Source organism: Bombus vosnesenskii, unplaced genomic scaffold, assembly GCF_011952255.1.
Source record: "Bombus vosnesenskii isolate JDL3184/JDL3185 unplaced genomic scaffold, Bvos_JDL3184-5_v1.1 scf7180000013309, whole genome shotgun sequence".
Classification (NCBI taxonomy): domain Eukaryota; kingdom Metazoa; phylum Arthropoda; class Insecta; order Hymenoptera; family Apidae; genus Bombus; species Bombus vosnesenskii.
The window spans coordinates 2,060,209-2,132,297 of NW_022882958.1; the positions used below are offsets into that span (position 1 = coordinate 2,060,209).

Below are 72,089 nucleotides of genomic sequence, written 5' to 3' on the forward strand. Positions count from 1 at the left end.
TCGGCGACGAGGACGGTTAGGCGTGCGCTCTGGGCATATCGGCTTTTTGGAGAGTCTTGGTCGATGTTCCTGGTTCCTGGTTAACCCGCGGGATCGGTTACAAGGCAACCCAGCCAGCCGATTGGTCCATTTTGTCAGCGACACCCGCCCACGCCACGTTATCGCGCAACTACTCTCTTCCTCTCTGTCGCTTGCCTTCGTTCACCCTATTTTTCTCCCTTCCACTTTACTCCATCGCGTATCCCCTTGCTCTCTTTCGCTAACTGCAGTCCGTGTCGATAACCTTCCTACGCCTCGTCTCCGTTCTCTTTTCATCTCTCCCTCTTCGCGCGCTCCTTTTCGTGCTTACGTTTTCCATGATTCGCCTTTCTTCTCTCTTTTTCTCCTAACCCTTCGCCGTTATCCCTTCGCCAACCATCGACTCGCTCCTATTGACCTTCGACGAGAAGAGAGAGATTCGTGTGTTTCGAACGCGATCTCTTCTTCCGTTGACTTGGTCGGGTTTGTTAACAGGGAGTCGAGTGACTGTGCGAATTTCGTTGGTTACTATAGCCGTGGGTAAGAAGAGGAGACCTTGCGAGCCGTTTAAATTGTGGGAAGGACGCGGCCACCTGAATCGCCTCGCTCTTTCTCGCCTTCGAGTTATTGTAATCGTTTTAGCCGCGTTGCTTGGTATTGCTCGTATGCGCGTACCCACACCTAGAATTTGCCAGGAGCGTCGATCAAAGGCTAGGTGTGAATTAGCCTGGCTCGAGGAAATAACGATATTAATAGATACAATTGGCAGGAGAAAATTGGCCGACGAGTGAGCACGCGAAACACGAAACGCGAAACGCGGATGTTAATTGCGCGAGGCAAACCGTGTTGATTTCAACGGGTTAATTTTGGCCGATGTTGGGAAATTTTGACGAGCCACGCGAATTTTGGCAGATGGATACCTTGCTGGGTACGGTATCGAGTTCCATGGATGGAGACTGGGTGTTGTGATCGATTCAGGAACAAACGATGAATTGAACACTCACAGTATAGTTTTTTGTTGTAATATCATAATAATCTGTTAATATATTTTCGCGTGAATGTATGTACAGGCGCAAATAATAATATTAATAATAATATTAATAATATTAATAATAATAATGAATCATCTTCTTCTCATATATTTATATATGTATAGTTTCGTGTTAATATTCTTTACGTAAGGTACTTATGTATACGTGGGCTGTAGTATGTTCATATTTATAAGAGGGAGAAAGGGCTGATTATACAAGAAATTCTGCTAACGTGTGTCGTATTTATGTGTATATCTACAAAGAGAGAGAAGGAAATGCGAACCGACGTATGTTCGCGCTATTTCTTCTTCTTCTTTTTCTTCTTCTTCTTCTTCTTCTTCTACTTCGTTTTTCTCTTCTTTATCGTTACCCAGACTCAACTTGGTCGATCGATCGTCTTTGTCTCTTGACAATCGTGATCGAGCCGCGTGTTACTCCGAGAGTAAACGATTCCTTTAACGAGCGTACCGATTAAGGAAATTTACAAATCTCTAATCTCTACCTAAGCTAAAGGGGGAGGGGGAGCGTTTTGCGAAATATCTTAAATTATATCAACCAGTGTTCAAATTATTTATCAGACTGTTTCTTTATATTTATGTATATCGATTTGTGCCGACAACAAACGATACCGTATCGTTTCGATCCACTTGAAACGGTGTTTGAATCGCGATACATAAAATCGTATTTGAATTTGATCGATGGTTAGCATGAACGATTTCCAGATTTTGTTTATTTATTATTATTTTTTAACAAAGAAAAAAAGAAGACAAAAAACTATTTCCATACGAGACTTTGATGTTGTAAATAGATAAAAAGGCTCGCTTATAATAGTCACGTACAATTTTGTAGAGCGAACAACGCGTTATTTTCGAAGCTCGGCCTCAGTCTACGTTTAGGCCGTTCATAGTTCTACGATCTCGGGTTAGCGTTCTGTCTTATTTGGATTAGCATAAGATTTGAAACTGATTCGCGTTAAATTTTCACGTTCAACATAGCTGGCCAACACGTTGGAAACAATGAGTGGCAGTTTTCAGGGCGATTCTTACGTTCAAACAGCGTCCTTCTTTTTCAACGGGGGTATCGCTATGTACAGACTACGAAAGAGGGGAAAAAAACAAATAAAAAAATATATCGTTACACGAAATTTGTTATTCTGTAAAGCGGATCGATCTCGCGTTCCGTTTTCATTCAACAAAAAATGTGTCGTTCAAAGTGTGACCTCGTTATTTACATGCGATCATCGTTCGTATCTGCTTCGGATAATTGCACACGTCCTCTTCAGCCATCTACCGACGCCTCGTCCATCGGAACATTCGGGTTGCTTTATGTTATCATAGTGCAACATATAATTACGAATTCTACATCGTCAGCCGTATTGCAAAATGTTCACCTTGTTTTACTACTTGGTAACGAACACTTTTAACGTAAATTTCAACAACAATGTCTTCGTCCAAGTAAGCTTTTCTATTTTTGTCGACCTTTCCTCGATATTCGTCTTTTTAATAATCATTTCGTAGATTCTTAGAGCTCGAAAATCTTCGTGTTCGCTTTACTCCTTTCATAAAACCTCGAAACGTTTGTCGAGAAATTGACTCTCGTCGTTAGCTACGATTTTTCTCGATACAATGGATCGATCCTGTTCATTCGCTCTTGAAATGACGTTTCCCAATTCGTCGTATCACGCTGGCGAGAAAGGTCTGTGGATCTGCGGTGGTTTCGGATTCAGTGGAGGCGGTGTCGCCACCCTTATCAATCCCTGGCCTTGAGACTGACCCTGGGGAGTCTGTTGACTGGCCGTTGGACTACCCCGCGAGGAAGGCGTGTGAGGGCTCGGAACTGCAACCCTTAGCGGACCCGTCACAGACAAGTTCGTTGCCATTAATGGCGGGCTGTGAGCTTCCGATAGGCTGTCTGACAGGCGCGAAATTCCACCATCGGAGAGACGCGAGCCTTCCGATATCCTCGACATTCCTTCCGGTAGCTGATGCTGTATTTGTGGATGATGGAGCAAACTGTCGTGTGGGTGCAACCTCGGCGGTGGTAGACCCAGAGGATCCGGTAGTCTGTAATTGAAAAGTGTAGTTCCAGATCAATATTTTCTTAGAAAAAGTATTTTCTTCGTGACTTTCGAAGGAATTGCTTTCATCGACGTTAGTTTTATTAAGTTCGTGCGCTGATCGTCGTGGTCGTCGTTGTCGACGCATATTGCACTGAATCTTTCAGAATGATTACAGTAAGTTGACATATTCGTCGATTATTCAAGGATTGGTAATTTGTATTGCGATATAATATTTTCGCAAAATCGTATATCGTATTGTACTCCGAGTATATCGAAACATCTCGATCAACATGCACCGGGCACTAAGATCCTTCGACGTGTAATTTGTAAACGGCGAGGAAATTTGCAAATACAGATATCGTCTGTTAACAGGGTCGTTCCTTAAATATACAGCAAGTTCTACAGTCACGGAATACAAATTTTATATGATAAATCACTGATATCGAACCAATTGATTAGTTGTTAGAGACGTTATTTTGTCCAGCGATAAGACATTGTCGATTCGAATAACGAGTTAATCTACAATCTCCTCCTGTTAACAGATGAAAGAAAAGACTTTTACAAAAAATCCTGCCGATCGATTCGATGGATAAAACGCGAGAGGATTTTGAAACGTTTAGTTTTGAACTTTTGAGATTCATCGAACGCGGATTAATCGAAGAGCGCGCGATTAAGGATAGGTTTTTAAAAGCTACTCGCCTCGACCCAAGATCGCCTCTCGGTCCCACAGCTTGGAACGGGCTCGTTTCCGTCAGCCTGAAGATTCCACCACCAGAGATGTTCGGATGATTGTGTTGCGGGCTGTGCGGTCCAAATCGGAAACCCGCCGGCGGGAATTTGAAGGCCGTCGCGTGGTTGAATCGAAACTGCGATTGCGAAGGATCGAAGCGGAAATTTAAGGATGGTGGAGGTAGAGGACCTAGAGGCCCGAGAGGAACAGGAGATGGTTGATGAGTTGGCGGAGGTGAGGAACTCGGTGACGCAGGCGACGTTCCACCAAGCGAGATGTCAGAATCCTCTGAATCGCTGGCTCCTGGTCCAGGACTCAAAGTGCGTCGTGTACCCCCGTTTCCTGTACCAGATTGCTGCTGCATTCTGAAACACAACATGGTTGAAACACAGAACGTGTTTTTGCGTTCATAAAACTTACGTTAATTGCAGTCGAAACATGAACTTGATAGATTCGAGTTGTGGAGGATTGGTCGAGGATAAATATAACGTGAAACAACGAGAGCGAGAGATTGCTGTCGCAATCCGTCAATTATATTTCCAACAAATAAATAAATTAACGTACAGACGTATACGCCAGTCGTTAGTACGAAATATAAATCGCAGAATAAAATCGTGGAATGAACATTCGTTAATGCTCGTCGCGTAACTCGGTAAATACTCGTGAGATACTCCGAGATACTCTGTAGATACTGTGTAGATGCTGTTCGATACTGTACGATGCTGTTCGATGCTGTTGGATACTGAACAATGCTGTACGATGCTGTACGATACTGTACGATACTGTACGATACTGTACGATACTGTACGATACTGTACGATACTGTACGATACTGTACGATGCTGTTCGATACTGTACGATGCTGTTCGATACTATACGATGTTGTACGATACTGTACGATGCTGTTGGATACTGTACGATGCTGTACGATACTGTACGATACTGTACGATGCTGTTCGATACTATACGATGTTGTTCGATACTATACGATGTTGTACGATACTGTACGATGTTGTACGATATTGTACGATGCTGTTCGATACTGTACGATGCTGTTCGATACTATACGATGTTGTTCGATACTATACGATGTTGTACGATACTGTACGATGTTGTACGATACTGTACGATGTTGTACGATACTGTACGATACTGTTCGATACTGTACGATGCTGTTGGATACTGTACGATGTTGTACGATACTGTACGATGTTGTACGATACTGTACGATGCTGTTCGATACTGTACGATGCTGTTGGATACTGTACGATGTTGTACGATACTGTACGATGTTGTACGATACTGTACGATGCTGTTCGATACTGTACGATGTTGTACGATACTGTACGATGTTGTACGATACTGTACGATGTTGTACGATACTGTACGATGCTGTTCGATACTGTACGATGCTGTTGGATACTGTACGATGCTGTACGATGCTGTACGATACTGTACGATACTGTACGATACTGTACGATGCTGTTCGATACTATACGATGTTGTACGATACTGTACGATGCTGTTGGATACTGTACGATGCTGTACGATACTGTACGATACTGTACGATGCTGTTCGATACTATACGATGTTGTTCGATACTATACGATGTTGTACGATACTGTACGATGTTGTACGATACTGTACGATGCTGTTGGATACTGTACGATGTTGTACGATACTGTACGATACTGTACGATGCTGTTCGATACTATACGATGTTGTTCGATACTATACGATGTTGTACGATACTGTACGATGTTGTACGATATTGTACGATGCTGTTCGATACTGTACGATGCTGTTCGATACTATACGATGTTGTTCGATACTATACGATGTTGTACGATACTGTACGATGCTGTTCGATGCTGTTCGATACTCTGTCGCTCGCGATCGCGTCCGTTTATTTATGCTGGTCGAGGGAAAGTCGGAAAATTCAAATTCGTCTTCATTCGACGGTTGCATATAGCCGGAGTTTGTTTATCATTACATTTCTGCGTCAAGGCTGAGTGAATGTCCTGAGGCAAAACAACAGCATGAGTCGCTCTCGACTCGCATCGTCCTTTGATTCCTGTGCCGTTACAGAGTCGTCCAAAAATGTATTTTTATTTTCTCCTACGTTCTCTGTTACTCTGTATCTCATGTCCATACTAGATTCGGATAATATTAATAGCTTGCCTTAATTTAGTACAATCAAGCATCTTATCCGTATACGTACACTTTTTAATTCCTTGTCGTACAATTTCTTCGGACGAATTTGAACGAGCGCCGGATAATTCGACCATGTCGAAACATTATAGGCGAAACTACCCACCTGAAAACTATCGAACCACGTAAACTTCCTTAGAGATACAAGCTGCCTTTATCGCCGATATTACGTTGTCTTATACGACGTACAGAAAATTAGCAATTTTCTTAAGCGAACCAACGACGTTTCTCGCATCTGCTATCTCTTATCGCTCTTTCGCGGATCGTTTACTCGAGCACGCATCTGCCGTTGAAACGTTAACGAGAAAGGTCAGCGATTATTATTGGTAGCAAGTCGGTCACCTTCATCTCGTAGCTGAAGTGGCGCGTAGGCGCGTTGATCGCGATGAGAATTTCAATTCGTTCCCGTCCTAGGACAGGCTTAGGTGGATGTACCCCCGACACTGAAAACACTTTGTTTCCAGTCATCGCCGCGGAGCGACTATAATTAATGAGCGGGCTCATCCTTCCCAGGTGAGCAGAAGGATTCACGGGAGAGTAACGACGATTCCCTAGGACGGGTTCGTACAAAAGGAGGATCCACCTCATTACTCGAGAGATTACGGATAGATACAGAAACGCTTCGCGAACTTCTCACGCGACTCATCCATCGCGGTCAGAGATAAATGACGAACAGTCGTGGCACGATCGGAACGGATGTCCCGACTTGTCGACGGGAAAGTATTATTCATCGTGCCCACCCACGGTCAAGTATTAAACCGGCCGGCCGACAAAGGTATCGAGAAAATCCGTATTATAATTCGCTTTATCGACGAGCCTCGTGAGAATGCGTTTTTCTACGCTTACGAGCGAAGGAATTTTCAACCGTAGAACCATGCAAGATGGAAACTGCAAATACCTTGAACTTAAGGTGAACGTAATTTTTCCGCCACTTTCGATCGCGTAATCCTGTAACACGGGAAAAGGAAAACACCGTGCGAAGAATTGTACCTCCATCGTGGAAAACGCTTTCTCTAGATGTGGTATTAACAGAGAGGAGAATCATTCGCTAGTCTGCCAGAGACAATGAGATGTTGTGGTCGCCTTAAAAGCCTCTTTACTCCAGATCGATTCAACGCCGAGGCTCCTGAGATACTCCCGTATTTTCTTTGCTAATCGAGTTTCCAGCCCGCACTGTTACCACGGTAACACCTCGAGTGATTTCGAACAGGTTCGCTGCTCGAACGAGAATCGTCGGATCGTTCGATGCTTCCTCACGCTCCAAAAAGACGAACGTACGCGTAGGAACCGCGCCAACTATCCAACTGATTCGATCATTTAAGTTTAGACGCTTGCCCCACGCGCTATTCGTCTTCTTCGCGCCTTTGTAATCCTATTTTCGATCATTTTGCTTTCGTTTCAACTTCTCTTGTTCTCGCTTCGTATTTTATGACAAAATTACTCGAAAATAACCGTATAAAACGGAGAGCATCGATATTAGAATAGAAATTATTATTTAAACTAGAGATACTCGCAAGATACATTGACAAAAAAAAAAAAAAAAACAAAGATTCCTATTTATTTGTTACTCGTGAAATTATCACCTTGAGGTTTGCCTCTGTATAAACTTCCTGTTTCACAACGTCCATCATCAAGGGGTTAAATCATATATCTCGCCGGCTCTTTTCTATTCACCAACATCCCCCGTAAGTCTGACATTCCTTTCACACTTTCTATATATAGAAATATATAACGAGACGTCAATTTCCCTGACGAAGGTATGAAAGCGATTTATTCGATTCCGTGGGTAATAGAGGAAGGTAAGAGCGGTAGCGAGACGCGATTCGAGTAGAGGCCACTCTCACATGGACCTGTTTGAAACGCGTTGGACATGGTAATCGAACCCGTACCTACCTACTCTCCTTTTCTCTCTCCTTTTCTCTCTCTTTTTCTCTCTCTTTTTCTCTTTCCCTCTTCCTCTGTTGGTTCTTCTTTTTTTTTTTTTTTTAACGTGTCTCGCATCAGCGGGACACTCGACGCGTTTTAATTATGCCTCAAGACCGCTTCCCCTTTGTCTCGGCCCTTTCACGAGACACCCGCACGAGCGGTGCGACTTATTATGTGCCAGCCTCTCCCGTTTTGTTCCACTTAGTGCTCGTCCACCGATCGTCGTCCCTATTCAACGCGTCTTAATGTCGTGGCATTAAAGTGCGGAGGCTCGAGCTTACGGTGTCAATTTTTCGCCGTGAATACCACCAGACCGACATTAATTTCTCTGATTCTTTGCGCGATTTATAACCAACAGTATCTTTGGAACGTTGTTCGAAGATATATTTGAAACTGATACAGTATATTCTTTCTATATCGAGAAGTATCTTACATCGTCAACATCGAACGAACAATACATTTGTTATGTTAAAAAGTAACTCCTTGATACGAATCTATGGAAGTAAAAAGGAATACCGCCGATCGATCAATAACGAAATTAACAACGATTTAAACTTTCGCCATACGATCTCTCCAAAGATCGACTTATTGACTGATAAATTAATACTTTATCGACAGAGACCGGTATTCTATTGTACGATCGATGTTAACTTCTACAGGTATTAAATCCATCGGCCGTATTCCCATCGTTATCGTCGTTGAATTAATCGAAAGCTTAACAAGGGGGCGTGGTGTTCCATTTCAAAACACGAATTTTATTCCTGTTCACACGTACGAACAATTACGAAACTGCGAGACAGCGTCGGCCCGAGTTATGCCAGCAAACCGTGTGTTGCTTCTACACTGTTTCCGCGGTTAACGAGGGATATCGGCGTTCACGGTTCGGCCGCTCGTTAAAACTCAACGAGCTCGCTACGAAAAAGGGCCACGGCCCGACGAATATTGCAACGAGCTCCGCTTTTTCTCTTTCCTTATTTTCCCTTTTTTATCGTTATTTCGATAGGATCCGGTATGTTTAATATATTCGCGGCATGTGTCCGTGCGCGCACGCGTTCGCAAAAGTTCAGGGCGTATTTCGCGTGGCGAATCGAGGACCGCGTCGAACAGCTCGAACGAGCTATCACAGGTGACGCGGTAAGTTTCGGCACTGCCGATGGCCATGATTAAAAAAGAAATTCATCAAGCGGCTTCTACCGCCGCCGGGGAAAGTATCAGGTGCAACGTAAGGAACGCCGCGCGGCGATGAGGATGCGCCCCGCCGTTAAGTATTTACGCCGCATGACGAGTCACTTTTGTAATCCCTCGTGTATGTTGTAAAGTATTATGCACGCGGACGGCGACGCGGGTCTCAAACCGTGACGGAAGCTACTGTAATTACGCGCAAGATGGTCGTCCTTGCGGTGTGTGCCGGTAGAAGAGTTCGCCCGATTGATCTGCGATCGAGAAACTACGGCCGGTGAAAGGATGCCGGTTTTCGTGCCGCGTCTGACAGCCTCTTTAAAGACTGATTCGATCGTTTCGACCAGTTTTAACGCCGTCGATATCTATACGATATTTGCGCTCCACGATCATAGTCGAGGATAAGGATTTTTGCGAGTTAGATTTTTGGCGCAGCATATGCAAGAAGAGGGTTCACTGACAACCTGTAAAATGTTCGCCCGATCGCAAATATTCGATATATCTAGGTATATAGATATTATAAGTTGAGAATTTTGTAGACGAATGAATATTTCATAAGTAGACGATATTATATGCGGCTTTCTTTGTTTATGTCTCAGGTGGTTATTAAACGCGTCGGTTCGTTTAATAAAGAGACGAGTGGTAAAATTGTAATAGCCAATTATATTAAAGTCAATGTAAGTACAAGTACAGAAATAGTGTATACTGGACGTAATCGTTGCTCGCTCGAAATAATTCAATTCCTCTAGCCGTTAACTATACGACTATTTAACTGTCCTAGACAGCACGTTCGTTTATTTATATCAACAAAGTTAGAGTTCATATGTAACTCCGGTTGACGATTACAAATAACGGGAATAATATTTTGTCCGGAGTTTGTTTACCTTTAGACCTAGCAAACCAAAACAAAGTTGGTATTCCAAGGCACGATATTACGAGTCTCTTCCCTATTCAAATCTTCCGTCGAGTCATGTGCCGCTACATGTTCAATTGTGTTTGAAGATCTTTTTAGATTCGAACATTTCCAACCTACCATATTTGAAGCACGAACAATTTCCTCGCTGCAGACCAATTACATACAAAAGTACCAATCCTTCACTCGAGAGTGACTCGAATTTTACTCGTATTACTGACTTTACTCCGTTGCAACATCCAAAATATCTCCAAGCCAGTCTCTGCTCTCCTCTCGAAACTAGTTTCTACGATTCTCCCAGGTACTACAAAGCGAATGAAAGAAGAGAGAGGGGAAAAAAACGCGTGGAGAACGATCAATTTCAACTTGATATCAGAATCGGATCTATTCTCGACTCTACCAGAGTGACGAGGGATATCATTTTAACAGAATCTACCCCCGTGTGTCGAACACACACAGAGAGAGAGAGAGAGAGAGAGAGAGAGGAAGCCGTGGATTTTCGTGCCGTCTCGTACGAGTCCATCTCCTTGCTGCCTTCCTCCCTTCCCCCGGGTGAACCCTCGATTTAGACCAACCCCGTGCCATGCTAAATACTCGTTGCGCACAATGGAGAACATATCATTCGAAAATCTGAGCTATACGAGGGCCTGTACAAAAGGTAACTGGATACCGGTACGAGGAGGAGACGGCATGTGAACAGAGGGCCCGCGATTTCAAGCAACCGGGACCCCCTTGACCCACCCCACCCCCTCCTGCCTCTCGTCCATCTCTTACCATCGTTTCACCGCTTTTTTTCGTCTCTAGCTCATTTTTAATAGCCGCTAATAGAGACGTTAAAACGATACGGGCCCTCTTGGCCGACTCGGTTCCGATGCTCAATTCTTTCTTCGCTTACAGCCACTCTTTTTCTCTCTCTCTCTCTCTTTCTCTCTCTTTTTCTGTCTCTCTTTCTTGTATTCCACCCCTTGGGTATAGTCACGTCTACGCTTGTTTGTCTCTTAAAACGCCGCTTTCCACCCTCGATTATATACTGTTGGCTATTGAACAGCGTTCGTTTGAACAACGTCTGTTTCACGTAAGAAACGGGGGTAACTGTTGGACGAAACGCGTGCTTATTTAGAGTCGGTTTGTTTAATTTGTTATAGCAGCGATGCCTATTTCAAAAGAGACGAGATTGGATTTATTGGTATTTTGAGCGCAGAAGCGTAGAGCATGTTTGCCTTTGTTAGGGAGCGACGATCGATACGATCGATGATATTTAAGGTTCTCGATATTACCGTTGGCGAGAAACCCTCTAGACGATCGATAAATATTGTCAATCCAACGTTGAGAACCTTAAGTATTGACAATGATATTGACGATAATATTGACAATAATATCGACAATAATATCGATCGTTCGAATTAATGGTTCCTTAGAGGATTCGCAATTGTAGATTAGATACAACATCGATATTCAGTATTGCGATAATGAAATATGAGTGAGCCAAAAATTACACGTTTATTCAGTACGGTTGAGAAGACAGCTGGTAGATTTGCATGGGAATAACAAGCTCCTCAAACCTGTGGATGATTAATTTGTAGGTGATTCCACCTTTGTCGATAAAAAGAATGCTCTGTCCTAAAAAATTCTCGCGAAATGTGACCCTCTTACGCTATAAATCAATGGAATTTGGATTTTTTCAACTAGCCAATAGCGGTCGTTTGGCGTTCACGACTTTCTCGTCGTACGGCGATCTCTTGTAGCTCTTTAATCGTATTATACGAGACTTATCGAACGAGATATTTAACGGAAGGTTGGAAAGCGTGGCGTTGAATTCGTCGAATGAATCATCGGCTAGTGATTTGTTTGTTCGTTCGCGTTACGCTGTTACGCGCGAAAGGAAATGAAGAACGCGTTGCTCGAGGAAGAAGCGGCGAAACGAATCGTGGCATCCGCGCTTTCGCGAAAATTTCATCCTCGACGCGTTCTTTTACCACTACCGAGTTTCTCTGAAGTAGAGGATATATCTGGTGGCACGAAACGAAGGAATGAAACGATGGAACGAACGCGAGAGGCTCGTTCACAGGTAGCCCATGATTTGCAGTATTTTAATCCGGGCCGAGATCGGGCAAGCGTCGTCTTCGTCGTCGTTCGCCACAATATGGCGTCTAAAAGCGAACACGGCCGCGTTTAGAGTGGCCCCGTTTGCGGCTCGACGATCGTTTTCGTCTTCCTGTTACCCTCCACTCCCGAGAAACCGGGCAAATGTTTGTCCGCGGACAAAGAGAGTATCCACTGACGCGAGCGTTTCTAAAATCGAGACCCGTTCGAAGGGTCATTAAGGATCACGCAGCGAAATAGCGCGTGAAAGTTGCGAAAAATGCGAGTGAACTGACTCGAATATCGTGTTATCGAGTTATAAACATCGTAAAAGATAAGCTAGCAAAGATTAGATATTATTAAATATTATTCGCAAATATTCCACAAAAAAAAACGAAAGAAAGTATAAATTAAACAAGAAGGAGATGCCCTATATACATTGATACATATAACGCATATATGAACATATATAACTCAGGAAGAAATAGTTTATAGTATTTTAGATAATATTCGGATAAGTATGATTTGCAATGGTATTCCCAACGATCGACCTAACAAAGACATCGTTCGAATTCACGTGACAACATTTTCGATATTCAATAACATTCGCTAACGGAAGTATCGAATAATAGTAAATAAGATTTTATTGGAAATATTCGACGAAAAATACAAAAATAAAAATTCGATAAGTTGGACGATAAAGTCTTTGACACGTAACAGCCTAACTATAACGCATTAGCAAATTACCGCGAAAAAGAATTCTCAAGGATTTCGTCTGAACGACACTGTTTCCCGCTTTGGAACATCCTCGTCATCTCCGAAGAACGACAAATAATATTTTACAGAGGCATAGACATTTCGAGTGTTTGCGGAGGTCCCCCAGAGTTAGGCATCTACTAACCTGACCGCTTCGTGGGAAAATCCTTGGAAATTAAATCCTTGCCTTGGCCTTCTTTGAGGAGGATGCTTCGTCGAGACTAATCTCGTTGTTTTAGGCTTTTCCGAGCGGCTCCCGGGACAAAAATTATTCTCGGTTGGTTAGACATCGCGAGTAGTCCGACGAACATGGAACGCGATTTGGAAAAATGCTTGTCCGTCCGACGAGTCGTAGAAACAATATTTGCACTCGACCGAGATAAACGAGCAAGAGGGATAATTTTTCTGCCGGAAAACGCACCGCGTCTCTTGTTATTGCGAGTTTCGAACGGCGATCGTGTACCTCGCTGGAAAACAATTTACCAATCGGTTTAATGATCCGAGAGGGCAATTAACCAGTTTCGATCATCCTTCAAGGAACTACACGGTGATGAACAAAAGTAGCAAAGTTGCGAGGGTCGGCTCTTTCTGCTAAAAATACACGATTCTTCCGTCGATTTTTCATTTCGAAGATTTTCCATTTGAAAGACTAAATGCGTTATAAGCGAAACTATTCGTTGTAGTTACGACACCGATCCCACTTCTTAGAATAATCCTGATAAATTTTTATTTCGTATAATCGAAAATTTCTCATGTTCCCGTGCACAGTTCCAGAATCGCCATTCGTTCTTTTTTACATTCTACACCGATTGCAAAATGATCGTACGATCGATTCTTCCGTGAGAATTAATTTTCCAGCGATCGAAATCTGAAATTTTTTAAAGCTCTAGAAAATTGTATATATTTTATAATCCGTTTCACGGATCTTATATATTGCAACGGATACGTACATTTACGCTCGACAGTGATATTCCCGAAAGAAATCGGGCGAAGAATATAAAGTTTTGCCGATTTACGCAGGATTCTAGAGGGAAACTTGGAAACGTACCTATGCTTTTGTTCATCGCCATAGATCGTTATCGAATATTTCCCTTGTTCACTTCTACGCGATGTTAAGCGTGTTCCTTTTCGTGTATCTTTTCCGGGGTTATTTTCTGCTCGATGAACCGGCCAAGTAGAACGCAAGAAAGCCTATTTGCCGCTAATCGCCGCTATATTAGTCGGCCGTCTCTCGTAAACGGTATCTTTTTTCCATGACATTTGCACGAGCGCGTTTAGAGACACGATCTCGATGAGAATTCCGGCGTCTCATTTAATTTAATGACCCGTTTTCGAGAAGCTGGTCGACGCATACATCGGAAATCACTCGGTAAATAATTAATGTGTAATCAGACTCCGTTTGTGTGCGCGAGTGAAAGGGTCGACGACGAATGCCATCGACTCACTCGAGGCAGTAGCAAGGGCGCCATCGAGGCAACGCGAGAACGGAAGGGTGTTTGTCAGCAAACACCATCGAGGACCTCTTAACGCATTCTAAACCTATGCGTGGGGCTCTTTTCGTCGGACAAACTGACGTGGAAGATAGGTATCAGAGAAGAAAGCAGGAGAGCTCGTGCTCGTCTTTTAATTTCTGTTCTGCATTCTCGAGAAATCCGACGGACAATATTTGCTCGACGAATTCTGTCTAGAAAACCGACTGGCGAAAACAAACTTCAGTCGTTTGTATGTCGCTCGAGTTGAGACGATTAGAGTGGATACGTGAATTTATCAATTTATTCGCTTGGTGACTAGCGGTGGAAATTGGATCGCTGTCCCGTCGCCAAAGGAAAAGTACGTTAAACGATAGAAGAATTTGGATGTAAATTATATGCGTAGATATAAAACTTGTAACGAACAGATCAAAATGTATGGAATATAGCGAAATATATCGTGGAAGAAACGAAACGAACTATCGTTCGTATATTTTACATAGGGTCACGCGTATCTCCAAAATCGTATCGTTGTAAATTACAAATTGACCATTCTGATGATTCTGACAGTTCTAGTGTCACTTAATAGACCGTTATCGCTTTACGTACGGTACAATACCACGATATTACGCGATTCTCTTGCAATATAGTTCTTGTTATTCGCTACAATGTATCGCGAAATCAGATCATAGGATAACGAAGAAACTAAACGCGATTAAAATCACTGTGATCTCTATATACGAACTCCGTGGCTATTATAGTGGCGGCAATTTTCCAAACGTTTCGAAAACTTCGTAAGCTTGCGTGGAATTTTTGAAACAGCGGAGAAGCTTCGTTGCTTAAAGGACGGTAGGAGTTTCTCAGGCGAAACGAGTGCACCACAATCGACGTCTCTCAATTATCGCATGACGAGAAAGAGGAGGAACTTCAATGGCATCCGATTGAGGCACGCGCCGTCGCTTAGAGGCTCTCCGAGGTTCGAGAGCCCTCGAATTGATTCGAGTCCCGTGGCACACTTCGGGGCAAATTAAGTTTCGCTTCTGAAATATGCTCTTCTCCCTCTTTCCCTTTCTTTCGCCTACCGCCTCACAGACCGCCGTGTCTTTCCATCGCCATTCATCTTTACCTGTCTTTTATCTGCGGAGATCGGTTCAGCGAATCGTGTTCCGTACCGTTGCGAATCGCATCGAGGCCGATTGTTTTCTTAACAAAACGTCCACCATGAGTAGGAACGACGGGAGATCGCGACACTAAAACGTTCCTCTATCGTTCCTTCTGTCCTACCTCCACCCTTCCAAATCATCCTGCTTCGATCGTTTCCCTCACGACAAAGTGTGTCTCGTTGGGCTTCTAAAAGCGAGCAAAAATTTCGACAATACTCGCAGTGTATCGAATTCCCGAAAAAAAAAAAAAAAAACTCTTGTCTCGCGCGATGAATGGAAAGGGGACGGGGTGGGTTTAATTCCTATTACACCGCGGACAAGGAACCCGAACGTAACTTAAGGAGGTCCGGTCGGAGCGTTAGTGAAGCGAGAAGCGGGCGAGTTGGTCGACCAGCGTGCAAAAAGAGGAAATAGCCCCCGGTAACCTCTCGTTTGCACCGGCGCACGCTCAATTAACCATTTCCAGAGAAAAAATTCGCCGGCCAAATTCTACGCGACAGCCCGTGAAGTCCGCGGCTCGTGTTCACCGCGAGGCAACCGGGCTGGACGACGCGGAACACGTAGGTAGAAGGAATCGAGAAGGAGAAGCAGAACGAAGCAGGGAGCACAGCTATATCGATGCGTAAAAAATGGAGAAAATAACAAAAAGGGAAAGGACAGAGGGTAAGACGAAGGGAGGAAAGAAGACGAAGAAAGCAAGGGGAGGACCATTGAGGCAACCCTGTATCGTTTTTCAAAGAGGTATACCCTCTTCCGTTTGTCTCTTTCTTTTCGTTTCGACCTTGTTCTCGACTTTTCTACCCTTCTGTCTCTCTCTCTCTCTCTCTTTCTCTCTCTCTCTTTCTCTTCTCTTCCGTTGTCTTTTTGCCTCTTCTTATATACACGAAGATCGTACCGTACCGTTGGGTGTAAGATTTCACGTATACGCGCGGGATGGATCAGATTGGCCTGGCCTTAAGCCGTCGCAAATTACCCCGTAAGCCTTTTAGTCGCCCTGTGTGTTTTGCTGGCTGCACCCTAAACCTCCCCCGTCCACCACCTTTCCTATCCTACTCGTCGTCCACCTCTGGCCCCGCCATCCCTTCGCTCTCGACGGTCTTGCGTTATTATTTTGTTGGCCGGTAATATCCTGGAAACCCCCGTGGGGTTTCGCCAGGCCACTCTAAAGAGAATTTAACCGGAGCTCGCGGTCTAGGGGTTGCGCGTTACAGAAATAGTTGTGAACTCGGCGAATTATCAATCGGCTACGGGTTTGCCCTTTTATCCCGCCAGTACGGAATAACACGGACAACTTTAAATTAGGTGCGCACGTTCTAACGTCTAACGTTTAATCGTCGGAACAATTAATTCTGGTACAGAAAGTAAGGGTTCCATCGTTCTCCTTTATAGCTTGCCTGCGATAAAGATACTTGTATATTACGTTGGCCGTTGTAACAAGTATTTTGTATATTAGAAGACGCGCTTTAACGCGGAAAGTATCGATTTGATATTGAAGCGTGAAAGCTGTACGAGAAAAATCAGAATGGAAAGTATATGGAAGAAGATATAGTGCGAGATAAGAAATACTTTTCGAAATATCATTAAGGAACCTTTAAAAGTCGTAGATCTAAAATTTCTGTGGAAAATTACGAACGATACTCTGGTGATTTTGGAGCTAAATTCGATGGGTATAAACGTTTGGAGCTTAATCGCGGGGAAAAAGAAATTTTGTACGGTTTTATGTTTCTCTGTGAGATCGATCGACTCGTTTTCCAAAAAATTCTGAATGTTAGTACTAAAAACAATGTTAAACAAAATTAATACTCGACTTTTCAGCCAGCAAATGATTGTACTCTATAAAGTTTATCTTTTGTGTAGATCATATTATACTGGTTTTTGTAATAGCTACTCTGAATATTAGAACAATTAGGAAAACATGTAATGAACATGTTCTTCGTGACTTCCCATTCAGACAGCGTGTATCATTGATGAGACGATATGATATGATACACGCTACAGTATTTATTCCGTGTACTCTATAAAAACGCGTGTTCTATGGTAATTACGTTTATTTATAGTCCAGTGTTGCTGGCATTTCCGATTTGTCAATCGTCATTCTTGATTTATTTCACATTTTCGAGTCGCTTATTAATAAGTCTCGTCTACATTTGGAAACGTTTTATAATAACGGTACCTGCTACGATCTGAATACTAAATTTTGTTCCAAACGTACCAACAGAAGCATCGTTACACCATAATGTTGTCTCGCGATTTCTAGTGCATCCTCGCCCTTCAACGTCCCACTGATTTCCAACAATTGAACCACGAATAATAAGAAAATAACATCGTTTCCATAGAGTTAATTATCGTAGAAAACAACAGCCATGTCTCCGTTAAGAAGGTAAAAGTTTCAATTTGCGAATAAACCTTAGTCTAAGGGGAATATCTTGAAAACACTGATGGGATACGAAACGCGATATATCGTCGCAGCTAAATCTGCCTTCTTTATCCGGTTGATGGTGCCAGCATCAAAAGACTAAGGCCCGAGGCCCTCGGGGCGCGGGAGTAAAAATTTAACGCAATTCCAAGTGATTACCGCGGCCCTGTGATACACCCCTTATGTATCCACCCCTTGATTGGCCTACATTGTCGATGCTTAACTGTTTCATGCACCAGTGACCGACTAGGGGGATATCATTGCGCGCGATAGGGGTAACGTTTTCATAGCCCCGGGGGCGGGGTTGTCGTCATTGTCAAGATTCAAATGTAAAAATCGTGGCGGGAGGTCGACGATATTCCGTAATCCCATGACTGGAATGATTACAACGTTGAAACGGCTTTTTGGTCGTATCATTTGTTCCCATTATAGCCGAAAATAATTCACGAATCGCGTGACGAAAAAGTTAACCCTTATCGCCTGGCTGATGCCACACTTTTCTCTAATTCTTATTTTCTTTTCTACGTACATGCGCGCGTACCATACGTTTGGCAACACCTATCGCCGTGTCTAATACGCGTCGCCCCACGTATAATTTCTTTATCTTCCAGTTAGATCGCTAATACCAGTATCTAATAATGGCTGATCCATCAAATATTTAGAGTCTAAAGTCCCTGAAACGTCAAACCTTTCATTCCGTTTCATAGTTGAACGTGAATAAAGAGATGGCTATCTTCGGACGACGAAGATCGATTTTATATTTTGCCGTAGTTTTTCCTATAAAGATAGATTGATGTGTAATTAAAAAAAAAGAAAAAAAAAAAAGAAAGAGTAGGGGAGAGAGATCGTACAGAGGGTGATATGGAATACACATGGTATTTCTTATGGAAAGTATTCTCCAAAAGGATCATCAGGCTTGATGCCTTCGCAGATAGGAAATAACTCTTCGTGGCTCGTTCGAGCGACAAAGAATTTATACCATAGGTTACTCGATACCTTCCCGTAGCATAATACGCACACCATACGTGCGTGCAACGCGCTTGCGACCCAGGTACGTACGCGTTAAACGTACGCGTCTCGTACAGAACGCCGGAGATACCATCTCGTTTAAGGATCAGGATCAGGAGTACAGTGTTGCATTACATCACCGGTCATGGTTATCCCTTAATACACCGGGTGTTCTCTTAACGAGCCCGTAAACGAGAGTCGTGTTACGAAGGGATCTTTAACGATAGAAAAAAGAAAAACAGAAAAGAAGGAAGAGAGTCCGTACGAAGAAATATCGGAGAAATATTTCAAGACATGTTCGAAGAAACGTTCGAAGAAACGTGCAAGGAATATTTAAATATAGCGTCGTTTATCATAATACCGATGGAGCCCGGCTGTTTTACCCGGGACAGGATATCACAGCGACGTAACGTTTCATACAATTACATAATTAAAATACCGGCCGTGGAAGCGGCGATCGCCGAGCAAATTACAAACCGCGTGTCATCGTTTGACATCTAATCGAGCGCGTTTACGAGCTGTTATTACCGATTATTTCTGCTAAATACCAACGCCATATGAATTGCCAGCCTCGCGAGCCACCTCTCAGAAGACACGGGCTCTGACATTCGCGTGTCGTGTTCAATTGCAGCAACGTGTTCATTTCGATCGCACGGGGAAACGCACGGCGTTGGACATTCACGGACGCGAATCGACCAGGCTAAATCGTTCGTGCGACCGACAAAGATGCAGAACATCGTATCGTATCGTGTATAAATGCCTGTGTCGCAAGATTTACTACGTCTGATTAAGCAATTAAGCCGTACGGAGGCGCTTGGTGGAGTTTTTGCCGCGTGGCCAGCCAGCAATTCTCGTTATAAATTCAACCGTCTTCGATATGGAAGCTTGCCAGGTACGACGCTGCCTCTTCCTCGGCTACTCCGTTTCTCCCTCTTTCGTTGTCCGCTATCGTCTTGCTTAGCTGCGGCCTTACGACGATACAAGACGAATGGAAAAAGGGGAGGGAATACGTCGGAAATCTCGTCACGGTATAGCCCGCTGTTAATTGTCGCTATAATCTACGCGGCAAGACCGAAATTCCAAGTTGCTAGAAGCTAACGATCGCGGGGCCGCAGAGAGGAACAGAGGGGTCGTTAATTATCTTAGCTAATAACGCGAAGGTTCGCGCGGGACGATCCCGACTTTCCATCGTCCAAGCTATTCACCAGTGATCGAGGAAGAGTATATTAATGGAATGGATGGAGGCAATCTTTTCGAGAAAACGGCGAACATATTAATTTTAACCGTATGATTGCGGCTCTGTATCGGTTTTGCACAAGCGGCCCGAGTTAATCAAGAATTGATTTATGTAACCGTGCGTACAGCACAGGCTACCACTGAACGATGAATTACGGGAACGAAGCAGAAGCTGGAATTCACCGGCAATTATTTAGCAGTGATTAGACGCGATTTCGAATTAACAACGTCGAGAGCGGCGAGCGGCCAACAGTCGAGTCACGTCGAGAAAGAATCCGTTTAGCTAATTTCTGTCGGCAGACTCCGAGAAGAGCAGGCCCCCCCACGGCGTTCACTGTTGATTCATTTTATTAATTTTTCTCATTCCCCACGATAATTCGATCCGGAGACGAAAGCAGAGGCGTCCTCGACGACTGCTGAATTAAAGACATTACGACGAGTCACCCCCGAAATCGGTCCGTTCGAGCAAACTCCTTCTGTTCTTTGCTGCTGCTGAAAGGGAAGAAAGAGAATAAGCGAGGAAATTACCAGGCCCGTGAAAATTCAGCGACGTCGCCCGTCGGATTTATTACCGACCTTCCACGTCATTATCATTTCCAAATTACGTTCGTTTCACGGCTTCGTTTCGAGACACCGAAGAAATTCTTCTTGATTAACATGCTACTCTATCGAGCGTAGATACACGTAGCGATTCGCCAAAGTATCCCGACTTTTAATTCGGTATTACTAAAAATACAAATTTCTACGAACGTAATACGCGCGTTGTTACGAAGGTTCGAGATTCCTCGTAGACTTCAACGTCCATCGGTGTGAATCTCTTTCTCTGTTTCTTTTTTCTCTTTTTTTATCTTTCTTCTGCCTTGTCGTCGATGAGGAATAGAACGGTAGTCTATGGGGAATAAACGTAGCCGAGCAGAAAAATTAAACGCATTCAGTGTCCCGTAGGGTGGACCAAAGAAGGGGGAGAGAGTGCGAATCAATTTCTGACGTGTCGGCCGTGTCCGTGTAAACCAATTTCAGGCAATTTCGCGTCAAGAATAGCCTCTTCAACAATGAATTGACCCCACGCGAGGACCTTTCCAATTTTAACCGATCTCGAGAATACTTCTTCGGCAACGGGCAGGCGTTCGTGTTCCAACTCACCGCTAGCTTCCCCTTCGGCGACGACGATCATGAGATCGAGATGAATCAGACGTCGCCGAGAAAGCTTCTCCTCTCCTTGACCGAAAAATCTTTCCTTTCGATTTCGTTTTTCAGCGAAGCACGAGTCCAGCGAAAATGTCATTTATAAGACAGAGTTAATCTGAGATGTTTGATACCGAGTCTGTAAATATTATTTCGTTTAACGTATACTTGGTGAAAGAGATGAGGTGATCGTCGGTGAAGGTGACCACGAGAAATACTCTTGATTTTCAACAATAACGCTTATTAAACTCTTAACGATTAACAACAAATAACGATCAACCACGATTAACAAGTAACAACGGTTAACGATTAACAACGATTAACACGGAACTATCAAGAGTGAATAACCCGTTTCTCTGATTGCGTTGGCTTCGCGTAACCTTTCGCGCATCGCAGCTCGAGGCATAATGAACCTTTTGCTTCTAAACCAAACAGATTCTTTTCGTTGTTGTCCCTCGATATCCCCAGTACGCGCGCGTTTATTAAAAGTCCGCGACGATTGCCGCGTATGCATTCTTCCGAATATTCGGCTAAAGAACCGTAGGCATATCGATGATACGTTAGGCCTGTCTGCCTTAAGCTTCGAAGGTATAGCGCTTTGTGTCGCGAAGCCGTTGGAAATTTCCGTGGTCGAGTGCCGCCACAGAGATATAGCGACGTTATAAATTGACGCACATTAATCGATAAAATCGATCGATGCACGTCCTAAAATTTCTGATAGGAAAAATCGTTTGTCGATCGATGCAATAAGTATTGGAGAATAATAATAAAGTATTAGAATAATAATAATAATAATAATAAAAGTATAAGGAGAATAATAATACGTTCGATATATACACCAACTATAAGATAAAAGACACAGCAGTCTTCGTCGTTTCGAAAGGAACAAAATCCCAGTGTCGTCTCCCAAGGGAACCGCTCGCGTACCGCTTTATCGCGAGTGTATTTTCAGAGAGCCGCGTAGCCGCGTGTCCTGAGTGAAATTAGCAAATCCCTGCTCCCTCGAGGCAGCAGGATACGCGTCGTCCATGGTTTGCTCGTTGTGTTACAACACGCACCGCTTCGTATTCCTGGCCCCTTTTCAATGTTCCGGTTTCTTCGACTGTCAAATTTAATAAGCTCGCTATCCCGATTTTCCTCGGACCGGAATACACTCCGCAAAAGCCACCTTCGAAATATCGAAGCATCCTCTCGCGAATATAATTTAGAAGAACGTTTACGTTATCGTTCGATATTTTCGTCGTAAGCTCGATAGAAGAGTAACGGTGAACTTTTTCCGTTTGCGAGATACGTTATCGTATTGATGCGATAAATAGTAATCCACGCCGTATAATTTGCTTAGACGTCGTGGCGGAATTTAGTACGCTCCTTGCAAAGGAGTCAGTTCCGCGTTTCAGGGAAACTCGATTATCGAGGCCGCGTAAATTGCCGATAGCTTTCTGTCTTTCTCGTCCTTTCTTTCTCCTTCGATCTCGGTACCATGATTCCATTTTATTTCTTTGCCACCTCAAGCTCCCTCTAGTTTCCAGCGACGAATAGTCAAGGCAATACCCTGTTCGTGCAAATTTTGTTAACGTCCTACGTGAGTAGTACGCGGCTTTCTGTAGAAGTAGCCTTGCACGATGGTAGCTAAAAGGTGGCTGGAAGGCGACTGGAAATATAAACATGGAAATATAAAATACCGTTTGCCGTGAGAATGGAACAAACGTATCGGACCAACGATCGAAACATTAGTGTTTAATATTAACGATTTGCGCACCGCTCCCGGATAATTACATTTCGCGCAATGACCGAGCCCTTGTTAAGACATTGGCTACCGGTTGACAACGTTGCATGTTGATACGACGTCATTAACACCAGCCACGTCGTTTCGTATATATGTCGGCTGCATATTGCACCGGGCAAACATTAAGGTCGCGTCCACCAGCTTATACTTTTATCGTTCGAACACGCTCGCGAACTAAAGAACCGTACAACGAACTCTTGAATGTAGCTGCATACACCTTCTGCTTAAGGAAACCATCGAAACGAGGTGTTACGCGTTCGACTTATGATACTCGCGTACGAGTTGTACGCGCAAGAAGCTTAATGACGATCAGAGAGGGCAGAGCTTGACAAAACGATACAACAGCCGGTTACCCAAAAGAATTTCGTCGAATTATCTGACCGCTCGATCGGTCCCGGCCTGTTTCCTGGAAACACGGTAGCTGGATTACATGCAGATTTCTACCAGCTCAGCTGGATCGTTACAGTTTTTGCCCGGGTTACACACTTTCGTCGACTGTTCACGAAGCAGCGGGCCTGCTTTTAAACCGTTTTAGAGCCGGCTCGCGCACACGCGCGTGCGAAACGCTGCTCGTAGATCGTATCTCGGTCGGGTGTTTACGCGAGAAAGGTGGCTGGACAACGGAACAAAAGGTCCAAGAAAGTATACGCGGGGCCAGGCCGCGAGCTAAGAACTAATTAACCCGTTATCTCTACCGTCCGGTCACGATTAATTTCGCGTCTCGAGGGATCGTCGATGGTTCTTCGTACGTGTTTCGTATGTACGAAGAGTTATATACACGGCATTAATCAAAGTTGGAGGCCCCGGTGGATGCTTCCGGGACGAAAACTCAACCGTCTGTTTCGTGTGAGAGACTCCTTTTTAATCCTGGTTCCATCAGTTACGTCAGAGGCTGTCGTTGATTCTTTCCGCGGCTTGCAACTTGTAATTAACTCCGGGTATAAAGCGGTATCAATCGTGGGCTCGATCACGCGAATTCTCCTGAAACGCGTTTCCACCGGGTAGCTCTCGGTGCGGGACAGGTTGATTTTTCGAGATTTTGCAATGTAGCCGACGGGCGCCGACCGGTTTCTCGATTACGCTGAAAGTGGCGCGTTTTTTTCTTTTTCTTTTCCGATTGTACGGCCGAATCGATCGCTCATTGGACATCGTTGATAGCGAGAAGTAGCGAGATAGCTAAGTGACTCGCGCGATTTTAATACGATCCTTTGAAGCTTGATGGTGATTCCACGGTTTAACTAATAAGTCAGGGTTCTCGTCAGTTCTTTTAACGATCGCCAAATATTTATCGCTGTTGCATCCTCGCGCTTAGTCCGGGTATGTACGAGAATGTGTTTGATATTTCTTCAAAATGGTACAACTTTCTCGTCGTGCAAACTTTCGATTATACATTTATATATTGCATACATCGAACTATACGTCGTTAACTTAAAAAAAAAAAAAAATATTGCTATTCCAAAAAACGTTAAACTAACTCTGGCTAGTCGCGAAATATCGTGAAATTATCTCGTTCTTTTCAAAGGATAACAAACATATCCGAAGACTATTGCGCGATACCGTGGTAGACTCATCGATTTTTGACTAGTTCGCCTGGACAAGGATCGATAACGAGGCTGTAGCAACGACGTTTCTGATAACAAGATATCCATGTAGTCGCTGGAGACTCTGCCTCGTCCGAATTTTTCCTAGCGTCCGTTTTTAGAATCTGCCGCCACTTCTCTTCTCGAGAGGACAACTCGCTGGTTTTTGCGTTTCACTCGGTTAATTTACAGTCCTGCCATAAATCCTTCTGTAACGCGGATCGCAAACGGCTACCGTATCTAAAAACATGGCTGTAATTATCGCTACTTTGTCCGCCGGTAATTACACCGTGCTATTACTCGAAAAATGCCTGGAGTGTTGGACGGTGTGCGCGCGTTCCACGCAGACAGGAAGTACATAGAGGCGAGCGGAGGAAATCGTGCTTTAAACGATACCCACGCGCGTTCGTACGCGAGTGTTCGCTCGCTCGTTTGTTCGTGGCCCGCTCGTTTGATCGTGCAATTATTACGCAACTCGTCGCTACTATATCACCTAACGTTTCGCATATAGGACAGATTTTTCCATCGACCAGTCTAGCGCAGGCTACGGTGTCGGTACATTTCGATATGTACATGCACGTGTACGATATATACGGATTCGTACATACGCTTTTCCATTTCCGCTGTAATTAGAACAACCAGCTAGCCAGAGGTGAACCACGAGCTCGTATCTTGGCCGTCTAGTGGCGTTCGCTACAAAATTAGCAGCAGGCTTTTGCGTAACGCGAGAACGAAATTACTCGCCGGTCCCATTGTGCGCGCAAATGTATGCCTGTTTTTGTTTTCTGTCCTCTTTTTCTTTCTTTCTTTCTTTCTTCTTTTTTCTTCTTTCGCTCTCCTAGTTGCAGTTGCTCGGGATTTTTCCCCTCGCGAATACCTGCAGCCAGAAACGAACGAACGAGCGGACGTCTCGCGAAACTAGGCGTCTCGTTCGTAATATATAAGCCACGCAGGCCTAGTGCCATGGCGTTGCGTATAGAAATTTCGATTCGACAAAACGATAAAACCGGTTTAGAACGATCCCGGTGGATTAATATCGCTTTTTAGTAGACGTCGAACGCCAGCGCGCGGATATACACGGCGCAATGTCTCGGTTGCTTCGGTCTTCGATCGGCCGATCGTATTACGAGAACGTACGGTGGAAAAAGCGCGAATACTGTTGCCGCGAGTTCTAGTGATTAAAAACCGGTGTTTGCCCCGTAGCGTCGAGGTGTGCTGTCGTTGGTAGAGAGTCGCGTTGTAGGCTAAAGGAGAGGAGAAGACAGGTATATAACGCGAGTCACGAAGCGTTCACGCATTCGTCGTATTCGGAGCAACAGGAGCTTATCGCGGCGTGGAATCTTTTCCTCGGTCGAAAACCTCGCTTTTCTCCGTAAATTAGGGGCCCGTGGCTATTTTCGATGGCGGATGTGACGTTGCAGCCTTCGGAAGTGGCCCTTTTTGTTAGGAGCCGCGGACCATTCGCTCGCCTGGCCGGCGTTAATAGCGGTTTGCTGCCCTTTCTGCTCGTTTGCCGTTAACCATCGCGCTTTTTAGCGGCCCTCCGTCTATATTGTTTTCGGATCTCGTTCGCCCGATAAAAAATATTCACTTTGCCCTGTAGAGAACATCGTAACGGATAAAGAACTACCACCGGTTACTTTATATTACGTGTAACGAGTATTTTTCTATTCACGCGTTGCTTCTATCAACTTTTATCCGTTTGTTCGAGCATCTAATAACCGAGTAATTAGTAAGATATCCAAAGCCAATTGTACAAAGTCTCGACCGTATAATCAAACACACGTGGAAATAGTATTTTATCGTAGTTGATTCAAGTAGCGTATAACGAGCGGCGATGAGATTCTGTTTGGTGAGTATTTAACGTCGTAAATTTTCCGTCATCCGTGTTATTTTGATTCTATCAGATATTCTATCAGATTTTTTAATTTTTTTTTTTAAATCTACAGTGAGATCCGTTATAACGAGACGCGATAAAGTGCACGCGTACCGAGCCGAAAACAGAGCCTCGAACGAAAAATGTTCATTCTATATTTTCGACTTCTTTTTTCGCGTAGAATCACCACCTTTCAGCTCGTACCACCAGTTACCAATCACCCTGTATAATATGATAATGTAACAACAATTTTGTTTTCTTATCGACTTTGCTTTTTTATCGATCTCGTTAAAACTTAATGGAAAACTTAGTAGATGCACCAAATATCTATGTCTCGTCTAAGAACGAATGCCAATGCGTGTCTCGGAACAACGTGTAAAATAAATAAATAAATGAATTAATTTCGCGAATTTGCAAGTATCTAAAAATACGTAGCGTGTATTTCGATGAATGGATAGCGGCGATTATAGCCGCGCTGTTGGAACGAGCGCCTGTAGCGTTGCAAGAGTTCCTTTCAAACTAGACAATCGTAAAACGCAACCCATTAAACCACCACTTTGCTTACTATCGATGATAAAAAGGTTAGCAAACGATAACGATCCCCGGATAATTCGGTGCACGGGCAAGAAACGCCTCCGTTAGGAAGGTTATAACGATCGTGTAACGAAACGCGAGACGAGGAGGCGTCCATTTCGGTCTCTTCTTCCACTCCTTTTCAACCTCGAAGCTACATCTCGAAGGCAACCGAATGAGACGGCGATTTCTTTCCGCGATCCACGTAGCTGTAACAGGCGTGCAGTCGTTCGCGTAAATGACGACGTTGGTAACGGGGATTATCGAGGTCTCGTTAAACGTCAAGCGTAAATCTCCACTGAACTGAAGCTCGCGTCGTCTAATTGTTTTACAAAAACAACCGGGAGAAATTTCAAGCACGGAATCTGTCACGTTGTCTCGCAACGATGGAATCTCGATAGGCTCGATTTGGCGTGTCTGACTCGCGGCTTCCTTTCTCCTCTTCTTTCTTTTATCATCTTCCTCTTCTTCTTGTTCGATCGGTCGTTTGATCGGCCGGCGAATTTCACCGTGGCTGAAACGCGACTCGCAATTTCGCGGGATGAGAAGCAGGAAATGCCCGCGGAGAGCCACCTGTCGTTCCCGGCTAGTTACGTCGCGCGGCTTTCCGCTTTGACGCCGCGTGTCATCCGCGATTTCGTGCGCACGTAGCCGCCGCAAGAACGGCTACCCTTTCGCCCCGCCATTTGACAGATGGATCGCGAAGTATGCGAGAAATGCGAATCTACGAGTTCATCTTCCGAGAGACTGCACGACTGCGGAGCTTAATCATGGAACATCGAAAGGTATTGAAGCGGGGAAAAAATCGATGCTTCTTGGTTACGCTGGATCTATCCAGTGACGGAGCTTCTTTCGGTATAGGAATTTAAGATATTATTTGATCGTAAGATGAATTGTATCTGCTATTCGAACCTTGTATTTTCCAACACATATTCTGTATTTATATATTAATATCGACTTTTTTTTTTTTTTTCTAAAGTAGAAACAGGAATGTAGCGAAAGCAAGGTTCTAAAAGTTTACTTATTAACTTTCGTGATCGTCGAGGTTGACCTATAGAAGAACGAGTGGATGAATTTGTAATAGGAAAATGTATCGAAATAAATAAAGGTATAAGTATAATGTATGCTGATCAAGATCCTCGCTTTTATAGTCTTAGAATTCGATAGAAGCGATGGGATACGATACGATAGAAGCGGACACGTTCGTATATTTACAGTAAAGGACATTACAAAGAAAGTTAACCTTGTAGCTCTAGATAAACATCTATGAGAAACAGCGACAGAAATTTACTTACAGCTCCTTTGTCTCTAGACCTTGTAATCCAAAACATAATTTATATTCAAGGGTACAATAATATGGATTCCTCCTTACTTAGAATATTTTTTTTTTCTTTCGCTAAATTCTATTCTCTCGATAAGAACGGTCTCCAAGTCACGGATATACGAAAGTAAATATGTAGAGTTTTTCTCGAAGTAATTACTTCAACGATGATCGACCTTTTGCAACAGCGAAGCTTTCACGATACCGACCATGTTGTATACCTGAATAATTCACCGATTCTGAAACACCGTATTTTGATAAAAAAACGGAGCGGTATAGCAGAGTATACAGCGGTATAAATACAGTGTGTACCTTGTTGGAAAAGCTGTATAAATTTCGATCAAATACGTTCGTTTAAAGCAAAACGATACAAGTTTAAACGGCATGAAAATTGTTAAAATTCTCAATTAATTTTCGATATTAAACTAGCAGTTGGTATTTATATACTCGCCAAGTAACCACGAAGTCAACTACGGTATGGTCGCGCAGTTTCGCACGTTAGCGCGTTAAATAGACGCGAGGCGGTTGAAACAACGTCGGTGCCATATTTAGCTTCGTTGGTCGCGGTGACGTCCGAAAAAGTAGCGAAGATTTATGCGCCTGAGTGGTGGCGATTCGGACCACGGAACATCATATGCGTGTCACCGTGTGTCTTTCTCGAAACGAAAGGTGGTCGAGAAACGCGCAAATCGCGTCAGCCACGCGGTTAATTATCCCTTACTAATCAGCCAGAGGTGAGGCGTCCATCTGGTCCTTCAGCGAGGCCCAAAGGCTGCGCGCGGCCACGATGGCACGACGATAATCGCAAATTGGATTATAATTTGCAGGAGATAAGTCACGCTCGTCACCTCGACTGCGAAATGGCCGAGAACCGGAGACCGAGAGAGGGAATCCGCCCGCGGAAGAAAGAGAGGACGCATGAGAGCGCGTTCGTCGAGAGCCCTTTCGACCCCCTCCGCGTCTCTTTCCGCCGCGTACCCAGCTTTCCTTCACCCTCCCCGTCAATTATTTAGTAATTGAATGCGAGGAAGCCGAGAGTCATCGTTTAAATTATCGTTTCTGGTGAGCCACCGTCGGCGTTACTGTTTATCAGCAGCTAGATACGAAGTAAAACGAAACAACGCTAACAATGTCCGTTCTACCGCTCTTCGTCTCTTCGCCGAGTATTCTTATCTTCTTACCGGATCTCTTCTTACTGAAACGTTCCCGTGGAACGTTTTCATTTAACGCGTATCCGCGGCTAAGGCTCGTTCGTCGATACCAAGGGTTAAAAGACTTCGTTTCCTAGTCGGAAGATTGTCTCCGCGACTAATGCAGGAAAGATACGATGACCGTTTAGTAGAGAAGAATGATGGCGGAAATGTACGCGAGAAGAAGCCAATCCGAGAGATAACGAATCGACTTTCTAGCCGGTATCCGTTTAGGATATCGAATAGCCCCGAATAGGACGAAGGTTAGAGACAGGGCAAGAGAGAGAGAGAAAGAGAGAGAGAGAGAGAGAGACCTTGGCGCAACTGCGAAGAGTTGGCCGTCATCGCTAGCCGAGCTTCTCCTCTGTGAAGCTCACGATTCGTCTGGAAGGAGCGGTTGGCGCGGGCGCGAACGCGTTCACCGCCGATCCTTATCCGTCTAATAAATAGCTCGAGACGTGACTACAGCGTTTCGTGACAAGTTAATCACGCGGAGAAGGAGCAATCCCCAGGAGGAATCGCCGCGGTACCCCTCGCTATAGATGAATCCACAGAAACTGCACATATTTATGTAAATGGCCGCCAACCCGTGTTCCCTAGCCTCCTCTTTGTTTTACAAATATGGCACTCGACGCCGCAGGAACCAGGCGGCCATCTTTGTTTGATGACTCGACAAGTAACGCGCGACTTGTACACCAGCAACCCCGCCGATCATCGTCCACCCATTGGCATACGATTAACACGAATTCCGTGGGCCGTGTTCGGACCTACGACGAAGACTACCGGACCCGTTATCTATCATTTTCTTCTCGTTCGATTACTCGCGTAATTGTTGTTACCGGTTATCGTGGACGGCTCGACAACGTCGAGCGGTACCACGGTTTGCAGATTTTCTAGCCGTGAGAGCGTAGGCGGAACATAGACGCGACGACGATCGTAAGACGACACCGGGAATGATTAACGCTCTAGGCGTGTCTTCATTTAGCGTGAGTGTTGCTCGGCGTAGGCAGGAGATATTTCGATTGCAGAATTGGGAAGAGCGAATATGCGAATATGCTGTATCTCGTCGTGGCTGGCGAGGATAATAATTCACAGTCGTACGACTGTTTCTTAAATCGACGCGCCTGCATCGACACCAGGGCTGTCAAATCTCGTCTGTTAGACATTTTTTTGACGAGCAAATAAAACACTCGGACACGTGTTTAATCGCGAGGTTCTGCGTTCACGAGTGTCGTTGCGCTTACGATCCTCTTCGAGGAGATCGTCCTGCCTCTTGATAGTCACCTTTGAAGTTTATCATATGCTCCTCCAAACTATCGGATCTTCGACGACGGGAACTTCGAATCGCTAAATTGCTTATAATTTCGAATTTCGCATTTGCCAACTGTCGTCCGTTCAAAGTTTTCAGCCTGTTTTTCGCCATACTTTTTGCCACCCTGGCCGTAACGCGGCTTTCGATAAAGTAGCTTTAGTACGTAGACAAGGAATTATATATTCCGTTGATAATTTCGAGCACGTTAGACTGTATCACAGATTTATATCGACAAGCAGATGACGATTTCTCTCGGCGAAGGATTAAACCTATCCTCTTACCTCACCCTCGGACGCGGTTGTTTTCTATTTTACACGGTGTATGTTTGCGTTTCTTGACGGTCGTAGTCGCGACGGAGGCGGGATTAGTCCAAATGGTAATCCGGTAGGCAAAGCGTGGTATTACACGACCGGTAGCTGGCGATGTTTTTCCAACGGGGACACGTTAACGCCCCGTCACTTGTTTCGTGTTTGCTCGCTCGTTTGATCTTCAAGCACGCTTCATTTGACGCTTATTTGCCCTCTGCGAGCAGTAACGTGTCTGCGTATGCGTCTCGTCTTCGTCCCGCCGCCAAGAGTCGCAACATAAGGCTGAGATTTCACAAGCAGCTTCGACTTTTTCAATGAAAAAGACAAATATCCTCCAACTCCGGCTACGACGTCTCCTTCTCCATGTAACGAACGTTCCGCTACAAGTAACCATTTTTCCTACTCGTCAGTGACGGTTGTTTCATTCTCGGAATGTAATCGTGGCCTGACCGATTCAACCGCTTTCACTCGATTCCTAAACGAACGTGCTTCGATGGCAAGGCAAACCGAGCGATCCCATTCGTGCACGATTCACGCTCGTATCTTTTCGATCCTACGCGTTGATCAGGACAGGTTCGTGTCGGTTCGAAGAGAGACGAGAACGTATGGTAGTAATGGCGAGGGATCTCCATCCGGTATCGGGCACGAGCGACGATCAATTTTTCTTGAACGCGAGGCCGCGGACGTCAGGACGTGCGGATATGAAAAATTTCGAGCAGCCGGTAATGAGGTGCGTTCACAAAAGAGCCGCGTTCACGTTTGGACAGCCACTGTCATTTGTTCTCGGATCCACGGTCATTTGTCTGCTCACGGGCCGGCCTGTCTTTTGTTACACCGTCAAAACAGTATTGTGCCGGACTAACGACGTTCATCTCGCGCCACCCCTCTGCACCGATACACCGGGACCATCGTTCGATTTACGCGTGCTCCCCGTCTAATCGTGCGTTTATCAAGGTCTCGCCTACGACCCAACGATTCTTGAAAATTTATTCGCTCGAATTTCCAAGCTTCGGAACGTTCTCGAGGAATTCGATAATTCGTAAACGCACGAATCGTCGAAACTAACGTTACGTATTTTCAATTTACGCCTCGTTCTCGTCATATCCATCGAGCTACCCTCTTGACAAATTACCGGCGTTTCTTGTTGCAAGAATATTCGTTCGAGTATCGAAGGAAACACTCGACTGCGATCTTCCAAGTTAAAAGCAGATTGCGTAATGTCTCGCTCGTGTTACGGCAACTTACTTAACCGAGACACGCGAAATCAAAAATGATCAAACGCAAAGGTTCAGCGATCCGGTTAATTAATGGCGCGTAATTCCTATCGGGTTTTAATAGATATCGCATAGTCGACTACAACGTTTAGAGCTGTCGGCGATCGGCGAAACATTAATCAAACTAGTTTCCCAGCGAAATTATAATCCGGTCTGTTCTCGCGTCCCTCTTGCGGTACTTCTTGAGCGAACAGAAATTGCAGATATCATCTATATGTAATTAGATGCTCGACAATTTTCAGATTCGTGATATTCTTGTTTCTCCGTTCTCTGTCTATCTCTCTCTTTCTCACTCTCTCTATCTCTCTCCGTCTCTCCTTTTTAAAAAACTGGTTCACGCTTGATCAACTAACTTTCCCGAAATTAACTGATCGAAATCACGCGTTCGTTTAATCGGTACATTGCACATTTTCTAGATAACGGTCTCTGTTTTATATTATTACATCGTAGAGCCTTCATTATCCGAGCATGTTTTACCACGTGATATTCCACTATGCAAACGTTTTATTAACCCAACTATGTTTTTATCAGTCGGATTACGTTTTTTCCACTACTTCTAACATGAAATTAATATCACGTACTTTAACGCGGTGCGAGTAAATTGGTACCGAACGAGGGATTAGAGACGAAAACAAAAATAGTTTAGAGCTGAGAAATTGGTAATGCAAATGTTAGCAAAGATCGATAAAAGCAAAACTGTCAAAGGCATTTTCGCTTCGAATCATTTACGCTATCAAAAAGGGAAAGAAGAAAAAAGAGAATTTATAAATGGCTCATAAATTAAATGTAATTTAACCGTCCAATTTAACGCTATTCTAAATTATATCCAACGTTATTTCGATCAATTTCTGTCATCTAGCGATATCGAAGATATTAATTTAACAAGCAATTAAACAAGCGTTACGTCTCATCTCGCGTTACCGTTGTTGACAAATATTCCGTCCGAGTCACAGGATAATCGTCGTACGTAGAAATAACCGTACTTTCACCCCAGAATTCTCTCGTCTAAACCGTATCTCTATTAACTCGAATACCGAAGGTTCAAACCGTACTTGTTACTTTTGTTGTTTCGTTGCACGAGACGCGTACAATACGGATCCATTTCGTTGACAATCGGTGGCACCACCCACCGAGATGCTGCGGCTCGGCTATTAGCATCCGGGAACAATCGACCGCCGCGGGTCATGACAGCACGAGAAACCTTATGAATTTATCGTAATTTTATGTATGGCACAATCAGCGGCCTCGGTGGCGGATAAAAAGGAAGGCGTGATTTACTGCCTTTTAAGAACGCGGCCGTCTCGCGGCCACCGGGGGACCACAGTAGTAGAGTTCAGTGTATGACTGAACGCGTTGAAAGTGATACTTTCCAGGTCCCTTTTAAAACAAGTCATTATTTATAATGTCCACGCACGACGTTTATTAGACGCTCGGGTTTACGTTTTATTTTCAACCAGGCGCATTAGCGTCTGCGACTTTGTATAAAATCGAAACAGCGTGTTCGAAGACGTTATAATGTTAGACGTAGGAATTTTTAATTCCTCGCGATTACTAAAATACACAGGCAAGTACTCGCAACGAAATTAACGTTGACTTCTATCGAGATAGAAACGTAATTATATATACTTATGGATTTTCATTGCACGAGTTTAATTATAATTATCCGTGAGTGGTTTTTTTTTTTTTCTCATCATGCTATATTACAGATCAGTGGTTCTGGTGTTAATGCCGCTGACTATTTCATTCCAATAAGTTTTTTATCTTCCTCTCGCGTGGCGCCTTCCACAGAACGGAGTACGAGACGTTGAAATCACCAGGCTGCCCCTAAGTCATTAGTGTGCCACGGCATAATTATACAGCTAATGATATCCTGAAGTGTTTCGAGACACCGTGGTCGTCGATGTTGAAAACATCAGCCGGGTTGCACGAAAGATAAACCTTCTTGACTTCCCGTTACCCGCATTAACCGTACTACAAGTAAAGACGAGTCAACTCGCGATGATATCATAAATTTCTGCATGCACTGAAGAGGAAACAAAGTTGGAAAAGGCCGCTGTGTATGTCTATCTTTCACTATCATTTATGACAGCAAACGCATCCGCGTAAATTACCATCCTTTAATCAATTTTCTTTACAGCCAACCCTGCATCCTTTCAAAGTACCTACTTACGCGAAATACATAAAATAGCTGACTGAATCAACAAGATGTACGCGTCCAACGACATTTACGGAAGCGTGTCTAAGCTTTTTTCGTGGATCTACCACGTCTTTCAAAACCTTCGTTTCAAGCGTGCAACTGTACTTTCAACGATAACTCGTCGTAACCGTATCAAGCTTCGTTCGCTTAGCTCGTTAACCGAGCCATCTTTTACGACGATGCCTCTCGAATTAGAAAATTGAAAATTAATATAAAGACACGATCGATATCAATTGCAATCGAGTCGATTTTGTTTCGCACGCAGATGAATGGATCACGCGTACGACGATCCTCGATTCAAATTCATGCGCTATAGGTCGATAATTCTAACGACGAGTTAACTGGTCTTCACCGGTTAATAGATTTATCATTATAATTATAGTGACACAGATGTGGCTCCGCTTTTTTATCTTCTCTTGTATTTCTTCGCTCCAATTAATCCCTCTTTACCGTGCATCTGATATCAAATGACTTATGTCGGTTAATGAAGAAGTAAGTGAAATATATATACGCGTAACGCGAATTACATATTCGGTCTGCAAATTCAACGTGTTCAAGCACATCTGATATCCCGAGTAACGAGGATTCCTCGAACGAAGTCAGCTGCATCGCGACACACATCGAGGTGGGCCTTTTTGCGGAACGGGCTAAGATAAATGACGAGAGGATTAATCGTCTGGCGATCGGCGGGACCAAGCGAACAAAACTGTGTGTAATCGTCGGCCGTGGTGCACCGGTGGCCGTTAATCGGTTGTTGCAGTCGAGTAATTTATGCAGCGTGCAATCACCGCGGCCACGAATTGAGCCACCGCAGGAAAAAGGAGCAGCTCGGTTCGAGATTTACTGCGTGCTCGGCTTGATAGACTCTGCAGGGAAGGAAAACAGCCGAGAAACGACGAACCAATCAAAACGCACATGACCACTTCACCGACTGAACTCCTCATTTGCATGTCCTGGTCCTTAACAAACAATAGCCGCCGGCCACCTGAACGACTTAATCCGCAGACCAATCGAAACGCGTAATAAATGCAACGGGACTATCGTCTTACCGTAACGCGTAACGATATGCTGTCGCGTGGAACAATTCGCGAAGGCCACTTTAAGGATCGTCCTTCCCTGCTGACGAGAAACACCTTACCGTGCGAACTTTCGCTGTCTCGATCTTTATCGTGGAAATTCGAACTGAATCAGCGAGGTTGAAACATACAGCAGAGCACGGAAATGTAACACGACCGATATATTCGATTAGATTTTCATCCAGTTCCGCTTGTAAAGATTTACGCTTTTGCACACAGTTTTTGATAACACTCCCTTAGATCTGAAGATCGCGATGGTCATGGTAAAGCGATTCTCCTCTACGAAATATCGCTTCGATCAAATCAAATTCCGCTATCTTAGTGTACGTTGAAAAACAAATATTCAGACGTGTCGTAGTACGAATATATATTAATCGCCTGAATCCGATTCGAACAGTTCGAACGATACTCCGATCGTCGCGTCGCTTTCACCAGCGTGTATCAACGTGCCTACGGTGCATTCTAATTTGAGATATTCACCCTTGCTATAGGCGTCTATCGTATCGAATTCTATCAGAAAACACTCGATTAAATTTCGATGTACGTGCGGTAACTACGAACATCTGTGTGTATATATATATCGCGTAACAATTCGTAAAGGAATCGCGACGACCACCTGTAACTGGTATCATCCTTCGCCTGACAGACGCCTTTCGTGCGGACCTTTGTTCGTTCCTTCGGTAGTTCGTACTCTCGATCTTTATCATGGAAATTCGAACTGGCATAGCGTGGATGAAACCTCGGCGTAATTCTCAGTCTGAAGTTAAATAGCGGTGGTGTCTTTGACGAGTCGAACGCAGATCGCTTCTCGTCCGGTCGACTTTACCTAACGATCGGAAACGATGTCGTGGCTTGACGAGGCTAGTACGCGCGGTGCAAAGACCTGGCATACTTTGTAACCTCATATACCGTGTCTAATTGACACGCGAGGCGTAGGGTATCGCGTCTTGGCCGAGCGACGATAATCTGGGAAACACCGAGTCCGGTATTACGTATTATACTTTATAATAGGAGCGGCGGACGACGACGACGACGACGAATAAAGGCGACTACTAGTGGTACTAGCGGCAGGGGGAGAAAAGAAAAGAAAAGAAAAGAAAAAAAAAAAGAGACGAAGAAAGAACGAAACAACGAGGGAATCGACGTCGACATTCAATTTTCTCGCTGGCGACTCGAGGCTATACGAGTGAAAAAAGAAAAACGAACACGTCTAACGTGGCTGGCCGACAGAAAAAGTCATCCTAGTGGGCAGTACCACGATGTTCGACGGCTCTTTTATGCCACGCGACCTGTTCCATCGACGTGTAATGAAGACGTATTATTTAATGTACGTGCCGATCTGCCTCGCGATTCTGTGGCCGCCCCGGCTATTGTGCGCTCTACACACACCGTAATCGTCGAATTTATCGGCGGCCACCGCGTCTCCGACTTCTACCCAGCGCACGCTGAATTTTACCAAAACACGCTCTCTCTAGCGTTTCACGGCCGATTACCGTTCGATTTCGACGCGGTTCCTCGGTCGTTTCGTGGCCGCGTTAAAGAGGATTAAAGATTCATCGACCCAAGTGGCGTCCTATAGTTCTACGCGGTAACGTAATCATTCCGTGGCGGCTTATTTTATCGCGTCAGATTACTCTCACGCTCCGTACGCAAGCTCCGTCATAGCTTCTTATTTCCAACTGAAGATCACCGTCGTGGACGTTCGATACTTTCGTCTGCTTTTACGTTTATACTTTTTGGTGTTGCAACTCTTTGCGTCATTGGCAGGTATACGTAGATTTTCAAGAAAGATCCATGTTGAGATATGTATAATTTTCTGTGCTGGACTAGGTTAAATGCGTAGTAGAGATACTTGTATGTGAATATCAGTGTGTGGAAGTATGTGTGTCCGCAGTGTATCGAAAACAAAGGAATGTAAACTCTAGAGTCGGTTAAGAGTCGGTTAACAGTCGGGTATAGAAGAAAGTGCTGAGACGCGTGCAAGTGTGTATCGATGAATATATAAGGAATCGTTCATGAAATAAATATTTCATTATTTTAATATTAATCCTCGGTATAAATTTAGTGTTCCTATAACATTGTGTCGGCTTCAAAGATCCACAATTTTCGACAATCCAAGTTTAACGTTAAACGGTTTAACGTAAGCTTCGAGAGCAGAACCAAGCGTGAAGTCACACGCGAAAGCTTTCGTACATACGTCCTACAAAAAGACCATTTTTATTTAAATTAATACAACGCCGTATAGTAAGATTTTATTTCTGAAATTATAATATGAAACGTAGTACGGCTTACTTGTGCTTGGTAATTATATGTATATCGGTCGCAAAGATGTCAACGCGTAGTTGCACGAAATTTTTATCAAAGTTCCAGCTAGCTTTTTCATAAAATTTTGCGCACATTTTGCACGATCGTTCGCTCGAGCAATTCTTAGCGAGATATCGTCGAGTCGGTCGCTCGATTGGACGCTATGTTTGCACAAGATCGCATCGGTACGCTATGAGGGTGGCGAAAAGAAAAGCGACATGGCACGGTGAAGTGTGAGAAAGAGAAAAACGAAACACACTCGGAGGACCAGCTCCGAATCGAGTGTCACTTGTCTTCGACGCATCGAACATCCCCCTGGGCGCTCGTCGAGTGCGTTCACCAAGGGGGAGAAGCGGTCAAATCGATACAGTGTTTTGTTTTAAGTGACGTTAAAAGGATCGGACGAGACAAAACACACACACACGAGGGGTGAACCACCCCCATCGTCCAATCGCTCGTGTCGCAATTTTTTTGACACGTTCTTTCCTTCTTATCGATGAGCCATTGTCCTTCCATATATTATATCTTTTAGATTTTTAGACATATATATTTATATGCGTACGTCTAAAAGTCTCACTGATTTTCCCTGTTTCCGACGTTTTCCACATTTCTATCGGCGCGATTCACCGCCGGTGCGCCAGGTTGAATCGCAGAAAAATTTCAACAAGTTCGCCGAACGGTTAAAACGTCCATAAGAGTAAATCTCCGACATTTGTATCGCGGCCAGGGGCTTTGTTTAATAAAACCGCGCAACGAAACATCGATGATTTGATTGCGTACGGTCAGGTTGGGGCGGTTTTTTCGCGCGTTGCGCACGTCCACTGGCACACCGAATCGAAAAGAACCACGGGACATTAAGTATGAATGAACTCGTCCATATAAAATATGCAGGCACGCGTGGAACGCGAAATCCCGCGCAATTTACCCGGTCGGTACGCTGCCGTCCTCTCTTTTGTATCGGCATCAACTCGTATAATACCATTGATAATTTTTTCAATTTATAAAACGTTACACGCAAAATACAGAGAGAGAGAGAGAGAGAGAGAGAGCGAGAGAGAGAATGAGAGACGGGGTAACGCGTTGCCTTCGGTGGTTCGACGGGGGCGGTCGATCAAAGCACCGTGGCATTGTGACGAGAAACACGAATTCCTGGTCTGGAAACGAGTGTTTTAACAACTCCCTCCCTCGCGGACCCCCCGTTGCCCGGACCCGGGCTCTCTCAAAATCTATTTTCATCGTCGGACAGATGTAACTTCGCTCTCTCGCTGGCAGCGACGCGTGCATCGATCGTCAGATGTCTCTCCCGTGAGCCCTCTCCGAGCCCCTCGTTCTCTCTCTTCAATCTGCAGTCAATTGTTTCCAGCTAAACTGTTTGCCTTTCAGTCGGCACCCTTTTGCCGCACGGCACCGTCTATTTGCTCCGTTTAATGTGGCGCGCTTTCGAGACTCGCCCGAATTTTCCAACGACGGAGCAACAGAGATGGATTCGGCGAGGGAGAGAGGCTGTCGTCGAGTTCCATCGAGGGGGTGAACAGTCGAACGCAAGAAACTTTTCGCCAGGGAACGCGAAAGGAGGCTCGTGTAGCGAATTTCACCGGTGTTTCCGTGGAATCGTGTGAAAAAATCTCTACGCACAGTACGCACGGGCGAACTGAACGAATCTTAAGATACTGGAACGACAGAATAAAGTCATGGATAAGGGAAGAGAACGAAAGTTTTGTTTCGTACGAACCAGTTAATGCCGGGTTTCAAGCGGTGGAATTTGCAGACGAGTTCCTATTATGAGAAATGCGAACGAATGTAGTTTCAATTACGAGGAACGCGAGAGTCCTTTTAAACGGATATAATAGGCGATCGCTTGATACAGAGACGACGTAATAACGATCGTAGTAACGAAAGTGTATAGAAGTTCTCGATTTCGGTCTCGTTCAACGAACGCCCCTATTTATCAAAAGTAGTAACAGGTAGAGACCTTATCGTGTACGCTCTATCGCGATCGATGTTACATATTCGTCGGCGAATCGGTATCGAGTTTTGACCTTCGACTTTGAACGAAGAAAGAATCTGACGAAATTCGGACACACCGGTCTTCCTTCAAGCTCAGAAACTCCCCTGATCTCTGGTTTTCTTCGGAAGTAAAAGTACCATTGAAACGTAGAATATATATCAAATAATATACGAGACAAAGAAGAAGTTGAAAAGTAGGAACGTTGAGGTAAATGTACAAAATGCCAAGGATATTCTTAAGAACGTTAAAAGGTCGTTACCCTCCACGCGTAATTTCTTTTCGACGTTAAATAGTTGGATACTCTGCTGCCGTCTCTCGTATTTCTACCAAGAAGCTCTATTCTGGTCACAAAGTATTTCCATTAAAACGCACGGAAATTCAGCGTAAAATCACTCTTTTATACGGAACAGGGTATAAAGACTCGATAACTTCGAAGCAACCACGGTTTCGTTCCTTTTTCCCTTGTTTTTGAGGGTTCAACCGCGTTTACGACGCGTATAGAGAGTATAAAGCTGCAGACTGGTTTCACCGGTGTTTGTTATTCATTAGTTTTTTAACGTCTGCAGGGGAACCGGCCGCGTAATTACGCCTATAAGTTCCACGTCTTGTACTCTAGCTGGGGCACGATGAAATTAAGACGGTACCGCGATAGGTTTTCAATTCGAAAACAATTAATCACCACCGCCTCCCGCGCGTCCGTGCCTTATATCCAGTAACGGCTTAATTATAAAACAATCACGCTCAAGCTGGGGCACCGGGTACACGTAAAAGGCGATCGAGACGCGAACGAGCCTCTCGCTGGAATATGTGCTAAATCATCTGCTGGTCGTTTGTTGGCAGGTACAGGGGCCGCCTCCTGGTGTAACTATCAGCCGTGGGGCCAAGAAACGAGAGACGATGCCTTCGATACTTCGACGATATAATCCGCTCTCGTTTTCCTTCGATCCATCTTCGACGAATCGGTGAAACGACTGGAACAGCCTTCCACTTCGTCGTCAAGTTCGCAAGAATTAGATCGGTAAGCGAACGTGGATGAAAATTCTATTTCGTTCTTCTGTGAATTTTACTTTTGTATATTTCGTCGCTCTCTTCTTTTTTCGATCAAAAGTTTAGCTAAAAATTACGGAAGAGTACGACGAATTGAATCGTTCATGTATTTTTCCTCAATTTCTATCGGACCTTTGCTTGGAAAATAATATTTCCACTCCTATCTTAGAAAATTCTTATGACTCGGAAGTTGATTCAAATTTCTCACAAAGGTCTCCATCGAACCTCGAAAACTACCTTTGAAACGTTCTTGCGTGTAATGCGCCTACGCCGGATCGATATTTTCCTACTGTTGCTACTGTCGCTTTACTTTTACGAGATTCGTAAACTACGCGTTGTTGCGAGCACTATCGTTGCGATCTCCCTACGACGTTCGACGCGACACATACGAATTTCCACGATAGAAAGTCGGTCCATTCCTAGTACCAAAGTTTCACAAAAGAGAAATCGATCGTCCTCGAGAGATCATAGACCACCGGTTCCAGCAGAGTTAAGTTACAAATCCTCGAGTCAAGCGTATCCACCATGTTCCAGCTATCCTGACAAAAGCGAATAACCCTGGCCGGACCCACGCATCGATCCACGTAAATCAATCTTCGCGAGCCACTCTACAGCGCGACGTTTCCAAAAATTCCCGATCCTCCTATACGGTTCGTCGATCTATCCGATCTTTCCTTCGGTAACCAAAGTCGCCGGCCCTTTATGTACGCGTCGCACCACTGATCCCAAGCAGGAAGGTGGACACACGACGAAATACTATTCGATGGAAAGTTCTAAAAAAGCGCTGCCGACGATCCTGTGGACGGGTCTTCCCGAGGTGGGCCCTGGTAATCAAGATGATCGATATCTTATACAGTCCCTGCTCGTACTCTGCCTCTTCTCTTCTCCGATCTTCTTCTTATTCTTCTTCTTCGTCGTCTTCTTCTCGTCTTCATTCATGCTCAAGGAATTCCTTCTGTTTACGAGTTCCTGAAGATCGCGGACCCCCCTGGCCGCTAACCGTCTCGTGGTCAGATTGTCAGCCGCTTAATTAACCGTGAAACGAGCGAGGGGTAGTCGGACACCATAGACGAGACCGCACGATGGCAGGATATTCGATACACCCCCGAACTCTCTCTCGTTGGAACGGCAACGCGTGGAAAGAGGAAAAAGAGATTGAAATCGAGAGAGAGAGAGAGAGAGAGAGGGGAGTAACGATGGAAGGAGGAGAGTGGATGAGGTTCGCCTCTCTATACAAGGTAGTCCTTGAAGAGCAACGTAGGTAGGTTGCTCGAACCAGGTAACCGGACACCCTGATCACGGACCGCTGGAACTCTATATCACAGGTGGTAGTGGCTGCGTACGAAGGTCCTCTGACTGTCAAAGAGATGCTCTTTTTTTATTCCTTTCTAAGAAGCACTTTCCTCTCTTCTGGATTCGTTACGGTAATCGAGCGTATCAGGAAACTTGCAATAAGGATCGAACGATGATGCGTGTTCGTTAGTTTCCATTCGAGTTATCAAATTTGACGCGATGATCTACCGGCGATGTCTTTCATTTTCATGGAGATCATTCGTGCGAAATCAACGCGACATCGGCGAGAAATTAATTAAAGAAACGCAGATAAATTTGCAACACATTCTGAGATACGAGAGCCCTGCCATAATTTACGAGTAAGTAGCGTTTTACGTTTATCGCGACGATTCGTGGAAAGAATCGACACAAGAGAAAACTAAGGATTTGCGCAGCCTATCGCGCGTCCTCGTTTTCCTACGACTAAACATCCCGACGAAAATTTTTGCCTCTCTGTCAAAGTTCTATCGGTATCGATTAATTTTCTGGCATAGTACGGAACGCGTTAAGGCTCTACGATGATCCCGACTTCGCAAGTAGCAAGTTTCCTAGTTGGCGACCCGACTCCGTAACCCACCACTGCCGGTGACGTTAATTGATTCGTAGCTCGATCGATTAGCGTAATACCGGCCCCCGACTTGATTCGCGCTCGTCACGTTTACCAAGCGACGAAACACACGGCTTGCGAAACTCTGGACGAAATCAAACAGGAACCCTCGGGGGAGTAGGCAGAGATTTTGCAAACGACCTTGGCTGTCTCGTATCGAAGCAGGATATCGTTAATTATCCGACGAGCGCGTTATTGCAGCACGCGTGTAATGAACAGTGTCAGGTGATCGAAGCTCGTTTCAGTGGATCGGTTGGCAGCGTTGAGGCCAGCCGACAACACGAGGTATATCCTTGTGCGTCGGCACCCCTTTCCGAGTTACTTAATATCATGCGATACCATGCCGGTGATTCATTGCTCGTTACGCGTTCTTCGACACCTGCCTAGGCGCGGGCAACCGGATTTCAAAGGATCCCAGCGAAGCTGCAGCAGTGCAACGCCGTTGTTAAAGAGGAGAAGTCGATGAACTGCCCGTCGATCGGCTCTACAACCCGACGATTTTAAATTCGATTCACGCGATGGAATTTTATATTTCATTTCCACCGTCTGACGAACGACTTCGAATAGATTACCAGACTCGAGTTGGTTCGAGCGGTTATTTATGCGATCGAGCGTATCGCACGGTGTGGCTTAAAAGCAGCGCAACACGATCTCCATACTGGGAAAAATGTAATATAGCTGTAAAGAATGGTAAAACTCTATACGGTGTTCGATGGAAACAGTGACCCGTAATAGATAACAACGTGGCGTAATTATTGCACACGTAAGCATCTGAAAGGCACGGCAAATTGATTCCTCGATCTCAGATACGCCATCAATGTTCGATTTTTCAGAAACAAATGACTCGTGATTTTTTTGTAATTCCATAGATAATACCGGCCCATCTTTACACTAAATTTCATTTCGAAGCTGCTTAATTTACGAACTTCGTCGATGTAGCTTCTGCAGAGATTAATACGCGTTACCGTAGTATTTGTTCCGCTTTTTCGCACTCTATCGTTCGACACACACAGGATGTACTTGAGACGTAAACAATCTACGAATCTCTTCTCCACCCTCCACGCAATCCTGTCCCCTAACGCGAAATCAATTTCCTCGAGACACGCGTCGACCGACCAAACATCGTAATTAAAAACGTCCCGTTGCCATGCGCGACACTCCTCGTATACATTTTTTCAGCGAAGCTGGTTTAGTAGAGTCTCGTAAGTTGGAGCAGCAACGCGACAGGCTAAGGAAGGTGGAGTCAGTCGGGACCGTACGCCAGCACAGATCCTCCTCGGAAGGGAGGCTCGTTCGCGACTGCGTTTCATCGCTATATTTCATTTCCAGGTCCTGTGAACAAAGCGGTATCGAGAGAAAGGGTATCGGTTACCTCATGAGCCCCTTCACGTATCTCGAGTACTCTTTTCAACGCCTTCCACGATCCCTCCCGCTCAAAATCCTCTTCTCTTTTCTTTGCCTTCTCTCTTAGCCTCTCTCCTTCGTCTTCTCTTCCTCTTTCTCCTTGCCGCGAGTCTTCCTGCCGTTCGCCACCGACAATCCGGCATCTTTCGCTGTCTTCCTTGCACGGCTCCTCGCCACGGCAACCCGGCTGGTACGTTGCTTCTTTTCAGCGCGCATAATACGCTCCTTTAGCTCCCTAATGAGCGGCAATTACGGTGTCTCTACGACTAACGATCAGTGACGATCGATGATCCCTCTCGCGGAGGGAGAGCACGCCCTCCGTGAACCGGTGGTCATTTGTTCGCGGGGAACAAAACAAAGGAAACTGGAAGGAGCGTGTAACGCGTTGTTGAATGAACCGATGAGGTCGCACGTGTGTGATCATCGTCCTCCGTTGGCCCGGCAAACGACGTAGGACGATGGATCGAAGGCGTGAGCGATGACCGATCACGATCCCAACGTCGGACGGATGAACATAGGAGAGTAGGTGAAACAAAGGGAAACCTGACTCGTCTCGAGCTTTCGTATAATCTTGTCAGGGAAAGGATCGCGTTCTCGCGTATTACGTTAGAGACCGACGTTGTGGAATCACAAAGGAAGTAGCGGCCTACGGTGCACCGGAGTAATTGAATTAGTTTCAGGACGTTGGAAGCGCGTCTTATCGCCGTCGATCGTGAATTAAATGCCAAAAATTACAAAAGCGTAATTATTTTGGAGTTGCATGCGAAGAATGGAAAATCATGTAGATTAGTTGGTTTCGTGAGAATAACGCGAGTCACATTACGTAGAATCCAAGTTGACTATCTCTATCGAGGACGACCGTTTGACTTTAGAAATGTTAAACAATCAACGTTGTACGATCCGATGTCCGCGAGACTGTCGCTGAAATTCGCCGAGACGCGTCGTTTTTGACACTCGGTTATTTGATCGATCGCTGTGATATCAACGATAAGTTCGATGCTACAAACTGCTGGTTTGTTAAAATACTAAATGCGTCGTGCCGAAGATAATTTACAAGTATGTACGTATATATACATTTTTCAGGTTTTTCCAAGTAACGAGTTCAAAAAAAAAAAAAAAAAAAGAGGGACGAGAGGATGGATCGACCTGTCTTTGAAACAGCTGCCACGTAGATGGACAACGGAGGAAAGTTAATGCACGAAAGATCTCTGAATGAGTTACCGAAGGTCGATCGTCTCCATTAACGAAATATCGTTGGTTCAAGTAGAATTAACCTTTGTATGAATGACAAAGCGTTCGTTGCGTTCCGTTTGCCGTTTAATATTAGCTCCGCGATTAAACGCGTCACGTGAACGAATTATTTATATCTCGCTTCGCCAGTCGATAATTCCCAACCATATCTTCTTCGATCGTCTGCGTACATGCGTGAGGAAAATCTCTTTTCTCAAATCCTTTCCTATCGACGCTCCGCCATTATCCTTTCACCGATACTGTATAATCAATGATATCATAAACGCGTAAAGTAAAAGGAAGATCAATTGGAACGATTTCAATTCCATCGGGATACAACTATCGAAATCGACATTTTCCCTCGAAACGACCGCGTTACTCTGCGAGTATAGGTTTTCGTCACGAAACGAGATCGTCGAACGAGTCTCTCGTATCTAGCAAGGACAAAGGTTCTGGGATGCTGTCCAAGGCATTAACTGCAGGATACTGGGACGGTGGGAAGAGGGTGAGTCTGTACACGGAACGGGAGAAATTGCCGGATGCACATCACCCGAACGATTCCGTGTCCGAATCGATATCACCGTACGAATTAGTAGCTTGCGGTCCAATATCTCACCCTAATATTTGGGCCGCCCTCCGCGTCCAGAATGTTCAAGCCCCCCCCCCCTCCCTCTCCTCCTACCCTCTCTCACCTTCGTTCGTACGTTTCTATATCCGCGTTCGTGCACACACGGCACGCGTGGTGTGCACGAAGGGGAACCCCCATGGCGATGGCGTGAAAACAGTCACCAGGCTCGAGTTCGCCTGTGCCCTGCTCGACGAAACAAAAAGCGACCGTCACGGAAACAAGTGACAGCGGAACACCGTGTCGCGTCAATTACCAGCTCCTACTACACGCTTTTTTCTACTTCTGTTATTGGTGCACCTAATTACACGTCAATATGTCTCGAACGGAAGATCGGCGATGAAAGGACCACGGAAGGGAGCTTCGAAACTAGATGTTCGGGGCGACCCGTGTGTCAGAGAAGAATTAGGGTTACGGAGAAGGCGGCGCTGCGACGATTTGTCAGGAGATTTGTAGGGTGTCTTGTGGTTTTGGTGATGAAGAATTTTGTGGTGAAAAGGCGGTGTGTAACTGTGTCTAGAAAAGGTAAATAGTCTTGTTGGTGTTTTACGTACGATGAAAATTTGTACGGTGGTTTGTGGTCGCGAATGAAGAAACTTTGCGGCCACGTAAAAACGACGGTACATTGAGAATATCGAATGAACGAAATATAATAATATGTGGTTAAATAATGAGAAAGAAGTGGGAGGGATTTGAAAGGCACGGTTTTAAATCAACGGGCTCAGCCGTAAAACCACTGATAAACTGCAACGAGGTTAATCGTTCGAGCTTTGAAAAATTATATCCTGATCATATATTCCGATACATTCGGTTGCTACCAGGTTTATCTAATCTTATACGTAACGCGATGTATAATAGCAGTCGGACTCTTAATTATAGCGTGCTACGTGTTTCGAACGCAACGTTTCTAAATCCAAAGCATGTGATCGTAGAATATAATCGTTTAATACGATGAGATCGGAGATGTGACTTTGAAACTGTGAAAATCAACGAACGATCCATAGAGTGGAAATATGATTCAGATTGACGCGATAGAAAGGAGGAAATATTAATGAAGATTAACGCTAAGAGGGTAACCGGTGTTAGAAAGAGCGAGAAAACGCATTGGAGGGCGCTATGGTAGGAAGAAAAAAATACGATTAGCGATAAGAAGAGGTGGAAGATTTGTGGAGGGCCGCCTCGTGAATCCTTAACGAGCACTGTCAAGGGTGCCGCGGAGCGTGACAATTAACAGCGTCGCTAATGCGATCGCGTTTTGGCTGCCATTTAATTACGACGCATACCAGTCGTGCGTTCTTCTCCTCTCCTCTCCTCTCCTCTCCTCTCCTCTGGTCTTATTAATTCATCGTTTTTCCTGCGGTTTCGTTCACGCGGCGCGGGCCGCGCGAGAACACGAATTTCTCGTGATTCGACCGTGCCACCGTCGCACCATCAATCACGTTACATCGTGACAGGCTTTTGACAAAAAGCTGCCACGCGAATTCCGTGGCCACCCTGAGAGAGAGGCTGCTGGCCAGTAATACCCAGGCGTTTCTTTTCCATGGCTTCCTGAATATCGCTCAGAATGTCGAAATACGGAATCATTAGTAACCGGCCGTGGACGATCCGCAAGCGAGATCATCGCTTCTCTCTCCCGTCTTTCTGCATCGTTGCTGGCCATGGTAATCTATCACGAAGGGCTCGTGCGAGCAGGTGTCATGGCAGTCTGCCGCTAATGATCCTGGACATCCAACGTGGAATTAATCATTGCCTTTGTCTCTCCCGTGCTTTTTGCCATCGTCGTACGCGATGCCGCGCTCCTTTTCGGCTCTTGCTTTTCCATCGCGCGCAATTCGCCTGTTGCTCTCCTCTCTCCTTTCCTCCGAGCTTCCTTCGGTCATTATCATCGTTAATTTCTCGCTCGTCGACCGTCCACCGATTTCCGACGTTCCTTAAACGATCGACTCTTTGCCTGTATCTCGGATAGGCAAAACATTTTGCTTCCAACGAGCGGTCTTTCCCTTCCTGGAACCGTGGTTGCCAACTACAAACAGAGTTGCGGCCAGAAAATTGAATCGAACATCGAAGTAGGTGCTGTATTAACCGAGTATATATCGAAACTAACAATGTTCATGGGATTCCTTGGAGAAGACTAGTGGAATAGGTTAATTCGAGCAAGGGTTAGAATCATGGGTGATTTTGCCGCGTAGATCGCCCGCCGCTTTTCAACCGGAATTCTGTTCGTTTCGTCAGACAGCTGTCGTTCTATCCGAAGAAGAATGGGTCCGAAGACGCCAGCGACAAGACGTTCCTTTTTTCTTTCGTTTCTCTTTTCCCTTTCTCTCTCTCTCTCTCTCTCTCTCTCTCTCTCTGCTTGTATCACGGAGCAAGATTGCGCAACGTGTGCGCCGATGACATTCGCGTCTTCTTGTATTCCTTTCTCGTTTAGGGTCATCAAGATAACGGAGGAGATGCGACTGATGCACGGTCACGACTGAACGAGCTAACAGGTATTCTCGCGATAATGATTGCCGCGAAGGCTCACTGCAGGAAACGGCGCGCGGCCGTAAATCCTGCGGCCACTCTTTACGCTGCTTATTGAAAATTAAAGTGGAATTCTTTGCCGTTTACGCGCCGGCGAATCAACGGCATTATCTCAATCGTTCGCTAATCGAAATCCCCCTGCCGTCGATGCGATTCGGAGAAAAAGGATCGCGGCGAAAGAAATTTTCATTAAGAAAAATAATCGTCCGGAAACATGCACGCGTTTGTAACGAGCAATCTCTTCCCTCCTCCCTCCTCTCCCATCCCCTCGCCCCTTCGTCGAGTCGCGTTGCGATAAAGAGAAAAGGAACAACACTTGCGCGTTGAGAATTCGACGAGGCGACCACAAAGAAAGAAAAGTAAGTAGCACCCCACAGATCCTGATGGAACAGAAACAGAAAGGAAGGAGGAAAAGAGAGAGAGACAGAGAGAGAGAGAGAGTGGAGGGTGGAGTGAACGAGGTGGCAACCAGACAGGATCTGCGTGGAAACGCAAACAGCGCCGGTCTCTAATACACCGGGGACTTTATCAAAATCTGATAACTTCAGAAGCGAAGGCAACAGCGAAAGAGGAGAGAGGTGAAACACGCTCGAGCTAAGCCACCCCCGAAAAGCCGGCTACGCGGAGGGTTGTTGAGGTGGTTATCCCCTCTACTTCCTACTGACATCCCTATGAAAAGCCTTGCCACTCCTGTTAGCTCTCCTTCGATATAACGTGTATACGTACGATATGAAAATTTACGCTCGAGGAACGCGTTCATATACCGAGGGAATCCCTTGGTATCGCCAATCCCTTCCAAAATGCAACGTTATTTTTTTTAAGTTAATATGCAAATACTAGAAGAATCCTAGAATTATCGTACTTTCGTCGCGGATACGCGCGTACGATCGAAAGAAATCGATAGGAACGAGTCTATCCTTAATAATTCAATAATTCCTGGCAAACTCGAATTTCGACGTTTCCAACTGCCGATCATGCTATAGACTAATAATTTCCAGGCTACAGTTAAATCCATACTGTATCGTCGTTCGATATACTCTTTCCACGCGATCTGATTTCCGCGATTACATTTTCAATAGCGTCTGACAACGACAGAACGATACTCCTTGCTCGACGCATACGTTGCGTCACCGATAAATCAGACAGACATCGCATGACGCGCATAGTACGTCACCGGTTCCAAATGGATTAAATATCAGCAACAATCCCAGCCTGAAAATCTTCCTCTCACCATAAACAATTTGTCATATGAATAATTCGCTGAAAATACGCGACAATCTCGGTTCGAATACGAAGTTGGCGATCTGCAAGTTGCCGCAACGTAGCGCGGTTTAGAACGTGACCGATTGCTCGCATATAGCAGAGTACTAGCAGACGGAACGTACGTGTCCCAGCCTCGTCCTCGTAATATATAACTTCTACATAGAGATGAGCATACGTCGTCGTCGTTTCTCGTATCACGTACTTATACAGATTCGCTCGTGTACGTACGAAGAAACACATACACGCACACACACACACACACATACACGCATACACACACAGACACGTAGATAGAGTTCAGACAAGGTACATAGGTATATGCAAGTACGTGCGAGCACGGAGATTGCTCCGGGGCTTTCGGGGTTGAGCATATTGAATAACTCGCTCGCTGGACCGCGAAAATATACCGCGAGGCTGCTAGTATGCGGATCGACGTTCCTGAAAGGACCTTGCAGGATCCTCGGGGCGGGCACTGTATCCTGTCTACAGTGTCTACCTAACCCACCCTGAGCGAAATGACGACGACTATACCCAACGTTGGAGGAGACCTGGACGCCCGTATTACCTCCGTGCCCGATGCTGAAAATGCATCACTAAGGGAATTTCACGTTGCGATAGCATTGTACCGACGAAACGATCGCACTTGTGTGTGTGTGTGTGTGTGTGTACGTGTATATACATGTACATATACATATATACACATACACACACGACATATGTATACACGTAAACGCAACAAGATCATCTTTTCGTGTTCCCTTTTACCCCGTACACTGGCAAAATCCTGTTAGGAATAACGTGTTTTAATCGTTTCTCCGATTCGAGGAACTAAATCTAAAATCGATGATGGATTCTTGTGGTATTTTAGATCGTGGATCTGTTTTGTATGGTTATTGGCTGTTTCAAGAGGGTTTACGGGTAATTCTTGCGGTGAAAAATGTTGCGCTCGGATGTTTCGAGCGCCAGTGAATGACAAATGGGAATGGGGGCAGAGGGAGGGGAAAAAAAAAGGAGAGGAAGGGATAACTGCGATATAGAAGTATTTTGTACGGACGTCGAGTTCAATACACGAATCGATGTTTTTTAGCGAAGCAGTCGGAGCTTTTGGTACGCGTCGGGACAGGATGTGGGTACGTAAGGGAAGAGGAGGAGGATTCGTCCGGGGGATTCGCAGGATTACGTGCAGGAAAAATGTGGCTCCAGGCCAGAAACGGAATGTCGTTACGCTGGGGTAACGATAGGTACGGGTAAGGCCATTGTCGAATAACCTGACTAGAATACACAGCTTCTATCGCCGGAAAAGTAAAAAGAAATGGTCATCCGGGCATTTACGATCCTCGGAGGTCAGTCCTCTGCAAATTCATAAAGAATCAAAGATGTTCTTTCTGTTTTCTAAGTCCTTTCCTAATTAAAGTAATTTCGTGTCGTTGAAATTTTTTGACTTAACAATGGAAACAAACGAATCGTATTTCCAATCCTCTTCGAACGTTTATCGAATATTCAACGTTGTCGTAATGGTTTTATGTTACGAACTATTAGAGACTAGTTGCTACGAAAACAACGTTGAAGTTCGAAATTTCAAGTAAGAAATAAAAATTGTATCGTTTGAAAGTCGACGTCTGAAGTTTCGAAACTCGATGTTTGAAACGCGAAATTTGAAATTTGAAAAAACCTTACTACAGCCACCGATGCCAATTAGCGACGCAGAAGTAACGTCTGACCTGCAATTACTTTCTCTACTTTGAAACGCAGTACGCTCGAATAGCCGGCCAGTGTGTACACGTTGAACGTAATTTCGAGACTACTAATTGAACAAAAATCATCGCTATCGAATACCCGAAGAACGATGCAAGCGATTCGAAGACCGGCTATCCAAATGCAAATTCCAAAATTACTAGAATTCGTAGGAGGTTGAAGCTGTAAGGAAACGATCTGGATGCAGAGTAAAGACAGCGCAAGACTGAAACGTGTAATCTTTTTCCCGTTGTGCGGCCTCATCAAGATCAATTAGACCAGTATAGTCGGACGATCCTCGGTCGTTAACGATATATCAATTACAGCATAGACGTAGGTAATAACTATTAATGACTTCATTCAGGGCACAGTAATTACAGATGTCCGAGCATCACCAAGAATCTGGGTCGAGACGATTCTGAACTAGCGAATCTACTAGCTGTCGACATAGAAAGAAAAAAAAAAGAAAAAAAGAAAATACGAATTCGTGGTTCCACGTGCGAGTAAAACAAACTTTTATCTTACGTCGCAGCGAATCTTCGAGTTTATTAATAGTTTCTGGAAAAGATAGAATTGAACGCGTCTCTTATAGCGTACTGCCCTTTAAAATGCTTTTTTGCATCGTGAGACTCGAAGTAATTTGAAACGTTAAACGTGTTTTCATTTTCTTCTTCGACTGCGAAGACGCGCGCTACGTAAGAATGTGAAAATGCATGCTTGTACGCTTTCGTTACGCCGAGGGGGATTCAATTTTTCAAGCATTTGAACCTTCACGCTGTCAGAAAATACTTTAACACGTGTGAAGCATATGCAAACTTATGTACACGAGGTGCACAAAGTTGGTAAAACGTTTTTCGAACGACCTTTCCAAAACTCGTAAATCAAAGAGAAATTTCGGTCCGTCCTTGGAGGTTTCTGACGTTGGAAATACAGAGAAATTTAGGAAAAGTTCCAGGTACAGGCTATGGGAAAAACCAACCATAGGACCCTATAACGGAAACAATGTTGACACTATTCAGTCGGGACAAGTAATCGTACAATATTGCCACCAGGCGTAGCCCAAGAGCGAGGTGCTTCGAATCGGAACGACAGGTTGTGCAGCTGCTTTTTCTACGATCGACGAACGTCGACCTCTTAGCGACGATCAGTCGTGACTAATCGAGATTGGAGCGGATTATCACGTTCCTTTCTTTTATTTTAGTAGCGGTAGAACAGTCGAAAGAGCCTCGACGATTACGGCGCTGTTCCGCTTGGTAATCCGTTAGACGATCTGTCTGTATCAACCGTTGTATTATACGTCTCTCTCTCTCTTTATCTATTCTAGGACGTTAAAATTAAATTTTTAATTTCCCAAGAAAATTCTAGCTCGTGGAATAAAATAAACGAACTTTATAACCGTTAATTTACGATTATTTAAATGGTTGGCGAATAATTTAATCGACGATAGAAATCACCGGATGAAATATCCATTAATGATGCAAGAAGATGTTGAAAGATAGATCTGGTTATATCATTCGATAGCTCGTTTCATATCCTGTTTGAAACAGGAGAGCGCCACGAAATTGACTGGGACGGTGTTCAGAGTCGATTTGGGCAGGACTCGTCTATGCAGAGGACGTATCGTGGGACGAAAGGAGAGGAAAGCATCGACGAAATACAATTTGAAAGACGTAATTCGAAAATCGTTGTACGCCCGACGGCAGCGACCCTCCGTCGGACGTCAAAATGAAATTACGCGACCCTCGACGCGGGGACCTTGGGACCAGCACAAAGGCTCGTTTGCCGAGGACACAGCGCAACAATCTGACTAAAGGGACCTAAACCACTAATCGTTTCGCGATTAACTTCCATTAAACGCTACTTAATGAACAAAACTTTCGCGTCCTGCAGCTAACCGCAATCGTTCGCGTATAAAAACGCAACGTAACAAACGAATTTGTTAATCGACTTTCGATTTATTATAAAATAAACTTTCTCACTGATTAAATTAAATTCCGTTAGATTAAACATTGCACTCGTGATCGCGTGACTAATAACAGTAACGTGAAATAGATAAAGATATATGTATATATGTAATATATGTATATATATATACATATATTCTTCTCAATAAGCTTAACATATTCTTCTTCGTTGCCAATCTACGATATACCAAAACTCTCTGTCTCTTAGAAACTTAAAAGGTAATTGCGTCGATCGAAGGAATTATTTCTCGTTCTATCGACAACTCGTTGTTCGTAGTTTCTTTGACCGAGAAACGATTAATCCAGGATGACAGTTGTTTGAATCAGCAGGCGACGTATCCATAAACAAGAATATAATAAATGTACCTATTTTTCGCAGCAGCTGCTCGATCTCTTTGCCTTCTGTTCTTGAACCAATTTCCAACTTGGGTCGGCGTGAGACCCGTGGCGGCAGCCAATTCTCTCTTTTTCCCGGGATTCGGATACGGATCCTGAAGATACCATTCTCTCAGCAACGATCTGGTTCTCTCCTTGAAGCAATGGGTTTTCTGTTCCCCGTCCCAGATCGTCCTCGGCAATGGAAATTTCTTCCGAACTCTGTACTTATCCACTGGACCCAGTGGTCTTCCGCGAAGCTTCTCGGCTTCTTGATAATGCGCCTCCAGCCACATCGCCTGAAGTTTACCATGAGAGTCCTTGGTGAACTTATGCCTCTCCAGTATGGCGTACAATTCTCTATAGTGGCCCGAATGAAACGCGACAATCGCTCTGGCTCTCAGCACGGCCTCGCTTTGATTCAACTCCTGGATATTTGGATGAGCTACTGGCAGACTCCAGAGGAATCTCGCCAGTCTCTCGATATCGCCGCTCTCCTCGAGGGTCTCGCAGACTGTGGCAACCTGGCCGACGGTGAACGATAACGTTGGCAACGCAAAAACAGGAGCCGGAACGATTGGACCATTGGTTGTGGGCGCTGTGGCACCGGTGCCCGCTGGTGCAACAGCCGACATCTCTTTTGCTTGCCCTTCTAAGATACAATTATTTCGTGTACTCTAAGACACTGATAACCTTTTCAATACATCGATTTTGTCACACGTAACTGACGTTCCACTCGGTAACCTAAGAAACTCTCCGACTCGGTTTGTGTTTACTTTTGGCGCTTTTCATCCTGTTGTCTCGACTCGAATCTTGCTCAACTTCTTAGCCGTTCGATCACTTCTATAGAACTCTCGACCATCGAGGTACAACTCACTTCACGAATAGTTTGCACTGAATATACTGTTTCAACCGATTGGACACAAAATGTTCACCAGTTTCTAACGACACGAGGGATGCTGTTTTTCCCAATGTTTCTGCAACGAAGAACGATACGTGATCTGCGCAATACGGTTTGGCGAGAAATACGAGTTTTTCCTTTCCAGAAATACGAAGGGTTCGCAGGACGGTTTCGGGTAACATTCGGGAACGGTCGGTTCGCAACGAATGAACCATTGGTTGCTGTCCGCTGCTTCGTCTCTCGCCGACTGAATCTCACCCCCGAGCGCTATCCGTCAGACGAACCCCGGTACAAGTAACATTCTCCAAGTAGATATCCTACGGGGTCACATCGGACGCAATAGCACACGTTGACGTTCTTCTCAGCCGTGGGGATATCACGCGAGGCCGCTGTTGCCTGGATCGTATCGTATAGCAAACTGGTTTCGTTTACAAGCCGGCATCTCGGCACCGGCCCTACCCAGCATGATACGTTTGTACGCGCCCGTTACAACCGGGTAGTCCCGCCGACTCTTGCGACCTACCTCTACATCTCTCTTTCGCTTCCTCCCTCTCTCTCTCCTACTTCCACTCTCGCGTCCTCGTCCTTTCTCCCTGCCCCCTGCTTCGAAACACCAACAGAGGGATAACTGGAGAAAAAGAGACGGCTATACCGATGCTCGGGGGGCCAATGTACAAGCCACGCCCATCAGCCAAACTGGGATTGGCCGGATCCCATCCACGTTACCATGGTAACCTTTCTTCGTCCTTCCGTAACCAGCGTCCGTGTTCACGTGTGTGTCCGTTTAATTATCCCTTCCACGTGCTATCCAGCACCACACCGTTCGCACCCCACCAAAAGCTTTCCGCAATCCACATCGTCCCCCACTCTCCGTCTATTCCTTCGATCATCCCCTTCGCTCCTCGTGCCGTAACCCATACCCCTGCCAACGATCCGCGAATGCTCCCGCCAGAGACGTCCCTCGTGTCCCCTTACCTCTCGCGCCAACCATAAAGCGAGAGAGACGAGGGAACACGGAGAGAGAGAGCACGATCGATTCGCCGAGCGGAAAGTGGGACGGAGAGTATGGAAAAGTGGGGTGGAAGCAAGGACGCGGGGAACGAAGGCATGATCCCCACGTTCAACTGCTGCCGTTCCTGCTGCCGTTCCGTACCTTCTGTTGCTCCTGCTGCCGTGATCTCTCGACGAACTGCTTTCGAGACCAGACTCGCCGCTCTCGTTCTCGCGCAACATCCACGACTCTAAGGTCCATCGGCTTTTCGCCTCTCTGTTTCTCCGTCGCTATGTTCTGCTCGCGCCATCACTTTCTCGCGATTCTCGTCCCGACGTTTGGCATCGTTCTAGAAAAATCTCTGCTTTCTAGAGAACGCTCTCTTTTCATTTTCGTTTCACGTTTCGCAAACGTGGGATTCGTGCATGTGCTTCCGGGGGATGTTTCGATCGCGTCTCGGCTATAAGTTATGTTCGTTTTAGCGCAGATACGTTCCAAGCTTCATTTTAATAGGATTTTTATCACAACTTACAACTTTCAGCGATTATCGAAGATTTTTCCGTGGTTAAATTACACGTTCGTGGTTTCGAAGGATCGAGATGTCGTCTCTTTGTTGGCGCATCCGACGAAAAGAGGACGTTGAACCTACGGACTCTTGCGCCATTTTTCATTCGTCGCGTCTTCGACAGAATTTCACCACGCCGATATCGGGGCAATACGGATAGAAGCCCTTTATCGACACGCGACTAGATTTCATTTCTCGTCAAGACGACAGGTGCACGCGTATCGAGAAGCCGCGGACGCGCGACGGCGCCGAAGGCGTCTCCGTTTTATCGAACGCACAGCCGCCGCAGCAGCTTCAGTCTCGTGATAAATATTCTGATTTGTAACTCTGACGTATCCAGGCCGACGTGTCTACTTTCCTACCTCCGCGATATTGGTCGTCAGCCTTTTTACCAACTTTTTCGCCATACTTCACCTCTGCTTACCTTCAAACAACTTGCATACCATTCCATGTAGCAACCCTTAACACCGACTTAGACGAATTGATAGAATAACCTGGCAAAATCTCCTCGCAAAATCTACCTAATATTTCCACGAATTATCGCGAATATTATTTAGACCGATCGGCTGAAAATATACCAAGACCAGGGTTCAGCAACGCGTTAATTTTTTTCATATTAAACGCCGCTCTACGACCATGGATTGGTATTTTGATACGAGTTGTTGAAAACGAAAACGATCTGCGATATCTTTGGTTCGAAGATGTAGATCTCCCGGAAACCAGCCGTAAGTTATTATTATAAATTTGAACGTCTTCGATGTTTTAGCTTTACGTGGATTTGTGATTACGAGGAGGTTGAAACGGCAGTTTCCAAAACCGAATAAACGGATAATTTTCACAAAATGCAACGTTAGACGTGCAACGATATACTTGAATTTTAAATCGAATTCTTCGACTTATCGTCTACCTATCTCTCCCCTAGTCTTGGCATTTATTTTCGGATAAGTTTCTTGGATATCGCGTCACTCGAACGAAATGGAAGGAAATATAATCTCGAGCGTCGATGATGCCGTCGATTGGTCTCGTTTTGCGATCGTTCGTTCCGTTATACGGCCGATAGCAGACCGATTGGCCCTGGTTAAATCGTATTACGGGAGAAGCTGGATCACGAGTTTTTCGAAAGACATCCTTCTCGTCGTAATTGCCTGCGTTCTTCCGATTAAGAGCTACCATCCATCCGTTTGCGTCAGCTCGCAAGTAGTCAAGTAAATGGAAACGGATAGACTTTAACAGTGATTGCTCGATAGCGACCAGCGTTGGTGTTCAAAATTTCAATTGCCGTGCTATGAAATCGCACAAAGTTAAACCCGGATAACGATTGGATTTTATTATCGAAGGAATATAGGAAAATGACCACTTTCGCAGTTATCACTTTGTCCTGGATGGATCGTCCTGGAGAGGTAGGTAGCGTTAAATGCTACTTCCTTTCGCTGAGTTGCATAAATGCTTCTTTTCTTTTGTCAAGTTGTATATTGTATATATTATCTTTGGTAATCTACCAAACCATACCATACCTTTGGTTATCTTTTGGCAATCTACCTCTTAATGAAGGGTCGGTTTTTCATTTGTTTTTAGTCGTTAATATGTAACCTCGTATATATCGAGCGTTATATATATTCACTTTCTAAGGTTTAATGAATTTATTTAATAAATACGGTAACATGACACTAAACGTATTGACATATGGGTAAATCTAGGATGTTTGCTCATTTAAGACAGCTATTGAATCTTTATATCTCAAACGAACTCGAATATCAAATTAGCCGTGTCAAATCGGTCTCCTCATTTCACTCTGAAATTTGAGGTTAGCAACAGGCAAGTATTATAGGCTGTGCGAATAAACCTATTGAAAAATGCAGCGAGATTACATATACAATAATGTTTGCAATGTATACATATTAAATGGTTTTCTTAGCGTTATTGTTATATTCGCAAAAAGCTATGCGTAAAAGGTATTATCGACCTAATTATTTATAACTGAAATATCAATTATCGGATTTATAACGAACAATAGGAGAACAATGGGAATTTTCTAGAAATTTACGATAGAGGCAGAATGTTATATTCTGATCGAAGGTGTTGAAAAACAGGTGTAATGTGCCTGGAATACGATTTGTTTCGATCCAAAATATATGTTTCTTCCAGTCATTGTAGAATATTTGGAAAATGAAAATTCTTGGGTTTTCCCCAAAGGTCTTAACAGTACAATGGACGTCCACAAGTTGACTAGGTACATGTAATAAAAGACCCAATGAGAAGGCACCAACGGTTTCTGTTGAAACCTTCAACGGATCCCTGCTGAAACTACCAACTGACCGGCAAAATCCGGACATCGTACACACTTACCGAACTCACAGCTCAATTATCCTACGACTGGTGGCTTCATTCTTTCCTCGTACTTTCCTTGTGCCGTCGTCTGCACTTCGAGTATTAACGCTGCACGATTTCACATTTCCGCTGTTCTTGCGCGTAAAACTCTAGTAAAAAAACATTCGACCACTTTCGTACTTTTAAACTAAATGTATAGTCGAAGTTGTAGACGTAAGTTAAGATACGGATTATAGAAATAATTTCTTCTCTTCCCGGCAAATTTTATCGGTTATCAATCGATGGATAGACGTAATCTATTTTAAACGGATTTATAAATGGAAAATGTCGGTTGCGTAAGTAATTGTTAAAGCTCGCTATATGTATTAACTCTTTCTGGCGGCTACTGATAAACGTTGATCACTTTGTTCCAACTACAGACCTGACGGACTTGCACAGCTGCTAAATTCTAATCGTCGGCGTTTGTTTCGGACGGCTGCAATTCTATTTAATTAAACGCGCATTGATAAATATATCAGTGATTAATATAAATGCGTTTGCGTTCGACGCGAATGCACGATTCAAATTGATATTGGGACAGAGAATATTTTTGATAAATAGAGAGATGCGTGTCGATAGGGATCCTCTATAGTTGCCAGAAAATTGTTACTAATTTCGCTACTAATGGACGAGGTTATGCGATCCTGATCGTGACTCTCTAAGCGAGTTTAGTACGGTGCGGATTCTTCGTTGACCTTCACCTGTCTTTAATCTTCGTGAATGGTGAGCAATTAATCGTCCCGTCTAATGGATAAATTCCTCTGATTGCGCGCATTAGTAGGCACGAACGAACAGATACGTGTTTGTAGAATTGCATAGGCGACGGTGGAATACTCGTATTGCATAATGCGATAACGGGCGCACAATTGTTTGCAGATAGTTCTCGCAAACTTTGTCAATAAATACGCGTAATCGGTGAATGCGCCAGTGTATTATTCAAATCAATTAGTTTCTTTAATTACGATGTTCTTTCAAACTTTCTCAAATTGTCGCGTGTCGTTTCACAAATTTCGAATAGGATCGGCATGTATCAACGAGTAGATCGCAGATGTGTTTATGAATTCATGGGAAATTTAAAGACGATAAGATACCCGAGTACAAAGTTCTGTTATAAAATGGATGAAAGAGCTTTTCGATCAAGTTTCATTTTCTCGGTAGCGTTCGTAAAAATATTTGAAAATTTTCCTAAACATTCGCAGCTCGTTAATCAACCATAACGCCGTTACCCTGCACAGTAAACGTATAGATACGTTTTATCTATTCCATAGCTACACGTAATCGTTTGTCCAATTTCAAATCGACAAATCGAACAAATCGTTGCAATTTTATTTTTTCGTAAGGAGGCGAACGTGAAACTTCGGAGAATTAATAGCGAGTCGTATAAATTAAAATCGAAAATTCCCAGCAGCTCGTACTGGTCATCGGTGTTTTACGTCGACTGCGCGAAATTTCATTCTTAATTATGTACTAAGGAACGTGACGGATAAACGCGTTTAACGATGACCGGCCATGCGCCATGATTGAATGATGAATTACATTTGCCGTCGAATATAATAGAATATCGGGGTGCCAAGTGTCTCGCAGATAAATGTCGCGATAACGACAGACAGGCCGTGAGTATTACACCGTTCCATCATCCAACCTCCGATTACGCGGATCGATCTATCGGCCGCTGGTGTCCGTTTGTTTGCTGACCTTCCTAGACAAATGATTTCGTCGCACGACAACCATTTTACCATTTTCTTGTTCCATCTGCCTCTTCTTTTCTTCGCTGGTGCACCACGCGTCAGAAGTATCAGGATATCTGCTGATCTCTATAATAGCGTGATGATAATCGATTCGGATGACGAAAGAAGGGATCGGAGGTGTACGATTTTACATTGGCGCAGGATAACGATCGCAAGTACAGGATGAAAGTTCGCAGATATTACGCGCAAGAGCCGCGCAATTAACAATTGCCCATTCGCCTTTGCAATCGAGTCAAATTTTCAAACAAAATTGAAGCAGATGAAAAGGGAAATTCAGAGAAGAATCAAATTCGTGGAATGATTTATAACACACGTAGGGCCGGATATAACGCGAAACTTCGTAATACGAATATTAAAACTGATTAAAGCTGCGTTCCAGATATGTCACGGACACGCATAAAGAAAATTAACATAACGCTATTGCCTCCGTATAATTGATCAGATTGGTATTATAATACTCGAAATACACATAAATGCTTTCGTCTAAAGTTTCATACGAAATGTTATAACGATAAGCTTCAACGTTGAAACTGCCAAACTTGGACACTTTGTGTTTTCGCAATTCGCTAACAACACGCGAGACTCTCGGAAAAATGAACTGTCACTAACAGAAACGTTCATTCCTATCGCGATTATCTCATCGTCCATGTACGATATATTTAAATACAGTTAAACAATCGATAATATCTCATTGTCGATAATTTCCTAATAATTTTACAACTCTATTCTTTATTGTATACTTTACCTTACGCGTATGTTCCAATACTTAGGAACGCCGGTGTATGTCCCAACTTGTTCCAGTTTCCAAAGCAATTGCTCGTTCGTTGCTTCCAACAACCTTCCATCTTTTCGACCACGTTCCTCAAACTCGACGGGGGAAATCTCTCACTCGACGAGAGGGCGAGAGAGAAATATTCGCTCCTCTTATCACGCGTTCTTCGCTCGTACCGGTAACAAGGCGTCATCTCGCGTGTACCGGGCCCCCGTACAAAGGTTCTTTCATTGAATTCCATCGGGCACCGCTATTACTTTCCGCGATGAGAACTGTCAAGCGGGACTCGTTACCGAGGGTAGATTAATCACGGTCTAGAAACCAAAGAAAGGAAAACGTCGGACGGCGTTCGCCGCCGCGTATCGCCCGGATACATTGTGTCCGCGCTCGCGACACGCATAATGAATTACGCACACGCCGCACCCGATGTCTCTACGGATTAGAATATCGAGCATGCGAGCACGTTCCGCTGATTCGACGTTGTGGACATGCAAGATATAAGAGAAACGAATGTTGATTTTTCCAGGACTGAATTTTTGTTGATTCGTTGATTCGAAATGAGGATTTTCAACGTTATCTTGACCATAGAATTTCAAGTGAAGGAAGAAGAGTTTGGCTTGTTAATTATTGGTAGCGATTTATCGAACTTTCTAACACGTTCGAATATATCTTTCCTTTAACCTTTCTTTCGATATCTCGAAATTTACATGGTCGTATTTACTGTATCTGGTAAAAATGATTTTAAGTACGTCGTTATATCGTGCGCGAAGGATCATTTCGATCGACGTACGTTTTAATAGAAAATTCCGTACGAACGTTAAAACGCGTCGAACGAGCTGCAACAAAAATTTGAAAATTTAGAATAAGATGTATCGTTTTATGTACTTATTTAATTTTTCTCTCAGATGCGAGTCGATCGTTGCGGAAACGATAAAATATCGAGACAGACCCGAAATCATCGTTCGGACAATTTTAACAGTTCCGATGTGGCGTAATATTCTTTTCGCGATTTATACTTAGAAAATCGCCCCTGTACAAGCCCTGTATCTACGCTTTATAATCGAATACTCAAGGATTACGCGTTTGGTAACAGTTTAAAAGCTAACAAGGCACCGCTGCAAACGCGCACGGGATTACTCTGTATGTATTACACAGTCGAATAAAACGTTCCTGTTTGTCCCAGGATTAAATCGTGCAAATCACTCGTCGAAACGATTCCATCGAGCACAGTTCTATCCGAACGTACGAGGAGTTTTCGTGCACGACACCAGCCTAACGGTGTTGGTTGCCGGTACAGAGAAATGGGGAGCGTTACACATATCGTTGTGGAATAATCCTCTTCTGGTTGTGCGGGCTATAGGGTGCCTAATATGGAGGCTTTATTATTTAACGACGTGCTAATGGGGCGTTGCTCGGCCCGGCCTCTGTATTATTCCGCAATCTTGCGTGCGAGCGTATTTCGGCACTAAAGTCCAACCAGATTCCTCTCTATTAAAATCTTCTTTACAGTTTATCGTACTTATTGCAAATTCGTCTTTCGTTGTTCCTCTTCTTTTAACGTCATATCCTTCGGAGTATTCTTCCAAGCCTCGGTCATTTGTTATTTCCTCGACAAGGTACATGTGTACTCGAAAGCTTAACTTCGTATCCATCATTATCGGTATTAACAATAGAATTATCCTCAAGACGAAAGAAGGACCGAAAACGTAGAGTAAGTAGGGAGGAAAATTACGGGAAAAACCAAGTGCTGAATAGCGTGCTTTGAAAGGAAAATTCGGGGATTCGACTGTCCTTCGTGCAATACTTCGATGTTTGCGTTATAGCATGCTTTTCTGTCGTTCTCTGAACCGTTTTGCATTCGTTTAAGCCATCCGAATTCGGAAGAACGTGTTATACAGATGTGGTCGGTTTTTCGCCGGTGCAGACGCGTAGACACGTTTCGTCGAAGATGTAATCGCGCGTAATTTTGGTGTATTAAAATCTTCTCAATAAGAATATCGAACGTATCTGGAATTTATCTTGCATCAACTTGTTTCAACGCCATTTCTTTTTACGATATTCGTCGTCGTCGCTCGTTTACCATTTCCTCGACGATGTGTTCCGAAGCTTAATATCTTCTTATCTATTACGATCAGCTAACAGAAGCGTCCGAAAGATGAAAGTAGGCGGACAGAGAGGTTAGAGACTAGGAAAATGCAGCGAGAGAAGCGGAGAAGTCGATTTTTGGGTAGGTCGTTGTCGAGAAGCTGCAAGTGGCGCCCGGCGTGTCCCTCCTCGTGCTATGTTTACAGAGGAAACTTGGAAAGCCGGGGATGAAATTTGAGGTTTGAAACGGCCGCGACGCGACCGAGGGGTTAGACGTAGACGGCGAAGGAAAAGCTGGCGTGGATCGGTGCGGAATTCGTTCCAAAGTCTTGACAGGACTCATCTGCGCGATGGCGCCACGGCCATTTGTTTGTTTTACTTTTCTGGGCAGGCTGCCTTCTAACCCGGCCCTCCATCGACTCTAACCGTGAGTTAATGAGGTCGTTAACGAGACTTCCACTAATTCCACTATCTTAGCCGGGAAGCTGTGCCGCGCCTTCTTTCTGCCAGATAATATCGTACCTCGTTGGAATCCATGCTGGTTTTGTTTCCCTTGTTTCGTTCGACCAGCCACCTCGTGACGGGCCTTGAATCGACGTCTCGTACGACCCTCTTTCTTTCCCGCCGACGTTTAACGTGCTCTTTATTTTTCAATTATTACTTCGTTTAAAACAAAGCAATCAAACGAACGTTGTCTTTTTTATTTTATTTCTCGATCTTTTCGTTTCCAACGGACTTGTAGCGGCACACGAGCCACAGGACAATTCAAATTATGTCGTTGTTTTGCCTCGCAGTAGCAGTATCGTTAGGATACGCATAATGCGATAATAAGTAAACTCCGGGCAAAACGATGTCGTCGTGCAACCGTCAAACGAAGACGAATTTGAATTTTCCGGCTCTCCCCGACCAGTAAAATAAACGGACGCGATCGTAAGGAAGTCGGTATCTGTGAGTATCTACCGAGTGTCTATCAGTCATCGACGAGTTATTAGCGATCTTATTTTGCGACTTATACGCTGTCTTAGCGAATCCGTTACAACGTTATCTGTATTTATTTGTTTAACATTTTAAATATACTCGACGGTTTCAACAAGGAGCAATCTCGTCTAATAAATCTCACGATCAACCATCCTCTACACAAGTGCTGCACAGACTCAATGTTTCTGGCGACTGCTTTAGGATTTCGCTTCGTTCGACTCTTGCAGCCGCTGTGTTATATTATTAAACTGTTTGAAATTTTTCGCATCGTGGCGTGACAGGAAAAGTAAAATTACACGAGCTACTGAATTATATCGTACTATAAAGTAATGAAAATAACCACGATAGTATTAACGGTGGCGCATAATTAATCGTTACGCGGCTCCGTCTTACGGATTACCCGCGATTCATTTTTGAAATGGAGCGACGCGCAGCCCGACTCCGTCGTCAAACTTTAAAGCGACGCACGTCGTAGAAAATATATCCCGGTGCAAACAGGATTTATTAAAAAATTGCTTTTCCGCGGAATCCTGTTTGCGCGTTCATCTGGCCGACGCGCTTTTTCCTTCGCGCTGGAAAAAACCTCATCGTTCACCGTTATATCCGAAATACGGAAGACTCGTAGCGACAGGCTTTTTCAACGCGCCACCCCTTTTCTTTTTTCCTCTTTTTCCTTTCAAATATATACCAAAAGAGAGAGAAAGCGAGAGAAAGAGAGAGAGAGAGAGAGAGAGAGAGCTTGCCGTGCGCCGATTAAACGTTCCACGCTTTTTTTCATTCCACCTTCGACTCTTCCTCGCCCACTGATTCCCTCCTTTCCTTTTACGTTTCTGTTTTTTAAACCCCCCCCCCCCCCCCCCCCCTCCCTATCCCTCTTCAACGATCGTCATTTTATATTCTTTACGTCTACCTTCGCCCGCTCTTCTATTCCGCCTTTTATTTTCTTTCTCGATTTTATCCCCTTATCGCGGTCCTCTCGATTCCTCTCTTCGCTTCCACCTCTCTATCCTCTCGATTTTTATTCCCACACTCTTCCATTATCTTTTTGCCCCCGTACGCACCCCTACCCCTTCCACCAGCCTCTCACTCTCTCTCTCTCTCTTTCTCTGCCCGCTTGCCGGCTCGTTCTCTTCCGTCTCTATCCCTCTATCTTCGTGTCCGTCTCTTTTCACCAGCCGCGTCCTCTCATTATTACGCTTTTTCGTGCTCTCCCCGGCAACTCATTACTATTTTTCGCACGGTTCGCTACGCGTGCCGTTGCTCGAGCGACCGATAAATTTTGCCGCGATATTGCGTTTGGCATTATCGCAATCATGAGCACCAAGTACCTTCCTTGCCGCCCTTCCCGCGTCTACCAGCCCGCGTCTGCCAGCCCGCGTCGTGTCGCGCCGCGTGTGTAAATACGCGTCTGTATTTCTACGTGTTACGCGTGCATACATACGTGTGCATGTGTTCACGCGTATACGTACAGGTGCGTGTGCCATGCACGTTGTCCCGAATTTACATCGCGCTTTTAACATCGGTCGCCTCCGCCATAATTTCCCCGCTGGTACCCAAAGCTGGCCGACCGGAACGCGCGGCTCATTACGTTTTATCCCATGCACTGACACTCGAATTTCGGCCGAAATATGTACAAAGAACGCGGCCTGACGCGGCCATAATTCGCCGACGTGACGGTGATTTTACATTCGCCGGAAAATTGACGGCGCCGATGATTATCGCCGGCCAATCTCCCGTCCCTTCATTCCGCGTGTTGTTGCCCCGCGTGTTTTTTCCACCCCTCCTTCTCTAACCCGCCATTCTCCATCCCTCTTTCTTTTTTCCTTCCTCTTCGCGTATTTTTCTTTTTCCTTTTTTTTTTTTCTTTTTTACAGACATACTTTTTTACACGATGCGCTCGATTTTTCATTTCGACGAAAATCCTTTCGTTGCCGCGAGTATTAATGAGATCGACGGACTGAGAGATTCCGTGTTTATAGGGGGATTATCCTTCGTTCCGTTTCATTCGTTGTAATTAATGCAATCGTAGTATCGATCGATAAAACGAATATCCAACGCCAACGCTAAATCGTCGTCGTAGGAAAGAAATCTTCTTTCCACGGATTGTTTTGTCGCAAAACGAGAGAAATACGTCGAGACACCTTCCTCTGTCACGATGCAAATCAGCCAACAAGAACACAGATATATATACCGGTGTTTGTTATTTCAATTGGAAAATTTGTCCGCGCGTCGCCTGTCGTCCGCAACGTTCCCGTACGTTGGTTTTTTTTATCGGCATAAAAACCACCAAGGAAACGAAAACGATGGAAAGAGACGCGAAACGAAGAAAGAAAAAAAATATACGTTTGCGACTAAATGCACTCGTGAGAAGGTCTATTCCTGATGCGTTCAAGGGTGGTACTCGTCACTCGGTAGAGACGTCAGGTCGGCGAGTGCAACGGCGCCACGAGGCAAGAAGACGATGAAGGAGCGCAGGAAGTGGCCGGGAACTCGATCTCGCCCCGGGCAAATACGTTTGCCTCGGGGCTGTTTGTTATGTTACATCTTTGCTTGGCGAACGGGGTGGCCTTTTAAAACGTCTCGTTGTCACTTCGTGTGGCGCTAGCACGAGAACCTTGTCGACGACGACAACGACAACGTCGACTCGTTTCCCTTGGTAATGCGAAAAGGGGCCTGTCTAATCTTCGAAAAATCCGCGAGCTTTCACGCGGCTCGTTCTTCTCCCCGTTTACCTCGAGGTATAACAACGAGCTGAAATTAAACGTTACACTCGGTCTTCGTTGCCGCGAGCCATCTCCTTCGTTTCGAAGGTTACCGCCGCTTAAACGCCAACGAGATTTTTGTACCGACGCGACGCTCTCTACAAAGTGGCAATAAACCTGTCGCTCGTATAAAACGCAGGGTAAATAGAGGACTGGCACGATGACCAAGAAAAATCGAGCTACCAGACCTTTGACCTTCTCGCGTGAAAGTTCTTTTCAGTGCTTTAAAGTTATCGTTGATCTTGGTAAATGTTCCTCGATAAGAGAAATGTTGGTTAACTGTCGCTATTTGTAACGCAGTACGAATCCAGATAGTTTGCATCGTTTAACAAGTCGTGAATGCGAACTTACATACGTGTTCGAATACGAAACTATCGAAAGCTTTCGTAAGATGAAAAGATACATCGGAAGGCGTTAAATTAATATACTTGGTAATAAACATATTACGTTGTAAATTTTACCTTGTTTCATTACGTGAAATAAAACGCATTATATCTATAAGATAGTAAAATATATTTCAACTTACTTTAGCGTTCGCATATAAATTATTAAATTTCCCATCGATAACAAGAATAAGTTTCGGTGAACTTCACTGCGATCGAATAATCCTCGATGAAATTTAAACTATTTCGACCTATTGAAAGTATTAGCGATATCGAAGAAGACAGTGCCACACGGACGATCCATATTGTACTGCAAAAATTAACTCGCTCGTTATATTATCACGTTATAGTACTTGATCGACGAATGAACGAAAAGCGTATTATTCGGCAAAAAATAAAAAATATTTTCTTACCTGAGCACTTCGTTTGTCACGCGCGAACAAAAGCCAAGAGAAAAACGTACCGTAGAGTTTCGTAAAGTAATAGGGTTTTTCGAGACTATTGAAGTCTCTGGCAGAGCGATGCAAAAATCAGAACCTGAAATCGACGAAAATATAGTAAAATGCGGCTTGCGGATAATAGCACCGAAGCAACACAGTGGTGGAAAAGTTTTCGTACCGAACTATTCGAATTACCAGTTACAAGTGGTTATTATCTAGTAGTAGTGAATCTTGCGTTAATTGCACGCGACAAAGGTCAGGTTCCGCTAGGTTCCGAGAAATTTTACAGAACTGCGATAGGTCGTCGTTCAAGGACTTAACGCTTAGTTGGGTCTTTCTACGACAATAAAATCGAACTTGTACCAGTCGTACATAAGTCGTTACGGCCGAGCGACAGCACATCTGGAAGTAATTACGAAGGATACTGACCCAACGTTCAGGTGTAAGATCCTTTAAGGTGGAAATAGAAACTCGAGGCAGCAAGGTAGCGCTCCACGCGGTATCGAACGTGACATTTCGTCAGGTACCGGGATTAGTGACCGATGCTTTTTGGTTTTCTGGTTTTCTTCTTCCTCACGGAAGAGGCAGAAGTCGCGATACAATCTCTTTCTTTCTTCGCAGACATTTCGAAACAGTGTGCCATCTGTAACCGTATACCGAGACAAAATGTATTATTCACCTGAAAAAGATTTGTCGTTGCTGTTTTACATGCAACCTCAACACCAGTTTCGTCGTCCCATTACCTTCGTTTTGGTGTTCGACACGTTCGTTCCGCTCTTTCGAGAAAAAGTGGTGTGTCAACCTGTTGTGATCCAAGTCGTTCTTCGCCTTGACTGTTTCATATTAGGTCGGTAAATATTATATACTTAAATATTATACACTTTTGAAAGCTATTTATAGCGCCAGTGTATTTCCCTGATTGGTCGCCCATGTGCTTACACTGCTTGCAAAAAAAGCTTATTTATTTATACGTAAATAGCCACGAAGAGAAATTTCGCATCACGATATGTACTTCTGTAACTTTGCAGCGCGTTGCGTTTATCTGCTTTAAAAACAACGACGCGAATCTCACATCACGACAGCTCTTATTAAGTCACATTGATATTTAGGTAATTTATTCTTTTTCTATCGTTTCCCGTAAGAATCATCTGGAAGAATCTGAAGAATACGAAGACGATGTGATTTTCAAAGTTCCGTATTATCCGAAGAATGTTGCATTTTATCGTAACATCGCGTTTTCCGAAATTTGAATACGAACAGCAGGAAAGCGTAAGTAGTCAGGTATCGTGATAACAGTTAACTTTCAGCCGATTAAGTAACGAATGAAACCTAAATACGATATTACATTATCATTTTCTATGACTTTATTATACGATTTATGAATATTAACAGATCTTTCCATATTGTTGGATTACGTCGGATGATCTACTGTCTACGTTTGATCCCCATAGTCACTCGTAACATGCAACGATGACTTCGTTGTCAGCGATTATGATATATTATAATCATCCACGTCAAAGAAACAGTTCCCTAAGATTTATTATCGAGAAACTAAAGTCGGTAAAACTTTCTTTCGACAAATCCGTGTATTTGTCTATTTATAAATCCGATTATGTAAATACCCCTGGTAAGTTAGTTTAGATTTAAGAGCAGGAATCTTCTGTTATTTCCACGATAGAGAAATCGAAAGGTAGGAAAATGAAAATTTGACGTAGAACGATGAATCGCGTCTCGACCAATTGCCATTCGATTCGCGTTGCGATATTATTTCGCGGCTGGAACGTGCCTCGGCCTGAATTGCCGCAGCTTCGGGCAGCCTCTCGTCCCAGAGAAGTGCCCGTTGGGTATTTAAGAAGCATATTCCGTCCATTTGGCATTGTGCGCCGTCGAATGGACACTTTCGAGCGTAGGGCGTGAGAGACTAGCGGAGATCGAAGGATCAAGGTATTGATCGTAAGCGGCTTGCCCCCGTGGAGACTACCTTTGTGCTCGGAACCAGCTATTTGCTAGCTTCGTAAATTCACACCTTGGCATAATCGGAGTATCCGGCAAAGCTGGAGGCATTCGGCCATTAGAGTCGCGACATTTATACCGTACCATATCTCGGATAAAACGAAGCAACTAAAGGACAAATTAAAAAAGTTCTATTGGCTCACGGGCCGACGCTCCAAACTAAACATACGGAATAAAATTACCCTCTACAAGACCGTAATAAAACCTGTCTGGACCTACGAAATGCAACTATGGGGAACAGCAAGTAACTCCAACATCGAGATACTTTGACGCTTCCAATCGAAAACGCCAAGATCCTTAATAGATGCACCTTGGTATGTTACCAACGAAACAATACATCGCGGCCTCAAGATACCCACGGTCAAAGAGGAAATTGCAAAATATAGCGACAGATATAGCAGAAGAGTCAACAAACACCGAAACACCCTAATTACTGGATTACTCGATACGTCGGACCAGATCCGCAGGCTGAAGAGACATTACCCGCTAGATTCAATTAGTTATTTAAATTAAGTAATATTTACTTATTTATAATACTTACTTACAAATTATACTTATCTATAATAAGTATTAACCTATTATAAATAATTAGCCATGTCACTGCGCCACACCAGAAAAAATACTGAAAATTCATTTTTAATAAAAATGTATACCGTAAGCGAGACTCGCAAAGGTACCAGCCACGTGATTGCGAGAAGCATTTTTCCAAAGTATTTTCGTATCGACGAAAGGTACGTTCGAAATAGCCGTATCTGTGTAATTTGAAATCTTTCAAATGGTTCTCTTTCGACAGCTTTTCTCCGTATAATTGCAGTGTCGTATTGCTTGAAACAGTCAGAGAGTCGCTGTCGCGAACTCTTCCATTGTATTCGTCCAGCAAACAGAAACGTAAAAGCTCGGTCGGAAAACAGAAACAAAATTCAGGCATCGCAAATGAAATTTTATCGCCAACAAAACAAACAAATCTACTTTTATCAAGCCACGAGTGTGACTCGATATTGCAAGAGTTAAAAAAAGAAAAAAGAAAAGAAAAGAACAGTATGCAGCGTCATCTAAAATCTCCGTAACTTGGTAACTTCCGTTATCGCTTATACGTGAAATTAATATGTACGCGATATCGCGCTTCCTGCTCGAAGCTCTACTACCGTCATCCGGCCGATTTTTCCTCGTTATAAACTTGCTCGAGGGAAAAGCGCCATTTGTAACAGCAATAGGTAACCATGTAACCCCTGATTTGCCGTTTAAATCCGTGCTAGATCTCCGAGGGGCTTGGTAAAACGTGGCCATGGAAAAAGTCTGTTTTCTCTTCTATCATGGAGTTCGCGCGTAAATGCGTAACGTACGCGCTTAACACGCGCCTATGCACGCGTGTAAGTGCATGAACCTCTCTCTCTCTCTCTCTCTCTTTCTCTTTCTCTCTCTCCCTTCTTCCCTCTTCTACGGGGGACTCCATAATGTAAGTTCATCGCGGGCGCGCTGATGCGTATGTAATCCCGTGGTGCTTACCGATACTATCGTGGGTTTTATTTTCATTATTCATTTGTTCGACCCGTTCCCCATGGATGGCCGGCAAGCTTACACGCGTAACCCCGTGTTTCTATGTTGCTTTAATCAGATAAAGCCCCGGAACGCCAAAAATCGCCGCACACTAAACCAGCGCGGTTCTACTCTTTTCTTCTGTTCGCCAAAAGGAGAGCAGCCCTGATTTCCGACCCTCGACACCCGTGTTTCGTCGCGTTCACGTTTTCGTCCATCGGCTATCGCATCGTCCACGATTCCCTAACGTTTATCT

General features: G+C 44.5%; 1 protein-coding gene across 1 annotated transcript; it reads right to left on the reverse strand.

The window, feature by feature from the left end:
- Positions 1-1,031: 1,031 nt before the first annotated feature.
- On the reverse strand, positions 1,032-55,263 carry LOC117234782 (homeobox protein SIX3). The gene is made up of 3 exons (XM_033496316.1): positions 54,284-55,263; positions 3,808-4,203; positions 1,032-3,112 (listed from the first exon to the last, which is right to left on the reverse strand). Exons 1-3 carry the CDS (start codon positions 54,925-54,927, stop codon positions 2,728-2,730), a joined length of 1,425 nt encoding a protein of 474 aa, XP_033352207.1. The 5' UTR covers positions 54,928-55,263; the 3' UTR covers positions 1,032-2,727.
- Between the last annotated feature and the right edge of the window lie 16,826 nt (positions 55,264-72,089).

Excerpts from the sequence above, each read along its gene's own strand:
- LOC117234782 (XM_033496316.1), bottom strand. The coding sequence starts at position 54,927 with ATGTCGGCTGTTGCACCAGCGGGCACCGGTGCCACAGCGCCCACAACC. Across the intron at positions 4,204-54,283 it reads GCAGCTGCTGCGAAAAATAG|AATGCAGCAGCAATCTGGTA; the intron begins GTACATTTATTA and ends GTTGTGTTTCAG. Across the intron at positions 3,113-3,807 it reads AGAGGCGATCTTGGGTCGAG|ACTACCGGATCCTCTGGGTC; the intron begins GCGAGTAGCTTT and ends TTTCAATTACAG.